Consider the following 70,877-nt stretch of genomic DNA (forward strand, 5'->3'; position numbering starts at 1 on the left):
CGCTCTGTGTGGAGTCTGCTTCAGATTCTCTCCCTCTTCCTTTACCCCTCCCATTCGTGCTCTCTCTTTCTCTCTCTAAAATAAAAACATCTTAAAAAAAAATTCCTAGGGGCGCTTGGGCTCAATGGGTTAAACGTCTGCCTTCGGCTCAGGTCATGATCTCAGGGGCCTGGGATCAAGCCCCACATTGGGCTCTCTGCTCAGTAGGGAGCCTGTTTCCCCTCTCTCTCTGCCTGCCTCTCTGCCTGCTTGAGGTCTCTCTCTCTGTCAAGTAAATGAATAAAATCTTTAAAAAAAAATTCCTAAACAAACACACAAACAAACAGAACTCCTAGTTTTAGCCTGCTTTTTCAGAGAAGCTCTCTACTACATCATGCAACTGGGACATGATATTAAATCTCCACCTTTACAAGATAGATGATGAGGAAATTAAATCTGTAAAATAAGTTGTATGTTAGGTAGTAATAAATACTACGGAGAAGGCCTTTTTGCTAAGTCATCGTTTAGGGACCTGTAGGTAGTGAGGGTGTAAGTTCTGCAGGCCGAGAAATCAGCAAGTGCAAAGGCCCTGAGGTGGGTGTACTCTTAGCATGGTCAAGGTCAAGCAAGTGATGGGAGCCGAGTGATTGGAGAGATAGCCCGGAGCCAAGTGATGCAGGGCCTTATTGGCCATGATGAAGACTTTGACCTTCATCTCTGGGAGCAATGGGAAATCATCTCACATAACATTTTAAGTATAAGAATAACTGAGGATGACAATAGCTTCAGTGCAGAGAACAGATGGAGGAAGCCAAGGCCACGGGGGGAGCTCTGCTAGAGAGCTATTGCTACTGTCGAGGCTCTGCAGGGTTGGATTTTGCCTCTTCCCCTCATTTTCTCCCATGCCACCCCCTTTTCTGCCCACTCCCTCCCTGACATTCTGTCTGTCCCTAGAATGAGCTCCCTTACACCAGCGTCTTCGTGAGCCTGAGCGCATTCCCAGCAAGCGCGCAGGTAGATCTGATAGCCTTGAACTCTGAGAAGCACTGCCCTCAGGTGTGCTGAGAACAGTCCTTGAGCCGCAGAAAGGGGAACTCTGTTCAAGGGGTCGGAGAGTGAGGAATGACGTCCCTAGGAGGATCAAAGTGGTTCTAGGTCAACTTGCAGAACGAACATTTCTTCCACTTTCCTGCTTCTCCCACCATCAGCCTAGATCATGTGATGGGTCCAAACTGGCTGCTTTTTTTTTTTTTCTAAAGATTTTATTTATTTATTTGACAGACAGAGATCACAAGTAGGCAAAGAGGTAGGCACAGAGAGAGGAGGAAGCAGGCTTCCCACTGAGCAGAGAGCCAGATGCCTGGCTCGATCCCAGGACTCTGAGATCATGACCTGAGCCGAAGGCAGAGGCTTTAACCCACTGAGCCACCCAGGCACCCCTGGCTGCTGCTTTGATAGTGAGGGGAGAAAAGAAATCTTTTCCCTCTACCCACCTTATGTTCTCTGGCTATAAATTGCTCCCTGTAAATTAAACTAGCAAAAGACAGATTGACAAGAGAAAAACAAACAGAAGTTTATTAGCCTGTGCATTTAGTGGAGGCACTGGCAGGAGGAAGGGGCGGTTAGAACTTGGGCTTATAAGGATCTTAACAGAAGAACAATGCATTTTTGGAGAAGTGATAAATCGAAGGATAAAGACTTTGAATTTCTAGAGGCAGCAAATCATGGGAAGGTAAATAGAGAAACTAATGGTGGTCAGGGCTGGTGGTTAGCAGGGTTTGCTATGCGGAGGGATGCCTTTGGAGATGACCATCCAGAGTCATCTCCAGTGATTAACTTCTGTCCTTCCTGGTAGTGGGGGAGGGGAGACACCGTCACAGACTTTTGTTGTACTTGCAGGCCAATGGGGGAAGGGGAGAGAATTTTTCTTCAATCTGTTTCTTCTCAATTGTTCTCAGCTCAAAATAATCTTTATGCTAAAGTGGCGTATTTGGGGGGTGGTATATTCTGCCGCCCTTCCATAAGCATTTTAAAGATGTTATTTATTTATTTTGTGAGAGAGAGCGAGCCCAGAACGTGACCACAAGTCAGGGGCAGGAAGTGGCAGAGGGAGAGGGAGAAGAAGATTCCCTGCTGAACAGGGAGCCCAATGTTGAGGGGCTCCATCCCAGGACCCTGAAATCATGACTGAGCCAAAAGCAGATGCCCAATCAATTGAGCCACCCAGGTGCCCTCAAAAACCATTTTAAATAAGTAAAACCTTATTCTGCTATAATTAGGGCCATACATTTCCCCGAAGTCTCTAGTAATTGAATAAGCTTATTATCATTTCCTCTGGTGAACTCCTATCCATCTCTCAGAACCCAACTAACAGGTCACCTCCTACGAGAAGCCTTCCCAGATATTTTTCTAAGGAAGTTACATATATGGGTGCCCGGGTGGATCAGTCAGTTAAGCATTCAACTCTTGATTTCAGCTCAGATTAAGATCTCAGGCTTGTCTGCTTGAGAGTCTCTCTGCCTCTCCCTTTACCCCTCACACCCATCCCCAATACATAAAAAATTAAATCTTTAAAAAATAATAAAAGTTAATGTTCCCTGCCCTTAAACTTTGCATAGAGCATTTTCACCAAAACAAACATGAAACCAACTAACTGTGTGAGGTGTTAGCAGACTTGATTATGGCAACATTTCACAATGTATATGGGTATGAAATCATTATATTGTGTACTTTAAATATATATCTATATATATACACACACACATATATATACATATATATTTTTTTAAATGAAGTATAGAGGCACCTGTGTGGCACAGTTAAGTGTTGGACTCTTGGTTTCAGCTCAAGTCTTAATCTCAGGCCAGTGAGATGGAGCCTTGCATCTGACTGACTGCCTGCTCAGCGTGAAGTCTGCTTCAGATTCCCCCCTGTACTCCTCTGGCTTTCACTCTCTCCCTCTCTCTCAAATTAATTAGTTACTGAAATCTTTTTTTAAACATAAAATAAATTAAAAATAAATAAAATGGGGACGCCTGGGTGGCTCAGTTGGTTAAGCAGCTGCCTTCGGCTCAGGTCGTGATCCCAGCGTCCTGGGATCGAGTCCCGCATCGGGCTCCTTGCTCGGCAGGGAGCCTGCTTCTCCCTCTGCCTCTGCCTGCCATTCTGTTTGCCTGTGCTTGCTCTCTCTCCCTCTCTCTCTCTCTGACAAATAAATAAAATCTTAAATAAATAAATAAATAAATAAATAAATAAATAAATAAATAAAATGATGGGGCGCCTGGGTGGCTCAGTGGGTTAAAGCTTCTGCCTTTGGCTCAGGTCATGATCTCAGGGTCCTGGGATCAAGCCCTGCATCGGGCTCTCTGCTCGGCGGGGAGCCTGCTTCCCCCGCTCTCTCTGCCTGCCTCTCTGCCTACTTGTGATCTCTATCTGATAAATAAATAAAATCTTTAAAAATAAATAGATAAGTGAAATGAAATTAAAAACAGTTGGCATACCACGTTCCAGGAGTTACAGGTGTATGACATAGTGATTTGACAAGTCTGCATGTGATTCTGGGCCCACCCCAAGCGCGGCTACCATTGGTCATCATCCAACACTATCTCAGTACCATCGACCACGTTCCCTATGTGGTGCTTTTCACCCCTGTGACTGACACATTCCATACCTGAAAGCCCGTACCTCCAATTCCCTTCACCTTGCTGCCGATCTCCCTACCCCCCCAAACACATTAACATTTTGTCAATTATACCTGAATCAAGCTGAAAGATAAAACCAGAAGCAGCTATTAAAAAAGTCTTGCCTAGATTTCTATTGTTATACAAATCAGATTTTTTTCTTTCTTTTTTTTTTTAATATTTTATTTATTTGACAGAGATCACAAGTAGGCAGAGAGGCAGGCAGAGAAAGAGGAGGAAGCAGGCTCCCCACTGAGCAGAGAGCCCAATGATGTGGGGGCTCAATCCCAGGACCCTGGGATCATGACCTGAGCCGAAGGCAGAGGCTTTAACCCACTGAGCAACCCAGGCGCCCCTACAAATCAGATTTTTAAAGAGCATGAAGTATTTCAAACACAAGCTGCAGGGAAAGAGCTGAGCAGACACCTGCCTACCTATCACTTAGAGTTCCCAAATGAAAACAGTCTGCAACATTTGCATCAGGCCTCTTGTAAAAATAACTAACAGGCTAACTTACTAAATAAAATGTTACACAGACAGCTAAAACCGTGGCCTCGTTTTATTTCTCTCCCTCTCTTTTCTAGGGTAAAGAATAAAGAAAAGAATAGGCAGGCAGGAATTAAGCTCGGAAAGGCAACCAGCCCTTCTTGGCACAAGCTTCTCTTTCATCTTTTGCTGCTTCTCGGGAGACCGATGATATCTGGAGGAGGAGATCCCATTAGAGGAGGTGCAGGAGAACTAGGAGGCTATTGAGTAAGTAGGTGAAATGAACTGTGGGCAGGGACAGTCTTTTAATGTCACTCACATCCTGAAAACTGTGTAGTTGGCTTTCGTAGCATCATATGCTAGTAAATGTATTTTGTGTTCCCCGGGTGTGCTTCAAGGCTTGTCAGGACCCCAGCAAAGCTGGTATCAATAATGAAGGCCAGTCGCATGTGGGGAGGTCAGGAGCCCGGGAGGGAAAGTGGGACCCCAGCATTGTAGGCTGTGTTGCATTGGGTGAGCTAACATCAGTTTCCAGGAAATGACTTTAGGATCATTAAAAAGCCTGTAGGTCCGGGTCACCTGGGTGGCTCAGAGGGTTAAGACTCTGCCTTCAGCTTAGGTCATGGTTCCAGGGTCCTGGGATCGAGTCCCACATCTGGCTTCCTGCTCAGCAGAGAGCCTGCTTCTCTCTCGGCCTGCTGCTCTGCTTACTTGTGCTCTCTCTCTGTCAAATAAATAAATAAAATCTTTATTAAAAAAAAAAAAAAGCTGGTAGGTCCTCAGTAGACTCATGAGCAATCAAAGTAAAATGAATGGGGGCGCCTGGGTGGCTCAGTGGGGTAAGCCGCTGCCTTCGGCTCAGGTCATGATCTCAGGGTCCTTGGATCGAGTCCCGCATGGGGCTCTCTGCTCATCAGGGAGCCTGCTTCCCTTCCTCTCTCTCTGCCTGTCTTTCTGTCTACTTGTGATCTCTCTCTGTCAAATAAATAAATAAAATCTTTAAAAAAAAAAAAAAGTAAAATGAATGAATGAATGAATTAATGAACAAACGAACTAGTGTATACTCTACTACCAAAGAGAGGTACACACCCATCTCCCCTGAGTGCTGAGGAACTTGGAGTTAAATATTGTGATCAGTCCATGAGCCTTCCTCACTCAACAAATCTTTTTTTTTAAGTTTTCTTTATTATTAACATGTAATGTATTATTTGTTTCAGGGGTACAGGTCTGTGAGTCATCAGTCTTACACAATTCACAGCGCTCACCATAGCACATACCCTCCCCAACATCCATCACCCAGCCACCCCATCCCTCTCACCCTCCTCCCCTCCTGCAACCCTAGTCTGTTTCCTGAGATTACGAGTCTCTTAAGGTTTGTCTCCCTCTCTGGTTTCGTCTTGCTTCATTTTCCCCTCCCTTCCCCTATGATCCTCTGCCTTGTTTCTCAAATTCCTCATACCATTCACTGAACAAATCTTTTTTTTTTTTTTTTAAGATTTTATTTGTTTATTTGACAGACAGAGATCACAAGCAGGCAGAGAGGCAGGCAGAGAGAGAGAAGAGAAAGCAGGCTCCCCGCCGAGCAGAGAGCCCAATGTGGGGCTCGATCCCAGGACCCTGAGATCATGACCTGAACCGAAGGCAGCGGCTTTAACCCACTGAGCCACCCAGGCGCTCCTCACTGAACAAATCTTGATATCGTTTCCCCCTCCTCCCTTTTGTTTATCTTGGTTTCTGACTCTTCTCTCCTTTTATGCTTTTCGGCATTATTGTTCCTACTTTTGTTATAAAATGCTCCCAATCTTCTTTGGAAGTTAATAGGGGTTTGAATCAGTGACATTTTTATTTATTTATTTAAAGATTTTATTTATTTACTTGACAGACAGAGATCATAAGTAGGCAGAGAGGCAGACAGAGAGAGAGGAGGAAGCAGGCTCCCTGCTGAGCAGAGAGCCCAATGTGGGGCTTGATCTGAGGACCCTGAGATCATGACCTGAGCTGAAGGCAGAGGCTCAACCCACTGAGCCACCCAGGTGCCCCTATCAGTGACATTTTTAAACCAGAAATTCATTTCCAATCCAACTGATGAGAAAACAGCTTATTTGCTAAAGCAAAGCATTAAGTGGCATTCTTTAGAGAAACTGACTTGTGCAATTTCGAATTGAGTCCCTAATCAAGACACACGGGTGATGTTGGGATTATGTGTGAGGATGTAGAGAATGAGCCATAGCTTTGCAGTCTGACAGACCCCAGTTCCGGTAATTCAGTATCTCTGTACTGTTTTCTTCCCTTGACAATGGACATAGTACAGGTAGACCTGGAGGGGATTGCTAAAGATAATGGCCTGGGGCACCTGGGTGGCTCAGTCGAGCGACTGCCTTCAGCTCGGCTTGGGTCATGATTTCAGGGTTCTGGGATGGAGCCCCACAACATGAGGCTCCCGGTTCAGCAGGGAGCCTGCTTCTCCCTCTCCCTCTGCCCCTCCCCCCTGCTTGTGCTCTCTCTCAAATAAATAAATAAAATCTTTTTTAAAATGTCATGAATAATTTATTTTTTTTAAGATTTTATTTATTCACTCGACAGAGAGACACAGCGAGAGGGGGAACACAAGCAGGGGGAGTGGGAGAGAAAGAAGCAGGTTTCCACTGAGCAGGGAGCCCAATGCAGGGCTGCATCCCAGGATCCTGGGATCGTGACCTGAGCCAAAGGCAGATGCTTAATGTCTCAGCCCCCTCGATGCCCCAATAACTTAAAAATAATAAAGATAATAGCCATATGTTCCAGCAATTCCTGCTTCTAGGTATATATCCCAAAATTTGAAACCAAGGACCCAGACAGATACATTGTACACCTATGTTCCTGCAGCATTGCTCCCAGTAACCAGAAGGTGGAAACCACCAAGGATCCATCCAAAGATGCATGGATAAACAAAATGTGGTCAATTCACACACTGGAATGTTATTCAGCCTTACAGAAGACTGAGGTTTTTTTTGTTTGTTTGTTTGTTTGTTTGTTTAAGATTTTATTTGTTTATTTGAGAGAGAGAGAGAGAGCATGAGTTGGGGAGAAGTTCAGAGGGAGAAGCGGACTCCCAGTGGAGCTAGGAGCCAGATGCGGGACTCGATCCTGGGACTCCAGGATCATGACCTGAGCCAAAGGCAGTTGTTAACCAACTGAGCCACCCATGTGCCCAAGAATGAGATTTTGATACAGGCTACAACACGGATAAATCTTGAAAACATGCTAAGTGAAATTAGCCAGGCACAAAAGAAATGTATGCTTGCACTTATATGAGGTACCTAGAGTAGGCAAATTAATAGAGACAGAAAATAAGATAGGGGTTCCCTGGGACTGGGGAAAGAAAATGAGGAGCTATTGTTTACAAGGTTTTTGTTAGAAAAAATGAAAAAGTTTTGGACATGGATGGTGGTGATGGTTGCGGAGCAATAGGGATGTATATAATGGCACTAAATTGTACCATGAAAACGGTTAAATAACAATTGCTATTATTACATACTTGCAAAATATATACGTTATTTACTAGATTAGCTTAAAGCTACTGAAGTTTGCTGTTTTCCTGATTCCACTTATAAATCCTCCCCCCCCATAAGGGGTCTGTGAAAACACACTGGGACCCTGGAATGAAGCTAGTCAGGCTCCTAGATATAAAACACAATAAACTCAGTGGGTTAAAGCCTCTGCCTTCGGCTCTGGTCATGATCCTAGAGTCCTGGGATCCTAGAGTCCATGATCCTAGAGTCCCAATGTGGGGCTCTCTGCTCAGCAGGGAGCCTGTTTCCCCCTCTCTCTCTGCCTGTCTCTTCTGCCTACTTGTGATCTCTATCTGTCAAATAAATAAATAAAATCTTTAAAGTGTAATAAGGGGCGCCTGGGTGGCTCAGTGGGTTAAAGCCTCTGCCTTCGGCTCAGGTCATGATCCCAAGGTCCTGGGATGGAGCCCCACATCAGGCTTTCTGCTCAGCGGGGAGCCTGCTTCCCCCTCTCTCTCTGCCTACCTCTGCCTACTTGTGATCTCTCTCTGTCAAATAAATAAATAAAATCTTTAAAAAAAAAAAGCATAATAAGCAATATGCTAATACTTCTGGAATAATGAGCCCTGATTTCTGCAGAATCAATCAACTTTTCATTTGAGTTAACTGATCATTATCAGACTTTCTCTGTGCTCTCCATTATGGGTCTTTTGCACTCACAAAGGGGATGTAATGAAATAATCATTAGCAACGAGACAGCTATTTCGGATGTAAATCGATCTGCTAGGGGAACCTGGGGACTGAAGCCGCTTAGATAGCCAAGCTCTGCTGACACAGGGAGCAGAGCTGGGCCAGGCTGGCTGAGGAAATGCACAGACCTGGAGAGCAAGGGGTGACCTGGTAGCTGCCTTCTGCTCCAGGGGAACAAACCGTTTACAGGGAAAGCCAGCAGGGGTGAGCAATCATTGAACCTCCTGTATTTTAGTCACAGGAGGGCACCGGGATTACACTGGGTAAGATCTCTGAATGCAAGCATTTCCTCTGGGTGGATGGCTTTGGAAAACGGGAAGCTTACAAAGGGATATAGAAAATTGGCACATGGAAAAAAAAAAAAAAGAAAGAAAATTGGCACATGGAAGCATCTCTCAGTCCTGGGAAAACCAGAACAACTGGTTTTCAAAGCAGTTCCTCGACCAGGCGGTTAACCCACAGGAGCTGGTTGAGGGAGCCAAATTCCACACCAGGACTCGGTGATGGACTCCTTCAGACAGAGCGCTGGCGCTCAAGGTCATTGCTGTCGTGCCTGCATTACCCAATTTAACATCGCTGTCCCCTGCTTTCTTTCTTTCTTTTTTTTTTTTTTTAAGATTTATTTATTTATGTATTTGACAGAGATCACAAGTAGGCAGAGAGGCAGGCAAGGGGTGGGGGAGAAGCAGGCTCCCCGCTGAGCAGAGAGTCCGCTGCGGGGGTTCAATTCCAGGACCCTGAGATCATGACCTAAGCTGAAGGCAGAGGCTTAACCCACTGAGCCACCCAGGTGTCCCTGTCCCCTGCTTTCCATTCAGTGTTTCATTACCTTTCTTACCTTGCACACTGTGGTCGTCTTTGCTTATGGGTTTTTGTGGCTTATCGAGACCCACCCCCTCCCATTCTCCCACCCCCTCCCCCAGGTTCTGCTGCTTTTCTGTTTGATGTCAGCCCAAACTGCATTTCCATTCATCCAGACTTCATAAACAAACAAACACCATGATGGTTGGCCCCAGCTGCCCTGTAGGGAACTCTAAATGGGTGAATTGTAAGGCATGTGAATGGAATTTCAACAAGCTGTTAAAAACTGAAAAACAACCACATGAAAGGAGAAAGTCCAGCCAAAGTGTAGAACCAGGTCAACTTACCATAGTGGTGGTTGCCAATTCTACCAAAACATGTGCCGGGTGAGGAAATTAAGCAGTAAATCATATTTTGTATCCATTATGATTACCTGGGCTAACATGCTACCCTGTTTCTAAATTTCTATGAATAATTTAGAGTTAGCTGTAGTACCAACTACAGAAACCCAACTAAAGCCTCTGTAGTTTCATTCTGAGCAGTATTGTATGCCATGATAGGTTCCCCAACATGTTTTTGTTTTTCGCCAGATTGTCTTTAGACCAGTGGCTCTCAAGCTTGACCTCACATAGAGGCCTCATATTTTAAAATGTATCAAGATCCATGGGATGCCTGGGTGGCTCAGATGGTTAAGTGTCTGCCTTCTGCTCAAGTCATGAGCCCAGAGTCCTGGGATCGAGTTTCCCATCGGGCTCCCTGCTCAGCGGGGAGCCTGCTTGCTTCTCCTTCTCCCACTCCCCCTGGCTGTATTTCCTCTCTCACAGTCCTGCTCTCTCTCTGCCACATAAATTAGTAAAATCTTTAAAATCAAGCAAACAAAACAGAAAGTAATCCACGCTGGTGAGGATGTGGAGAAACTGGAACACTGGAGCATTGCTGGTGAGAACGTAAAATGGTTGAGCCTCGGTGTATCTAGGTGGCTCGGGGCATGATCTTTGGGTCCTAGGATTGGGCCCCATGTGGGTCTCCCCACTCAGCGGGGAATCTGTTTCCTCCCTCTCCCTCTGCTCCTTCCCTGGCTGGTGCTCTCTCTCTCTCAAATAAATAAAATCTTTTTTAAAAAGATTTATTTATTTATTTATTTATTTACTTGAGAGCGTGAGCAAGAGAGAGCGTGTCTGAGCAGGGGGGAGGGGCAGAGGGAGAGGGAGAAGCAGGCTCCCCATCCAGCAGGTAGCCCGGTGCAGGACTCGATCCCAGGACCCTGGCATCATGACCTGAGCTGAAGGCAGATGCCTAACCCACTGAGCCACCCAGGCATCCTTCCAATTTGCCTTTTTGCTACTGTAATTTCATTGTCCCACTCCCTTCTGCCTATAGAAGTCTTTCATTTTGTTCAGCTCTTCAGAGCTCTTTTTTGTCTGCCAGGTGGGATGCTGTTTAATTCGCGAATCATTGAATAAAGACGATAAGATCTTTAAAATTTAACCAGTTGAATTTTTACCATAGTTATGTAAAAGAATACACTTCTTATGGCTAAATCTAGTTTGAATGGAAATTTCTGTAACTTGTTTTCTGAAAGGATCCTGATACTTGTACAACTACTGTTGTACAAAAAATGTTTGGAAATAACCTAAAAGCCCATCAGTAGGAAAAGGGACAAATAACAAAGAAGTATAAACATAGTAGCAGTTAAAAGACAAGCACAAGGGGGCGCCTGGGTGGCTCAGTCGTTAAGTGTCTGCCTTCGGCTCAGGTCATGATCCCAGGGTCCTGGGATCTAGTCCCGCATCAGGCTCCCTGCTCCATGGGAAGCCTGCTTCTCCCTCTCCCACTCCCCTTGTTTGTGTTCCCTCTCTCACTGTGTCTTTCTCTGTCAAATAAATAAATAAAGTCTTAAAAAAAAAAAAAAAGACAGAGGAAGTGAAAAGTAGGCTTTATATAGTCTATGTAAATTGTGAAACAAGACAGTGATCTTTTATTGCCTTGTATGTTATATGTTTAGACTTATTTTATTTTAAGATTTTATTTATTTTAGAGAAAGAGAGCATGAGAGTGGGGGAGGGTTAGGAGAGGGAGAAACAGACCCCCACTGAGCAGGGAGCTGGATGCAGCATTTGATCCCAGGACCCTGGGATCATAACCCAAGCCAAAGGCAGATGCTTAACCAACTGGGCCACCCAGGTGCCCCTGTATGGGAATTGTTTTATTTCTGATCTTAAAACATTAGACAAGGTGATGAAATATTAGTAGTTGCCAATCTCAGGATTCTATATAGATATGTGAATGTGAGTCTTTTTTTTTTTAAGATTTTATTTATTTATTTGACAGAGAGAGACACAAGAACACAAGCAAGGGGAGTATGAGAGGGAGAAGGAGACTTCCCATGGAGCAGGGAGCTTGATGCGGGACTTGATCCCAGGACACTGGGATCATGACCTGAGCCGCCGAAGGCAGACGCTTAATGACTGAGCCACCCAGGTGCCGTGAATGTGAGTCTTTGTACTATTTTATATTTATAGAATTCTCAAAGGCACAGACAAACAAACAAAAAACACCCTTTCCCCATTGCTGCCCCTGGTCCAAATTTAATTAAGGAAGGTAGAAAAAACCTTTTGGTAAAACCTGGGAACCAAGGTTAAAGTCTCTGTAACTCTAAGCAGTCTCTGAGAGATTAAAAAGTGTGGCTTTTTGTTAGTATGTGAGTTTTGAAACTTTTAACTTTTTATTTGGAAATAATTAGAGATTCACGAGAAATTGAAATCGTATTACAAGAGGTCCCCTGTACCCATCACACTGCTTCCCCCAGTGGTAACATCTTCTGTCTCCATGGTACACCGTCAGATACAGGTAACTGACATTCCACAATGCAATTGAGGATTCTACACCTTACTGGAATTCTACCTGTTTAACCTTTTTTTTTTTTTTTTAATGTCTTTAAGGTACAAAAGCAATTTGCTCATTATTGCATGAGTGGATACTTCAGCAGTGTACATGCCTACAATGGAATATTACTCAGCCACAAAAAGGAATGATACTGTTTCATGCTACAGTGTAGATGAACCTTGAAAACTTTATGCTAAGGGAAAGAAGCCAGGCACAAAAGGTTTTCTGTTGTGTAACTCCTTTCACGTAAATGTCTAGGATAGGTAAATCTGAGAGATAGAAAGGAGATTGGTGGTTTTCAGGGGCAGGAAGCAGAAGAGAATGGTGAGCATGTTTCCATGGGAATGGGAACCATTCTGAAAATAGTAATGAGTTTTCCTTGTGCCATGATAAAAATGCTTTGGTACTGGACAAATGTGGTTGCACAACATTGTGAATAGTTACCACTGAATTATTCACTTTATTTTTATTTTTTTATTTATTTTACTTTTTATTTATTTTTTAAAGATTTCATTTATTTATTTGAGAGAGAGCCAGAGAGAGCAGAGCACAAGCTGGGGGAGGGGTAGAGGGAGAGGGAGAAGCAGGCTCCTTGCTAAGCAGGGAGCTCAATGTGGGACTCGATCCCAGGATCCTGGGATCATGACCTGAGCTAAAGGCAGACGCTTAACGGTTGAGCCACCCAGGCACCCCTATTTATTTATTTTTAATACATTTTAAAAAAATGTATTTTAGGGAGAGAGAGAGCAAGAGCAGGAGGAACAGAGAGGGAGGGAGAGAGTATTTCAAGCAGATTCTCTGCTGAGTGTGGAGCTGGAAGTGAGGCTTGATCTCATGACCTTTAGATCATGACCTGAGCTAAAACCAAGAGTAGGATGCTCAACCAACTGCACCACCCAGGCGCCCCTGAATTGTTTACTTTAAAATGGTTTCTTCTATATTATGTGAATTTCACCTCAATAAAAGAATTAATTAATTAATTAATTACTTTTTTAGACATTTTATTTATTTATTTGAGAGAGATTGAGTGAGAAAGCGTGAGGTGGGGAGGGTCAGAGGGAGAAGCCAACTCCTTTCTGAGCAGTGAGTCCGATGCAGGACCTGATTCTGAGACTCTAGGATCATGACCTGAGCCAAAGGCAGTGGTTTAACCAACTGAACCACCCAGGCGCCCAGTAAAAGGATTTTTTAAAAGATTAATTCATTCATTCATTCATTCATTCATTAAAGATTTTATTTATTTATTTGACAGAGACACAGCAAGAGAGGGAACACAAGCAGGGGGAGTGGGAGAGGGAGAAGGAGGCTTCCCGCTGAGCAGGAATGCGGGGCTTGATCCCAGGACCCTGGGATCAGGACCCGAGCCAAAGGCAGACACTTAATGATTGAGCCACCCAGGTGCCCCAAAAGTTTTATTTATTTAAGTAATCTCTCTACCCAACATGGGGCTCAAACTCGGTACCCTGAGATCAAGAGTTGCATGCTCGGGGCGCCTGGGTGGCTCAGTGGGTTAAGCCTCTGCCTTCGGCTCAGGTCACGGTCCCAGGGTTCTGGGATTGAGCCTCGCATCGGGCTCCCTGCTCAGCGGGAAGCCTGCTTCCCTTCCTCTCTCTCTGTCTGCCTCTCTGCCTACTTGTGATCTCTGTCAAATAAATAAAAATATCTTAAAAAAAAAAAAAAAAGAGTTGCATGCTCTTCAGACTGAGTCTACCAAGCACCCTGATGCAAGAATTTTTTACAGCAATTTGTTTCTTGTAGGGAAATCCAAACATAAAAGTGTAGTAAAAAATTGCAATTTTGGGGCACCTGGGTGGCTCAGTGGGGTAAAGCCTCTCCCTTTGGCTCAGCTCATGATCCTGGGGTCCTGGGATTGAGCCCCACATCGGGCTCTCTTCTCAGCAGGGAGCCTGCTTCCTCTGCTCTCTCTGCCTGCCTCTCTGCCTACTTGTGGTCTCTGTCTGTCAAATAAATAAAATCTAAAAAAAAAAAAAAAAAATTGCAATTTCTTCTTGTAGCTGCTCTCCATTTCACATCCAATTCCACTTTCCATTCACATCCAATTCCACAAATCCACTTTCCATTAACTATTTAATATGTAACTATTCACGCTTTCAAACGTCTTATAACATACAAAGAGATACCTATGTCTCTTTTACTCTCAAATGTTTGCTGCGCACTTTATCCCTGTCAAGCATTGCTGTAGGCAATGAGAACACAAGAGCAAATAAGGCAGAATCTTGGAATTAATTTTCCAGTAGGAGGAGACGGGCAGTAAGCACGGGAACAAGTAAGAATTTCAGACTGTGGTAAGGCATCTGAAAAAATAAAACTGGGTAGGAGGGTAGAGAGTGATGTGGGTGTCCTAGCCAAGGGGGCTAGGAAAGGACTCAGCACTAGATGGCAATGAGCTGGAGAGGTGAAGATCTAGGGAAAGAGCGTTCCAGGCAGCGGAAAAATCTAGGCCCTTCTAAAGAAATAGGATTGCACTAGATACACTGATCCAGTATATATCCTACACATACAAGATACATTGCTGATGGGGACCTCCCCATCAGCACCTAGTCTGTATCACCCTTTTTGATAGCTGTGTATTTTTCCATACCGCTTTATCCATCACATATTTAAGCAGAATTACCTTTTTGTTGGGCATTTAGGTTGTTTCTGGTTTGGAGCTGCTGCGAAAGTGCTGGAAAGGACAGCTTTTTACATTTGCGTTTGTATTTCTACAGAAAACATTTCCAGGAGCGGCCCTGCTACCTCCGTGTCCATCTGTGTGCACACGTTTTCATCTGCTAAACCCCTGGGATGGTCACCAGTTTTCATATCAGCCTCCTGTTCAGAAGCATAAAAGATAAACTTTATTATTTAGGCATGGGAACCCTATGCAGGGCTTGAACTCACAACCCTGAGATCAAGACCTGAGCTGAAATCAAGAGTGAGATGCTTAACTGACTGAGCCACCCAGGCACCCCCGAAAAGCTAAGCTTTTATTTTATTTCACTTTTTAAAAAAGATTTTATTTTTTTATTTATTTGACACACACACAGAGAGAGTGAGAGAGAGAGAGAGATCGCAAATAGGCAGAGAGACGGTCAGAGAGAGAGGGGGAAGCAGGTTCCCTGCGGGGCAGAGAGCCTGATGTGGGGCTCGATCCCAGGACCCTGAGATCATGACCTGAGCCGAAGGCAGAGGCTTTAACCCACTGAGCCACCCAGGTGCCCCAGAGCCAAACTTTTAGATCAAAGAAGCAAAACAAAATACCCTGTGGTAAAGTAGGGAATCAAGTGACCCTGATTCACTTTTTAAGGCAGAAGAACTAAGGGAGGAGAGGAAGACGGCAGAGAGCAAAAGAGAGAGCGTACTGGGAATGCCAGCTGGCGGGGCTTGCAGCGGAAGATGGAAATTCTCTGTCATGGTTGGGGTTAGACCTTGAATAAGCACAGCGTTGTGAAGTAAAGCGGTGGTCAGGCGAACCCTGTGTGTGTGTTCATAGTCCTGTGTCTCGACAGCCCTAAATGAGTATAAAACGGAAGCATCGTTGAAAATTCCCTGTTGATGCACTCATTCGATGAAACATTTTGTTTTCTACGACCCGCATGATACCAGGCATTGGGAATCTAAAGATGAAAAGAGGCTGACCTCAAGTCGTTCAATCTTAGCACAACAGCAATTACCAAGAAGAAACTTCTCGGGTGCCTAGGTGGCTCAGTGGGTTAAAGTCTCTGCCTTCGGCTCAGGTCATGGTCTCAGGGTCCTGGGATCGAGCCCCACATCGGGCTCTCTGCTCAGCGGAGAACCTGCTTCCTCCTCTCGCTCTGCCTGCCTCTCTGCCTACTTGTAATCTCTGTCTATCAAATAAATAAATAAAATCTTAAAAAAAAAAAAAAGAAGAAGAAGAAGAAGAAGTTCTCACTTGCCTGCTGGAGCAGGGCCTCAAACCTGGAAAGTCAAGGCTTTTGAAAACCAATGGAGTGGATCCTTCCCTGAATTTCCATGCTTATCCTATTCAGGGACCTGGAAGTTAATCTCATCAACCGCTTTTCTAAACTGCAGGTCTCAGCAGGGTTTGTCTCTAGAAAAAGACCGCAGGCACAAAGACACTGCTAATTTAGTCCGATGTGAAGACCTAACCTAAGAGCACCGGTCATCCAGTGCCCTATGGGGGCGCCATATTGGAGTACCGCATCCCAGGATCAGGCATTTAAAGGACAGTGTGGATCACTCTTTGAGTCAGCAGCTTGTTTTGACATTTGTGTGTGTGCGTGTATGTGTGTGTTGACTTTTTTTTAAAAAGGAGTATGTTAGGGATTGCCAGTCTTGAGTGGGAAGGCACTTTATTTCGGATACACTGTATTTTCTTCCTGTTGTGAATATAAGATAAAAATATTTATCTCAAAAGCAATGCAGGGGGGCGCTTGGGTAGCTCAGGGGGTTGAGCCTCTGCCTTTGGCTCAGGTCATGGTCTCAAGGTCCTGGGATCCATCCCTGCATGGGGCTCTCTGCTCAGCGAGGAGCCTGCCCCCCCACCCCCCGCCACCCCCTCCTCTCTGCCTACTTGTGATCTCTGTCAAATAAATAAATACGATCTTAAAAACAACAACAAAAAGCTACATGTCCTAAAAAAAAAAAAAAAAAAGCAATGCAGGTCTCCCTTATATGAAAGAAGATCCTGAGTTTTTAATCTCGATTGTTAATAAGTACTATGTAAATCCGAGGGCAATCACTTAATACCAACTTTAAAGTGGGACACTCTTAAGAAAGATTTAAATGGGTCTTCAGAGAACTATATTAATAGGCTGTAATCTGAACTTTGTATTAATAGGGGAAAAAAAGAAAAACTGATGTCCAGAAGTGTTCAGGGACCACTGGCTACAGATCTGAAGAAAAACTTAAAGCCAGGCTTGTTATAATGGAGGTCTCTGTTTTCTTCCCATATACATCACTTGATAGTCCAAGTGTTAAGAGTTCAAGAAAAAAGCATTCATAAAAATTGCTAGTTTAATATTAAACCCAGTTTCAAACCACTTTAGCATAGAATTTGTTTTGAAAGGTAACTGACAGCTTTGTTTTTGAGGGTCTCATTAATGGGCTGGATCCTCTTTGAAGACAGAGGTATTTAAAATTTAAATTCGCATCTAGATCTAGATTTTGGACCATAACATACGGTTGTTAAGAAACATCTATTCTCTTTGTGTGTACACCTTTACTCTGTAATTTTTAGCACGTTAGTTGCACTCTGTCTAGACTCCTTGGAGAAAAAAAGCAACAATATGTCTCCCCCACCCCACCACCCTCCATCCTCCACCCTCCCCCCCGCCCCCGGCTGGGGCTCCATATGGGTGAATTGCGGGAAAACTTAACAGGTACTCAGAACAACGTTATTTTCCTACTTCATATAATTGGGTCTAAGTATTTATCTTTTGCTCCCCACCCCCCACCTGCATGTTTACCTAAACTCAGCCGGGTGAGAAGCAGTCAGAAGCAGTCAATAAAGCCCTAGGGGCAAATCCCAGCGTTGGGAAGAAAACCACTTCACCTAATGCTGCATGTAGAAGCTGGACGCACCAAAATAAGGATGCAGCTGGACACTTCATGGAATAGGCCAATCCTCTGTTTCCTTTGCAAGGCCCTTGGCCGGGAGGAGGGAGGGATGGAAAAGTTTGGGTGAAGGCTTTAAATGACTAGTCAAACAGACGGTGAGTCATTCAGTTTCCAGTTAATAATCCCCTGTGCCGGGGCAGAGCCTGGGCCCAAACGCTTTACGAGCCACACTGCAGTTGAAGTACTGTCTCACGGCTTTATTCTCTTCTACCAAATGAATACATAAAATGTAAGACGCGCAGCGCCGGCTTTGAAATGTAGGGCAAAATGTGGCTGGGGGCGGGGAGGAGGAGGGTGGAAAGAGAGAGCACAAGGCAGGGAGCCTGGCAGGCAGAGAATGCACAGGCTGGTGATGGGAAAGGAAGAGATTCCAGGAGGGGACCGCTGTGCTTTGGGCCTTAGAACTGCACTCCGGGGGCGCCTGGGTGGCTCAGTGGGTTAAGCCGCTGCCTTCGGCTCGGGTCATGATCTCAGGGTCCTGGGATCGAGCCCCGCATGGGCTCTCTGCTCAGCGGGGAGCCTGCTTCCTCCTCTCTCTCTGCCTGCCTCTGCCTGCTTGTGATCTCTGTCAAATAAATAAATAAAATCTTTATAAAAAAAAAAAAAAGAACTGCACTCCGTCTCCCCTCATCCTGTGCCCAACTGGATGTCGAGGACTACTCCGATGCTTGAAGTGTCGCGCAAGGACGCGCCCCCACCCCTACCCCCACCCGGTGACAGGTGGGGCAGCCGAGCGGCGACTGGACCTCCTCCTCCTCGCGCTGCCTGCCGGGAGCCGGAGCCGCTTCCGGTTGCTCTGGGGTTCCGAACTCCGACTCCCGTCGGCCCCCGGGAAAACCGCAGCGGGGTCGCGCGGTTGCTGCCGGAACTAGTAGTTCTATCTGCTGCTGCGCTTCATAGTCGGAAAGGGGAAGGGCAGAGCCAAGAACTACCGAGGCGAAGGTACGGGTGGCGGGGAGGGGTCAATCCGCGCCGGCGTGGGGTTGGCGCTGAGGCGGCCCGAGGTGGTTGGGTTGGGTGGGAGGAGATCCGCTCGCATACACGAGGAGGGTTGAGCCGCTGCCGCCGTTGTCGTCGCGAGTGCGGAGTTGGGACTGGAGCCTTCGCCGCGACGACGCCGGGGATTGTGTCGCTAGCCCCCGGCCCCTCTACCTCGCCGCCTCGCCGGGTCAGCGCGGCCTGCTCCTGCCCGGCCCGTCGCCCCCGCCTCCATTTCCCGCCCTCTCTTCACCACACACACGGCCCCCCCGATCATGGATCCGGGCAGTGGCGGCGGCGGCGGCGGTGGCGGCGGCGGCGGGGGGAGCAGCAGCGGCAGCAGCAGCAGCGACTCGGCGCCCGACTGCTGGGACCAGGCGGACATGGAAGCCCCCGGGCCGGGCCCGTGTGGCGGCGCCGGCGGCCCCTTGGCGGCGGCGGCGACGGCGGCGACCGAGGCCCAGCGTGAGCACCTCAGTGCGGCCTTCAGCCGGCAACTCAACGTCAACGCCAAGCCCTTCGTGCCCAACGTCCACGCCGCCGAGTTCGTGCCGTCCTTCCTGCGGGGCCCGGCCCAGCAGCCGCCGCCCCCAGCCGGCGCCGCCGCCCCCAACCACGGAGCCGGCAGCGGCGCGGGAGGCCCTCCGGGTAAAGGGCCGGGACGCGCGGGGCGGCCTCTGGGCACGGGAGGAAGCCGGCCTGCGAGTGCGGGAGTAGCCGGCCTGGGCCCGTAGACCCCTGGGGATGGGGGTGGGGTGCGGTGGGCTCGGGCGGCGCGCCCCGCGGGGCCCGGCGGCACGTGGAGCGCTGACAGCGGCGCAGAGCGCCGGCAGCCCTGGGTGGGGCGGCCGGAGGCCGGGGAGGCGGCCTGCGCGGGGCGGCGGCGGCGGAGGGCCAGGCCCGGCGGGGCGGGGGCGGCGTGCGGGAGACACCCGCGGAGCCTGGGGGCCGCCCTTCCCCCCGGGGGGGGGCGCAGCCACCCACTGGAAGAGGGGACCGTATGGGACAGAGGGAGCCGCGGCGGGTCGGTGCCACGAGGCCTGGAAGTGAGGACAGATGGAGCCACGAGGGGGTCAGGTGGGCGTTGAGCGATCCGAGGAGTTGGTGAGGACGAATGCGCGAGTTGCCCCTTCACCTTGGGCCGAGGAGGGAGAGCCTCTCGCTGCAGTTTCTATTATTGAGGCTGTAATTGCGTTTTAAATGCCTGTGACACGGAACCGTCCTGAAGGAATCCCAAGATGCATTGCAGCCTTGTGATCCGGCAGAAACTGTTGGCCATCAATACAAAGATCTTGTTCACCCTTAGCATTTGTCGGCTTGTGAAGTTCGCCAGATGTCAGGAAGTTAGGGTTACTCCCCTAGACGTTCCTGGGTTAGGAAACTGCCTTGATGTCTGCGCCCTTTTTCTTAAGTGGGGACTCGGACCTTTCTCCCTAGTGACACGTTCGGAGTTTTCTTTGCGTTAAAATCGTGTACCTTATTCAGGCCGCCTGGTGTAACTCGCTCTTTCTCTCTGTTGATGGGCCAGGAGCGAGTCTGTTCACACACACTTGAGCGTTTGTTAGGACTCCGTAGCCGTCTGGGGCCGTTCGCATCAGCGCTGGTAGGCATTCTTTCTGTGGTTTCAAGTGAGTCTTTAAAAATCGTGCAGTGTTCTGCTTCAGTGACGGCGTGCGTTCAGGAACTGATGGATAGGAAGGTTAAGCCAGAGAACTTTATACCTCGCACAGACAGGTGCTTATATGAGGAGCTGCCTGTCTCCGTTCAAAGAGGAAAGGAAGGAAAAGGTGGAATTTCCTTCCCATTATTTACCCAGGGTATTGGGGGCTGGGTCCCAGATGTTCCCAACAACTTGTGTGTGAGACTGGATTGTTGATTTCTCTTTCAGGTACTAAGTTGGTGTTTCTTAGGTAGGTGAACATCAAACTTGTGCTGTGGTTTTCTCCCTGGAGGCAAAAAAAGTTCGGAGAACTACTTCACCGTGTATATATGGATACATAGTTCGCATTTGGGTTTTTTTTTTTTTTTTTGGACTGGTATTTCTTTTACTTGTATAGGCACTTGATGTTTTCTTTTTGAATAAGGAAATCCAGGATTTTTGTTTTGTTTCGCTTAGATCAAGCCGTTTTGGCCGCCCAAGCTAGTTCATTATCCCTTTTATCCAGCCATTTTCTTTTTGCCCCTCCCCCCTACTTCCTTCGGAGGCTCCAGCGCCGCTTGGTCTAACCTGGAACTCCGCTTCCAGCCTATGGAGCCGTCAGCTATCAAAGGACAGTCATCCCTAGAGCAGTAGTCAGGAATGATGGCTATTGTTGAGTGGCTAGGCACTACCTCTTAGGTGGGGGGACTGCTTTTCTCTTCCTGATAATTTGCCCATTTCAGCTTTCCTCTTAACCCTTTCCTCTGTGAGGCTACTAGAAGTGGGAGTTGTAAAAGTGTGTGGGGGAGTGGTTGTTGGTAAGAAAATTCCTTACATGGTGTCAGGTTTGTTTGTTTGTTTTTTATCAGAAACCTATTTTGGTGATACTTTATCAGATGCTTCTACAAAATGCCTGTTAATGTTAAAAAAAAAATGCTCCTCTGTAGGATGTTTATTTAGAAAAGAATAGATTTTCTAAATTGAGGTCCAGAGTTATGTTGAATTGCATGTTCCAGCCCATTGAGGTCCATAAAATACCACCGTTAGAGCAGGGAACAGTGCTTGGAAGAAGCCGGGGAAAAGTTGAAAGTAGCACTTAGATTGAAATTCATAAAGGGGGAACCATGAAATTTGCAGGCTTTTTTATAGTGAAGAAATAGTCAGTAGGGCAAGCATGTTTTCTTTGTTAGCCATAGCTGAAATTTGTGGTGGGTGTGTTTTGGAAACTAAATACCAGGAGAGCTCTTGAAGGTGTCTGTCTAGAGGTAGAGCACCAGAATGAATGACTTGTAGAATGTGTCTGTCTAGAATGAGTATCTCTCATTTCTCTGGAAAATTCTCTCCTTACCCACCTTCCTCTTTCCCTCCCTCCATTCCTTTCTTCGCTCTTTCTTTTGGGGGGGGGGGAAGTAGTTTCAGTGGTCCTTGAACAAGAGGAGGAAGATGCTTTTTCCCAAGGTGTCATTCAGCCTACTGGAGGGCTGCTGGTTATGCCTGTTTTAGCTGTTTTTAGCTGTCCCATGTCAGAACTTGGACATGTGTTGACCTTGAATCCTTTGAAAATTTAATAAAGGTTTCCAAAGGAATGATTAAGTAGAACACATTTAAGTGTAATTCTCTACAGATCCAAGTAAATTGGCTACGTGATGCTCCTTAAAGTAGAGGTCCTGAAATGAATGAAAACAAAAGACATGGGTTACTTGTACTAGAACTAACATTTCCTGTGATCGAATGTACTTGAAGTTCCACTTTGCACCCCCGTTCAGTCTTTTTGTTGTTGCTGTTGTTAAATGAGAAACAGATTTAGCAGTGATCAGGGTTACTTGGTGTCTTGGTTTATTTGGGCTGCTGTAACAAAATACTCCAGACTTGAGTGGCTTTTAAACAACAGAAATTTACTGCTCATAGCTGTGGAGGCTGGAAGCCCAAGATCAGGGTCCCAGCCTGTTCTGGTGAGAGCCCTGTTCTGGATAGCCAACTGCCGACTTCCGGTGTCTCAAGGCAGAAAATGGGGAGCTCTATGGGACCTTTTTTTTTTTTTTTAAATGAAAGATAATCCTGTTGGTGAGGGCTCCACCCTCATGACCTAGGACCTCCCAAAGGCCCCACCTAACTTTATCACATTAGGCATTAAGATTTCAGTATAGAGATTATGGGAGAGACGTGTTCAGACCAAACACAGCACCTGGACCTTTGGAACAGCTGGAGCTTCTAAAATAGTAGTGTGGTGTTCTTTCCACCAGCCCACCCTCAACATCTCTCAAAACTGTGCCATTGAAAGCAGTACAGTTAACACCAGCAGTCCTCAGTAGGCCCTCAGAACTGTCTCCAAGGTGTTGTACCTTGTATTGTGAAACTTGAATTTTGAAGAGAAATGGTCTATTTTGTAGTGTTTGAGTTTTGCTTAATGGCTTTTTGTGGGGGGGGGATTTCCTTTTTTTTTAATTAATGATTGAGCTATAATTATAGAATTTACCTTTTATTTATTTATTTTTTTTAAGATTTTTATTATTTATTTGTCTGAGAGAGAGTGTGAAAGAGAGCACAAGCACATGAGCGCATACAACCAGGCAGAGTGGCAGGCAGAGGCAGAGAGAAGCAGGCTCCCCTGTGAGCAAGGAGGCTGATGCGGGACTCATTCTAGGACCCTGGGATCATAACCTGAGGGGAAGGCAGCGGCTTAACTGACTGTGCCACCCGGGTGTCCCATACAGTTTTGTTTTTGTTTTTAAAGATTTTATTTATTTATTTCATAGACAGCACAAGTAGTCAGAGAGGCAGGCAGGGAGAGAGGAGGAAGCAGGCTCCCCGCCGAACAAAGAGCCCGATGTGGGGCTCAATCCCAGGACCCTGAGACCATGACCTGAACCTAAGGCAGAGGCTTTAACCCACTGAGCCACCCAGGCACCCCTGTCCCATACAGTTTACCTTTTAGAAGTACACAGTGGTTTTAGTGTGTGTTCACAAAGTTCTGCAGCTGTCACCATTTGGTGAATGCTTGTTAATCACTCATCTCTCAAAGGTGACCTCTTCGGAGCCACCAGAGTAGAGAAGATCCAGAATCAAGTACTGGTTTTGTCCAGAAGGGCTCTTAGACTTTATTTACATTAAACAATACCTGTGGAAACTCAGAGGTAAGTTTAGATAGATAATAGATAAGACTCTTGAGATTTGTTTCTCTTTGTGTAAGACCAGAGGCCTGCAAGAACAGTTCTGTCAAGGATTTCTCAGACTTCCATGGGACAGTAAAGAATAGAGTAAGGATGGGGCACCTGGGTGGCTCAGTGGGTTAAAGCCTCTGCCTTCGGCTCAGGTCATGGTCCCAAGGGTCCTGGGATCGAGTCCCGCATCAGGCGCTCTGCTCAGCAGGGAGCCTGCTCCCCCACCCCCTCTGCCTACTTGTGATCTCTGTCAAATAAATAAAAAATCTTAAAAGAAAAAAAAAAGAATAGAGTAAGCAGAGGAAATCAGGGGAAAGTATTGTTCCTGGAGTATCACTTATTTTCCTACCTAATTTTCTATTCTTCCTGGTTATTTATTTTCCTGCCTTGACTTACTGATTATCAGACTGTTAGGTTTGGGCTCTTATTTCATGACTTTACACACTGTTAGAAATTTTGATTGGTAATAAACCCTGTTTCAGGCAGGTTTTATTTAATGTAGTTACTAGTACATAGCTTTTTGCATTCTTTTGTCCTTTGCTTATTTTTCACCTTTTCTGGAATCGTACTGCATGAAAAGACAGCAGTTGAAATTTATCAAGCGAGTTAGAGAAATGTAGAGAACAGATTTTAACCCTTGTTTTGCCTGCTTTTGTTCACTGGGAAGGAAATATCTTTTTTTTTTTTTTTTTTTTAATTTTAGAGAAAGAGTGTGTGCACACAAGAGGGAGGGGTGCAGGAGAGGGAGAGAGAATTCCAAGCAGACTCTGGAGCCCCACATGGGACTCGATCTCATATACCTGATACAACCTGAGCTGAAAGGAAGAGTTGGATGCTTACCCGACTGTGCCCCCCAGGTGTCTCAGGGAGGAAAGTCTTAAAGTGTAAAATAGTATTGTCTTTCTGGTTGAAAAGAAGGGAATGAAAGAGAGGTTTGATAATATTTTGGGGCGAATTAGCGGAATTAGTGGAATGTTTTGAGATGCGAATCTGTGGCTTTGCTTATATATATATACACTATATATATATCCTTCAGAACACAGAATGCTTTGCTGGGCATACTAAGAGTTTGTGATCCCTCAAGGAGCATAGAAAGGGGTGGATCAAATACCCATTTTACTCTTGTGGGAGACCCAAAGTGGTAAGAGGGCCATACAGAGGGGGTAGAGGGTTTTCAAAGCTGAGAGGAGGAATTGCCCACAGATTCCTTATGTAAATCATTTCAGTCCTGCCCCCCTAATCGTAAAACTGCACAGCTATTTTCTGCTAAGTGTTCTTTGTGAACACTTTCTTTAAATTGAGATCTAATTTATATATACAGTCCACCCTTATGTTCTCTATTTTACTAAGTTTGCTAGGAATTTGCTGGAGTAGGGCATTGGTTCTCTCTTTTTGTTACTTGAAGCACAGTTGACCCACAGTGTCAGTTTCAGGTGTACAGTATAGTGGTTCCTCCCAGCGCAAGTAGACCTCCTATCTGTCTGTCTGTGCCCCTGTACCCTGCTGTGCCTCGGGTCCCCATGAGCATTGCTGGCTTTTCTTTTTACATTGCTTGTTGTCTCTTTTGTATGAGCAGCAGTGAGTTAGTGCAGTCCTGGTAGTGTATCTGTTGCCTGTTAATTTAGGATTGCATCATTCACTTCACAGTTCTTAAAAATCTTTGGGAAGCAAGAATTTGGCCAAGAAGTTGAAGATTCTTTTTTTTTTTTTTAAGATTTTATTTGTTTATTTGACAGAGACACACAGCAAGGGAGGGAACACAAACAGGGGGAATGGGAGAGGGAGAAGCAAGCTTCTCACCAAGCAGAGAGCCCTATGGAGGGGCTTGATCCCAGGACCCTGGGATCATGACCTGAGCCAAAGGCAGACACGCAGGTGCCCCTAGTTCTTGATTGTTCTGAGAAGTCGTTGTTCTGCCATCGCTGATTCATACAAAGTGTGAGTCCTTGTTTTCAGTAGATTTTAACAAAGCATGGCTGGCCTGTACTTGTGTTTTGGTTTTTTCATAAGTGGCTTTGTTTTGAGGAAACCTAATTGTGATCTTACTCCAAGTTGAACCAGATTCCCAGCATAATTCTAGTTCCCAGGTGAGAGAAACATTCACTAAGGTTTTTCTGAGCATCTGTTATTAGCCTGGCCTGAGCGTGGTGACACAAATTCCAGACCACATTCCGACTAGGTAATGTAGCTCACTTCACTTGAAACAAACAAAAAGTGTGTACTTGTGCATGTCCTTGGGGCAATTTCCTGATTGACCATTTCTGCAGAACTCCAGTGTGTTCCATACTGCTAAGCGTTCTGTCTACATCTCCTTTGGGTGGTTGATTTTGGTTACGTATACGTGTGTTTCTGTTCTCTTTGTACCTTATTGGGGCAGCCTGAAATGGTTTTGGTTGATGTATTTTTGGTATACCTTAAATTGTTTTTGACATAGGTGGGATACAAACCATAGATGAATATTGTAGGGTTGTTTGAAGAATACAGTGCGACTTAACTCTACAGAAAGCCTGATCAGGCTGGTACCTGGCGTTGTGTAAGTGATTGAGTAAATAGGGTTTTGGAATGTGAGGGCTAGGAGTGACCCCAGCAGTAATAAAATAGCTCATTTTGGATAAAGAAACTGAAGCCTAGAGATGCTAAGTGAAGGCCTAAGGTCACTTACAGCTTTAATGCCATGGTTAATTCTAGAATCCACATTTGCCAACTGCTCGTTCAGTGCTCTCTGCACACATCACTATTTAATAATGGGAAGGAGGGTATGCCTAGAGCTAATACTCCAAACAGCATGGGTCTTCTCACTCAGGAATTTGCCTTTCTTGTATTTCATTCTTAAATTTTTGTAATTACAATTACTATGGGGCTTTTAATTGCTTGTTGTAATCATAAATTTACTGAGCAGTTACCACTTGCTTAATGTGGAATCTTCACCACACTGTAGGTACTGTTTTTTGGTTTTTTTTTTAAGATTTTATTTATTTATTTGACAGACGGAGATCACATGTAGGCAGACAGGCAGAGAGAGAGAGAGAGAGAGAGAGAGAGGAGGAAGCAGGCTCTCCACCTAGCAGAGAGCCCGATGCGGGGCTCGATCCCAGGACCCCGAGATCATGACCCGAGCCGAAGGCAGAGGCTTTAACCCACTGAGCCACCCAGGTGCCCCACACTGTAGGTACCATTAACACATTATACAGATAAGAAAATTAAGGCTCAGAGAAGCTAAGGAAATTAGCAAGGTGACATCCGTGACTGAACGGAGGAGCTACGATCAGAATCTAGGTCTGATTTCAAAGCTATTCTTGTAATGGTTACTCTGCTAGCCCTTTCCTGGTGATTTGATATTAAAAGATCTTTCTGGCCGAGATGCTTTTTTCAGAAAAGGAGCCCGAGTGTGTGGGCTATGCCATGTCTCCGTGGTCTGTCTCAGTGGGAGCCGAGTAACATTCTCAGAAGGAGACAGTGCTCTAAAGTAATACTTAGAAATTGCGTCTTCATACGTCTTAGGAAACGATGACGTAAAATCATTAAAACAGCTGTGTTCACTACTGTGACATCATGCCTTTTATTTTTAGAGTGTTAGGTAATTAGAACAAAACCATGGGCCTTTGTGCGTGTTCTCTGGGCTCTTTCTGATGTCTGCCTTTACTGTTCTCTGATTTTGTTTGTGGGAGAAAAACACCTCAGCGTGCAGTTTTGGTGAGACTGCGTGGTCACGTGAGCGCCAGAGAAGGGTTCCTTCCTTACCACACTGTACTTGCGCATCTCTTGGATATCGTTTCTCTAACCCCGTGTTAAAAAGTTGGCACATGGCATTTACTCTCACATTACTCTCTTGAGCCCTGACGGGAATGTAGTAAACGTAAGACTGCTAAGAAAACTGAACCAAGGGGCATCTGGGTGCCTCAGTGGGTTAAGCCTTTTTCTTCAGCTCAGGTCATGATCTCAGGGTCCTGGGATCGAGCCCTGTGTCAGGCTCTCTGCTCAGCTGGAGCCTGCTTCTCTCTCTCTGCCTGCCTCTCTGCCTGCTTGTGATCTCTCTCTGTCAAATAAATAAATAAAATCTTAAAAAAAAAAAAAAAGGAAAACTGAACCAATAAGACCATGAGGAGCTAACCCTGCGAAAACAAACAGAAAGCTGAAAAAAATTCAGTAAAATCAATTGTGTGTTTCTTTTCTGTGGTACATGTGCTGGGCCAGCCTGTGGGGACTACAGGAGTAGAGAAAAAAGTCTCCATATTTCAGAAAACCGCCGTCGTTCTGGAAGTCTGTGATCTCCTGGGGAACCAGAACAAAGATCTGGGTGTGTGCACCTGAAATTGAAGGGAGGGTCCTGTCCTAGTGGAGTTCTGAGGAGGGATCCTTAGCCTTCAGATGGTGGGCCGGGCCTGGAGTGTGATGAAAGTGGAGCGTCAGGTGTGGCCAGTTCGCACAATGGAGGAAGCTGTGTGAGCACAGCTAGAGCTGTGCACTTGTGGCTCTTTTTTTTTTTTTTTTTAAGATTTTATTTATTTATTTGACAGAAATCACAAGTAGGCAGAGAGAGGAGGAAGCAGGCTCCCCGCTGAGCAGAGCCCGATGTGGGGCTCCATCCCAGAACCCTGAGATCATGACCTGAGCCGAAGGCAGAGGCTTAACCCTCTGAGCCACCCAGGTGCCCCTACTTGTGGCTCTTTAATTAATTGAAATTAAGTCAAATTTAAAATTCCATCCCTCAGTTGGGGTACCACCTTTCAAATGCTTAATAGCCGCATGTGGCCTGGGACTGTCCTGTCAGCAGCACAGAGGACATGTCCATCACGGCAGAAACTCATTTCTCACTTCTATACAGTGTAACACACTATGACTTCTTTTTTTTTTTTTTTTTTAAGATTTTTATTTATTTATTGAGAGAGAGGCAGTGAGAGAGACCATGAGCGAGGAGAAAGTCAGAGGGAGAAGCAGACTCCCCGTGGAGCTGGGAGCCCGATGCGGGACTCGATCCCGGGACTCCGGGATCATGACCTGAGCCAAAGGCAGTCATCCAACCAACTGAGCCACTCAGGCGTCCCCACACTATGACTTCTGTGAAAGCACTGACATTGTTTTTATTTTTTTCTTTAATGAGCATACCATTTCGCTAGCAGGACAGAGTCTCATGCTCTGTCGACTGAAAGAGCCATGATCAGATCTTTTTTTTTTTTTTTTTTAAGATTTTATTTATTTGACAGAGAGAGATCACAAGTAGGCAGAGAGGCAGGCAAAGAGAGAGGAAGGGAAGCAGGCTCCCTGCTGAGCAGAGAGCCTGATGCGGGGCTCGATCCCAGGACCCTGAGATCATGACCTAAGCCGTAGGCAGCGGCTCAACCCACTGAGCCACCCAGGCGCCCCCCCCCCTTTTTTTTTTTTTTAAAGATTTTATTTATTTATTTGACAGAGAGATCACAAGTAGGCAGAGAGGCAGGCAAAGAGAGAGGAAGGGAAGCAGGCTCCCTGCTGAGCAGAGAGCCCGATGATCAGATCTTTTAAAAATATTTATATTCTTGTTACAAAAATTATGGTGAGATCATGGGGTGCCTGGGTGGCTTAGTTGGTTCAGCGTCTGTCTTGATTTCCGCTCAGGTCACCATCTCAGGGTCATGAGATTGAACCTGGTGTTGGGCTGCACGCTCTGTGTGGAGTCTGCTTCTCTTTCCCTCTCCTGCTCGCTCTCTCAAATAAATACATCTTTAAAAACAAAAATTACAGTGAAATCCATGTAACATACAATTAACCATTTTAAAGATTTTTACTTACTTATTTGACAGACAGAGCAAGAGAGGGAACACAAGCAGCAGGAGTGGGAGAGGAAGAAGCAGGTCTCCTGCTAAGCAGGGAGCCGGATGAGGGGCTTGATCCCAGGACTCTGGGATCACGACCTGAGCTGAAGGCAGGCGCTCAACAGTTAACCATTTTTTAACCATTGGTTAACCCCAATTAACCATTTTAAGGTGACTAATTCAGCCAGTGTTGTGCAGTCACCACCTCTATCTAGTTCCAAAATTTCACCACCCCAGAAGGAGACACATGCCCATTAAGCAGTTACTTCTCTTTCCCTTCCCTTCCTCCCAGCTTCCAGCATCCACCAGCCTGCTTTCTGTCTCTGTCCATTTATCTATTCTGAACATTTTATATGCGTGAAATTGTACAGCATGTGACCCTTTGTGTCTGGCTTATTTCACCAGGATCAGATCTTCTCTAACAGTTTTAAGATTCAGATTATCATCGGTGTTAAAGCACAGGCAGTAATATTGCCTGACAGTGTTCTGGTAACATCTTTCACTTCTTGAGTTAAAATTGATGGTGATATACCCAGTATCACACCTAGTTCATTAATCTTCCTTTATCATGAACCAGAGGATTAGTTTCCCTTTTAATTTGGGATATGGCAGGTTACTCACTGATGCACTGATTACTTTCCCACTTAATTAGAATTGTTCCTATTTTGAATACTTGACAAGGTGTATTTCTGAACATGGAAACACCATTGGCAAATATGAAACCATAATGTCACTCCTTATTTCTTGGGAGGTTTACTGACTTTTCCTTCTCTGGGAATATGAACTGTGCCGGACTTGAGCAATCACGGCCATCTGTTTGTTGACCATGAACAGATGACTTTGGGCCCCAAGAGAATTCTAAGCCTGGGTTCCTTGGTGCTAGTAGAGTCAGGATGTGATATGCATTATGAATAAAATCTGAGTAGAATGAACTGGAAAGGGTTACCTGTGGGTGTATTTGTGTGCATGTGAGAAGGCCAGATGCAATTAAATTGAGAATTTTAAATTTAAAAGAATATTTTGCTCTATCTGATTTTTCTCGTTCATTATTGCAAAAATACCAGTTCACAAATGCCGATAACACTGCCATTAGGTTCATAATGTAATCTGTGTCTGGATGCATGGAAAGCTTTTTTCCACGTTGGGGAAGGTATGGTCAACTTTTTATTTTGGGGCCCTTTAATACCATGAGGTATATATTAAGCACTTAATTGATTTTGGTGCTTGACTCTCTCTGTCCCCGTGAGCTTTACAAACTTAAGGCAGACGTATTATCAATAGGATGTTTTGAAAAATAAAGCTGTGAGCAGATTTTCGTTAAGGTGAATTCTGCAGTCACGGAGGTGGTCTCGTGGCTGATGTCATTATTCTGAGAAGTGCCTTACAGTCCTCTGCGTGTACTGTGTATTTGTAAACCTAAGACTTGGTTCTAGAACTAGGTGGTCAGGTATGTGTATTGTTGGGTTTTGTAAAGCTCAGCCGCAGTTCGGGGTATCTTACTACATGATCTTTTTCCTGCCTTGACACACTAACTACATCATCTCTGACTCAGTGTACTTTTATCGAGTAATTTTTCAGCAGGGGCTGTTTGAAGACAGGCGAGATGGCGCTTGTCTAAGTTGGAAAAGCCCAGCTGGGTCGGGTTTGTCCGAATGTTAGATGCAAGTGATGGCAGTTACGGACTTCAGGGTGGTTGGAGGGGATCGAATGAGTCAGCACATCAGGGCTTGTTAAAAACCATTTGGAGTTACTTTGCCCCCGCCTCCAGCGCTGTGTGGGTTCGTGGGTGCCTCGGTCTGGCCTGGCACACATTTGATAGTCAGTGTGCTGGGTGGTAGGGTTGAGAGTGTCCCGGCGCGGGTTAGTGGGGAGAGACTCGACTGTCGAATACTGCTTGGTGCCTGGAGTTACTTAATAGACACCAAGCAAATGTATTCTCTCATGTAGCTGTTTCAGCGGTCCTGTCAGGTGGATGGCAGGTGGTTTCCAGAAGTCCAGGGACGGAGCTGCATCTTACAATTCCAAGTGGCAAGCCGGCATTTAAAGCAGGCGTCAGCCCTTTACCGCTAACGCTGTGCTGCCCCCTCCAGCCCGAGGGAGGCTTATGAACTTGGTTCACTTAGCACAGCCTGGCTTTCTGAAAATTGAGCAATTTTTCCTTCCCCTACCCATAAACTTTTCTTTGAAATGGGAAAACAAAAAAAAGGTAACCTCTGTTATATCTGAAATATAATTCCTGTTTCCTCCCAGACCTTGTTCAAATGATTGTTTTTTTTTAAGTTTCTGTGTATATGCTAATCATGTAGGCTGGGGTCCTCGTAAACCTTTCACTTCCTCCTCCTGCCAGATGAGGCCTCAGTTATCTTTGCACTCAGCCCCTCCTCTCTGGTGGGACCAGTCACAGGTTCATGGGGCGTGCTTGCCTGTAGTGGTGATGTTGGTCTTTCTGCCAGTGGTGTTTTTTCCCTCCCTCTAGCTATCTCTTTCCGCTCTACAGGGACCTTCCCAAGGGACACTCAGCATGTCAATTCTTTCGGAAGAATTAGGTCGCCCTTTACCTTTCAAAACAGGAGATTACTTTCTTCAGCACTTCACCTTGTTGAAGACTGGACCCAAAACTGTCTAGACTTACAGGTGTTTCCGTGCAGTGGTTTTAAATATGGGCTGTGCAGTTTATGAATTCATTATTTATTATTTGGTGTGCAGGATTCAGGTGACTTCAGATTCTTTGATACCTTTTGCATCTTGGAGGTTTTTTTTTTTTTTTTTGAAGCAAGGGCACTTTCATATTGGAATATCATTTAGGTTTATCAGATATTTTTAAAAATTTACAAATTTGTAAATTTATCAGTATATGTTTCTCATTCCTCTCTTCCAGGGATGTCATAAGTCAATTTGCAGGGAAAAATAGTTCTGTAGAAACCGGATTGTTGCTTGAGCTTAGAATTCCAACACAGGGCAAAACTGGTGTCGTAATCATCATTTCTGACATGTCGTAAAGGATCCTTTGCATTTCAAGGACTTCATGTGAATGTCCTTTTTATTTTATTGGCATCCAGTAGAATTTATTCAGGGATCTTAGTAATAATGTGTGATTATGGGATCTTAAAAAGAGCTAATCATAGTCTTCTTGGGCTAGAGCTACCAAGAGAGAATTTAGAGAAGTAATAATGTGTATCTGTTGAGCAGAACTTAGTAATTTGATCTGCACTGGGCTGCAGATTACTCTTAAAATGCCTTGGAAAAGTTTTATGAAGCAAATTAAGAGAAGAAGCATACCTTTATGAATACATTTCAGTTACTGAAAATGTAAAATCGGTTGTAGTCATTGATGTTTAAAAAGAATTTTTAAACAGAGACGTCTGATTTGAACACCTGAGTTAGTTGCTGTTGGTCTACATTATTGAGGTTTTTGTTGCGTTACTGAAATTCTATTTTTACTGTATTTTAAAAGATAGATGAAAATGGATGTATAGGACTTAATTTTTAATTGAACTTATTTCTATTAAACAGCACCTGTGGAACCTTCTCAGGAGGAACAGTCATTATTGTGTGAAGGTAATTTCCTATGATACGACCCTTTGAATGTCTAATTGAGAAAACATTAAGTTGTCTATGGTGTGTGAAGCCTGGATAATTGTTTTGTAAATACATATTATATCTCAATTTCTTGTCTAGGTTCAAATTCAGCTGTTAGCATGGAACTTTCAGAACCTGTTGGTAAGAAAATTTCTGACCATATTAATACAGTAATATGAAACCCTTTCAGGATGTAAGGTGCACATGTAAGTGTCATGGTTTATTGTAATGCCTGCATTTAAAACTGACTTTGAGTCTTTGCTGTTGGGATTTAGAAAGCAGGACTAGGTGGCCATGAGCACTGACTGCCGTGATACCCCAAGTGATACCCCGAGGGACCGCAGATGGGAAAGCTGAGTGGAAGAGCACAAAAGGCAATTGAAGGACTTGTGCTTATTCCATGTCCTTTGTGAAAAATTTCCTTCCTTTTTGCAACCTTGTTGTTACTCTTAAGGGTGACGGATTCCCCAAGTCATTGATAAAGTTGATACCAAATGACTTGCAGAGGGAAAAGCAAAGATATTGTAAGCCACGCGTTCTGATTTTAAACTTTCCCGTTTTCTTTGTCAGGACATCCTGACACTGGAATCACCAGGCCCTTAGGAATGGGACATCTCCTGTTTCCAGTTTGTCCTTATGGAAATGAAGCTTTGTTAAAATAGCAATCTCTCAGAGTCTCTGAGTCAGCTCCGATGTCAGCAGTGGGGCTGACTTGAAAGCTGTAATCCTTTTCTGTTGTGAAAGAGATTTTCCTGCTTATGTTTCACTAGATGTTAGGAAATAGAACTAAATATGCAAAGTTTTATTTGTTGTTTAAAGGCATCTGTGTTTTACAGTACAGATTGTAAGTCTTTTTCAGAATACTAAGTTACATGTCTCATTTCAGTAGAAAATGGGGAGACAGAAATGTCCCCAGAAGAATCATGGGAGCACAAAGAAGAAATAAGTGAAGCAGAGTTAGGGGGTGGTTCCTTGGGAGATGGAAGACCCCCAGAGGAGGGCACCCAAGAAATGATGGAGGAGGAAGAGGAAATACCAAAACCTAAATCTGTGGTCGCACCCCCTGGGGCTCCTAAAAAAGAACATGTAAATGTGGTATTCATCGGACATGTAGGTAAGTTGTACTCCTCTGCAATGAAGCCATGACCTGTCATTAGCTACATCGAACAGCTACCTGGAGATGTTTATTGGAACAGAACAGAATTAATGTGAAATGTTTCGATTTTTTAACTCGCTAGATTTTTTTTAGCTGACAAAATATTGCCAGCGCTTTTGTTGGACAGATGAATAATTTTGTAATGGCATGGAAGCTGGAAGAAAATAAGCTTCAGTATATTTGTATGGGATGCACAGTGGTTTGTAGACCCCCTGGTGGCAGCTAAGCATATTATGACATCTGGTAATTAATATCCTAGAAAACGGGCCTGTTGTTCTGCGTGAACTTCAGTTAATTTGTTAATTTTATGGGCTTCAAATAACCTAGTTTCATTTTGTGTGACGAAGGAAATTAATAATTTGGAGTGACTTCTGGATGCTTGTCAGATAACTGGTTTAGCACAAAACAAAACTCTGTTTAATTTGCTCAGATGTTGTCTGACCATCTGACTTAGCCCCAGAATCATGAGAAGGGAACACAGAATCATGTGCCCTCTTTTGCTTCCCTTAGTCTCTGCTTTCTCCTGAATATAATGCTACACCATACTACTTTTTTAGTAGCAAGAACTCCTTTGAAATTTGTAAAGGAACATCTGTATTTGCTAAAATTAGTGAAAGGCAGACTACCTAAATGTAGTTCACAGCCCTTTGGCTACTTTTGCTCTCCCCTGAGATTCCCCTTGGGTAATTTATATTCTTTTGCTGCTGTGCTTTGAGCTGAAGGTCAGAGAGCAGTCTGTTGAACAAGTCTGCTTATCAGTAAAGTAGTTCTATCAGTATAAGTGTTGGGTGCAAGGGGTCTTGGCAGTTTCTTTTCCAGTTGAAATTGTGTAATTATATGTGCTAATTGTAATAGTGCACATAGGGTTCTTGTGGGTTTGTTTTGTTTTGTTTTGTTTTTCCTTTATGCCTGTAGTTTGCACATTATTGATATTGTTGTTCCTTTCAGATGCTGGCAAGTCAACCATTGGAGGACAAATAATGTAAGTCTGTATTTTTTTTGTTAATAATAGAGTTAACTTGATTGAATTAATTTTGGGCATTGTAAACATACAGTCCTACAATGGAGATAAAACAGGTCTCCGGAAAATGCTATAAAGACCTTACTTGTAAGGAAAGGTGATGTCAAGAAGGTATTTTTGCAGTGTGATAATTGGCCTTTTAATATTTCATTTATTTATTTGACAGAGACCACAGGTAGGCAGAGAGGCAGGCAAAGAGAGAGAGAGGAGGAAGCAGGCTCCCTGCAGAGCAGAGAGCCTGATGTGGGACTCAATCCCAGGACCCCAAGATCATGACCTGAGCCGAAGGCAGAGGCTTAACCCACTGAGCCACCCAGGAGCCCTTGCTAGTATTTTTTGATAGATTTTAGGTATTCCCTAAAATTCCTTTGTTATCACTGTCAGACTCTTCTGGAACATTAAGTGTATTTATGAAGGCTGTATTTTAGATTTTTAAAAAATTAAAACTAATACAGGGGCACCTGGGTGGCTCAGTCATTAAGCCGCTGCCTTCGGCTCAGGTCATGATCCCAGGATTCTGGGATCAAATCCCTGCATCGGGCTCTCTGCTCAGTGGGAAGCCTGCTTTTCCCTCTCCCACTCCCCATGCTTGTGTTCCCTCTCTCACTGTGTCTATGTCTGTCAAATTAAAAAAAAAAAATCTTGGGGGCGCCTGGATGGCTCAGTGGGTTAAAACCTCTGCCTTCGGCTTGGGTCGTGATCCCAGCATCCTGGGATCGAGCCCCGCATCGGGCTCTCTGCTCGGCGGGGAGCCTGCTTCCTCCTCTCTCTCTGCCTGCCTCTCTGCCTACTTGTGATCTCTCTCTCTGTCAAATAAATAAATAAAATCTTAAAAAATTCTTAAAGGAAAATAAAAGCTAATATAGAACCCCAGGTTATAGGAAATCACAATTTGCTTTGAATATAATTTTCTTAGGAATAATGAAAACCACATGAATCTGGTACGTGGTGGTGGTGGGGGAACCTCCTTATTCCTTATTCATCAACTCTTTAAATTCTATGTGGATTAATCAAAGACTGGTAGTCCAGCTAGCATGCTAAGATAAATTTGTTATCTTAACTTTTTATTACATACAGAAGCTGTCCGAGTATGAAAACACCATGGTTGATCTTCAGCAGTGGATTCTAGCATTGAAGAAAATTTTTTTAAATTAGCAGGTCTTATAATTTCAGTGCACCTGGCTAGCTCATTTCGTAGAACTTGAGACTCTTGGTCTCAGGGTTGTGAGTTCAAGTCCCCCACATTGGAGATAGAGATTATTTTTTTTAAGGTTTTACAATTTTAATCCCTGCTGTATTAGATCTGTTTCTTTAAACTGTATCATCAGATGATCTAGAGGGCATATCTTCATTGTCTTGCCTTGTAATCTTAGTTGGTAAACTTCCCAGTTCTGAAAATTCAACAACACACCTTTAAATTACTAAGTAAGGATCCTTAACTAAGGCTCTACGGATGGAAGTGTTGGACCCATTAGATTTTGTGTATTAGGAGAATGTATATGTCTTCCTTATGGGCTGTAATTTTCATGGGCATTTCACTAGGATTCTGTGCTCATCTGGGTAGAAACGTGTGCTGTAGATGACTCTGCAGAGAACCCACAGAGATGAAAGCTTGAACAGGAAGGCTTTGGTTTGGATTGAGTCAAGGGAAGCAGTTCAGTATTTCTTTTTCTTTTTTTTTTTTTTTTTTTTTTAAGATTTTATTTATTTACTTGTTAGAGAGAGAGAGAGAGAGAGCATGAGCACAGGCAGACAGAGTGGTAGGCAGAGGCAGAGGGAGAAGCAGGCTCCCCGCCGAGCAAGGAGCCCGATGTGGGACTCGATCCCAGGACGCTGGGATCATGACCTGAGCTGAAGGCAGCTGCTTAACCAACTGAGCCACCCAGGCGTCCCGCAGTTCAGTATTTCTAAGGAATTGTTTTACAATTACTATTTTGAATAGTTTTTTAAAAATACTAAATACTGAAATGTATTAATAAGATTTAATTACCTAGACAACACTTCTTTTATATATTTATATTTGCCCCTTAAAAAAGTTTTTATTCTGGGGTGCCTGGGGGACTCAGTTGAGTGTCTGACTCTTGGTTTTGGCTCAGGTCATGATCTCAGGGTCGTGAGATCGAGCCCCATGTGGGGCTCGGCACTCATCAAGGAGTCTGCTTCTCTTCACCCCACCCCCCAACCCCTCTGCCGTCCCCACACCCCACCCCCAATCGCACTGCTCTCTCTCTCTAAAATTTTTAAAAAATTTTTTATTCTGGGATGCCTGGGTGGCTCATTTGATAAAGTGTCTGCCTTTGCCTTAGGTCATGATCCCAGGGTCCTGGGATGGAGCCCCACATGGGGCTTCCTGCTTGGCAGGGAGTCTGCTTCTCCCTCTGCCTACTCTGGCTGCTGCTCCCCCTGCTTGTGCTCTCTTTCTCTCTCTGGCAAATAAATAAAATCTTCAGAAAAATTAAAAAAGTTTATTCTGAAATAATTTTAGACTTACAGAAAGGTTACAAAGCTAGTACAGAGTTCCCATATACCTTTCATTCAGCCTTCCCTCTAGCGTTAACACATTAAATAGCCGTAGTACAGCCCTCAAAACTAGGATAACATTGGTTCAGTGCTGTTAATGAATCTGTGGCTCTTACACTGGAATTCCACCAGTTTCTCTGTGAGTGTCGGTTTTCGCTTCCAGGATTTACCGTTACATTTCAGTCGTTCCATCTCAGTCCCCTCCGGCTTGTGACACTGCATCGAGTCTCCTTTTCCACAACTCTCATTAGTCTGGAGAGCGCTGTTTACGGTGCTCTTCAGTGTGGGTTCGACTGAGCTTTTTCACGGTTAGATTGAGGTTGTACAGTCGGGCAAGACTACCACACAGGCCATGTTGTGCGCTTCCCAGAGCATCCTATCAGGGGTGCCTCATGTCAGTTCTCAGTGTGTTCTCTACTTCTGGTGCTCTTAGCCAGGATTGCTTGGTGAACGTGTTGTCGCCAGGATTCTCCCCACTAAAGTTACTATTTTTCCCCTTTATCTGGGAGGAGAGAATTTGAGACCATGTAAATGTCTTCCCCTCTGAAACTTTCCTCGATTTCAGCATCCATCAGTGGTTCCTTTATATTAAAATAGCTGTTTTCTGGAGGTGAAATCCCCTGAAGGGCTTCTTGACTTCTCTGAATAATTTGTAACTGTTTACTTCTTTTTTCTTTGTTTCCAGGTATTTGACTGGAATGGTTGACAAACGGACACTTGAGAAATATGAAAGAGAAGCTAAAGAGAAGAACAGAGAAACTTGGTATAGTAGACTTTTACGGCACTATAAATTACTTTTAGGGAAGTACTGCCTGCTTAATGCTGTTGTCTACTTAGTTATCTAAGTGCATGAGGTCTGAGGTGGTGTCATAACAGAGGAGAAGTTTCCTTTCCCCTATACTACAGAGTAGATCGGCTCCTGATGACCTCACAACTTGCACAGGGAACGTTTGGGAACATCCACACATCTAGTAATAGACTTGTTGGATAAGTTCTAAACCATTCACTTAATAGGGTCATCACCTAACCACTGAAAAATTGCGTTTATAGAATTTATTACGGCCAGAAGTAGAACTTAAGTTACAGTGGAATTTGAGGAGAAAGCAGGTGAAATTATAGTACTTAAGATAGGATGATTAATGATATAAATAAACACAAAAACAATAAAAAGAATGGACAGAATTATTGACAGTGGGCTGCCTTTGAGTGGTGAGAGAAAGGGTCAGTTTTCTTTCTGATCTCTTTTTAAAGTTAAGATTTGACTGGGACATTCATGGTTTTTGTTTTGTTGTTGCTATTTTTAAATTGTATTCCTCTCGAGGCGCCTGGGTGGCTCAGTTGGTTAAGTAGCTGCCTTCGGCTCAGGTCATGATCCTGGAGTCCCAGTATCATGTTGGATGTTAGGCTCCCTGCTCATTGGAGAGTCTGCTTCTCCCTCTGACCCTCTCACCTCTCATGCTCTCTCTCTCAAATAAATAAATTTAAAAAATTAAAAAAAAAAAACAAAAACAGGGGTGCCTGGGTGGCTCAGTGGGTTAAAGCCTCTGCCTTCGGCTCAGGTCATGATCCCAGGGTCCTGGGATCAAGCCCCGCATCGGGCTCTCTGCTCGGCAGCCGAGCCTGCTTCCTCCTCTCTCTCTCTGCCTGCCTCTCTGCCTACTTGTAATCTCTGTCTTTCAAATAAAATAAATCTTCGGGTGCCTGGGTGGCTCAGTGGTTAAAGCCTCTGCCTTCGGCTCAGGTCATGATCTCAGGGTCCTGGGATCGAGTCCCGCATTGGGCTCTCTGCTCAGCGGGGAGCCTGCCGCCTCCTGTCTCTCTCTGCCTGCCTCTCTGCCTACTTGTGATCTGTCAAAAAAAAAAAAAAAAAAAAAAACCCTTAAAAAAATAAATAAATAAAAAATCTTTTTAAAAAAATTAAAAAAAATATTCCTCTGTATAAAGGGAAAAGATGGTCAATGTTATACCAAAAAAAAAGGATTACATACTATGTAATACACATGATAAGGTGATCTAGATTAACAGCTACTATTCTAGGTGGTCTGAACTTACATAAAGCATTTTCAAATGGCAGGAAATCTGAAATAATTTTAGCAAGTAACCCTTGCTCCAAAATGGTGATTACTGACATGTTTAGGTATGGGGCACCTGAGTGACTCAGCCATTAAGCATCTGCCTTCAGCTCAGGTTACGATCCCAGTGTCCTGGGATCGAGCCCTGCATCAGGCTCCCTGCTCAGCGGGAAACCTGCTTCTCCCTCTCACACTCGCCTTGCTTGTGTTCCCTCTCTCGCTATCTCGGTCTCTGTCAATTAAAAAAAATAAAAATCTTAAAAAAAAAATAGAAAAGAAAAATATCCTTAGGTAGCCATTATTTGTAGTATACTTTGTGCCAGGTGATTATAAAAGCTCACAGTCACATTGGCCTTGGTACAAAGTAGACTTTTATGTCCTCAGCTTATTTTCATAAATATAGTTTGCTTATATAGTTTGGGGCTCCTGGGTGGCTCACTCATTTGAGCATCTGCCTTCAGCTTGGGTCGTGATCCCGCAGTCCTAGGATCGAGCCCCATGTTGGGCTCCCTGCTCATTGGAGAGTCTGCATCTCCCTCTACCTTTCTTCCCACTCATGCTCTCTCTCTCTCTCTCTCAAATAAATTAATTAATTAAAAAAAAAATCTATACAGGTTTGAGGACCTGGGTGGCTCAGTCGGTTGAAATCTTGTTATTTATTTGACGCAGAGTGCACACGTGCAAGTACAAGCAGGGGGAGTGGCAGGTGGAGGGAGAGGGAGAAGCAGGCTCCCAGCTCCCGATGCAGGAGATGCAGGACTCGATCCCAGGAGCTTGGGATCATGACCTGAGCTGAAGGCAGACATTTAACTGACTGAGCCACCCGGGCACCCCAGAGTATCTGATTCTTGATCCCAGCTCAGGTCTTCCTCTCATGGTTGTGAGTTCACACCTTGCATTGGGCTCTATGCTGGGTTTGGAGCTTACTTAAAAATACGTATATATACAGTTTTCCCCCATCTAAGAGTAAAGCTTTCTTTTGAAACCTTTTGTAAACCAAAATGGCATAAAACAAAGAAGCAGTTGTCATTAATTAACATGGAGAAGTTTTTGAGTATCCCCAGACCCACAGAATAATCTCCATTAGGCTTTTCTGATACCTTTAGGGCTCGCATCTTGATAATGGGTGCACAGAATAAATGGAGATATAACACAGATGCTCACAGACATTCAGCTTGATGCAGATGCCGCGTGTAGTTCCTGGGGAAAGCTGGAAGGGCTTGAGGGCGCCACTCTCACTGCTCAGGGTGCCACACTGTCTCTGGGACAGCTTGTTGCAGAACAGATGCTCAACACGCTGAACACTGTCCTGTCTGATGCTTAGTTTTGGGTCATGTCATCATCTCAGGGTCTGGGGATTGAGCCCTGTGTCCGCCTCGGCACTCAGTGGGGAGCCTGCGGAAGATTCTCTCTCCCTCTCACCCTTCCCCTCCCTCTGCTCACCAGCTCACTCACTCTCAATAAAATAAATAGATAAAATCTTAAAAAAACAAAAAGCCTCTTCAATTATCTTTCAGTTAGCAAAAACAGGTACTGATATAGGTATTTAATTTTTTTTTTAATTTTCAAATTTTTTCTGACATAGAGCTTTTGTAAAAGGGAAGCGGCATCACATGAACTTTGAAAAATCAGGGGATACCCAGTAATTGACTGGATATTTGTAAAAGCTCCCAAGTGTTTGAATCACAGTAATACAAGTTTCATTCTCTTGATTTTCATTTCTGCCTAGTCCTGCTTGTGATTTTTAAAAAAACTGTTTTTTTATTCTTAAGTAATCTCTGTGGGGCTCAAACTCACAACCCAAGATCAAGAGTTGTGTGCCCCACTGACTAAACCAGCCAGGCACCCCTGTCCTGTTGATGATTTTAAGTGTACGCCGAACACAAGGCTAGATGTCATCATTACGCCTTTAGTGGTAGAGGAGTATCTTAAAACCTTACGTTCTTAGCAATGTTAACCTTATTTTCAAATTATTTCAGGTATCTGTCTTGGGCCTTAGATACAAATCAGGAAGAACGAGACAAGGGTAAAACAGTAGAAGTGGGCCGTGCCTATTTTGAAACAGAAAAGAAACATTTCACAATTCTGGATGCCCCTGGCCACAAGAGTTTTGTCCCGAATATGATAGGTGGCGCTTCTCAAGCTGATTTGGCCGTACTGGTAAGTACGACCTTGCCGGTTCACCTGCCCATTTGTGAGCAGCCCCACTCAGTGTTTGAGTTTATCCTCTCAAAGCTAAAGTGGAGGTTGGAGTGCGCTGTAAGACACGGTGGCAAATTTCACTTTCGGCTCACTCATCTATCTGCTCAAGAAATTTTCGTAATTGGATTCCCTTCGGAAAGCATGTTTCATCTTTTCTCTACCATTGCTGTTACCTAGTTACCTATGACTGTATCAGAGTTTAGTGTCCACTAAATGCCAGGCTGGATCCACTTTGTACATACCATGTGTGCCATGGGTGCAGAACTGAGTAAGAAATGATCTGTTTTCTTAAGGCCTCAGTTGTTTCCCGGGGTGGTTTTGTTTGTTTTGTTACTATACCAGCGCTGAATCACATACTTGTTTGAACTGCAGCGTAGATTTTGGAAGGTCAGGGATCAGAAGAAATATTTACCGAAATCTTAAGCCAGTTAGACATTGTGACATCCCAAAGCATGCAGGTTATGGCTCATTTATTGGTATTTCTTTGCAAAAAGCTTCTGACAACTGAAAGGAAAGCTGTTTCACTGCTCAGGGGGTATACCTGACTGAGTATGTAGGAATAAACTGTGGATTTCTTGGAATAGGTCATCTCTGCTCGGAAAGGAGAGTTTGAAACTGGATTTGAGAAAGGCGGACAGACGAGAGAACACGCGATGTTGGCAAAGACGGCGGGTGTGAAGCACTTGATTGTGCTTATTAATAAGATGGATGATCCGACGGTAAATTGGAGCAATGAGAGGTGAGCTTTGCTGTCGGACTAGTTTTTTTGCTGTCGGACTAGTGTTCGCAGGCGTGGGAACAGAGTAAAGGGCGGTTTTGCTACCCTGTACTTTTTTGCCCCCTCGGGTTTTTCTAAAACCTGAAGTTGTTTAATAATGAGCCTAGAGTCCACTTGCTTTATATTATGATTGAGTTATTTATAAATACTTATAGATATGAAGAATGTAAAGAGAAACTAGTGCCATTTTTGAAAAAAGTTGGCTTCAATCCCAAAAAGGACATTCACTTCATGCCCTGCTCAGGACTGACGGGAGCAAATCTTAAAGAGCAGTCAGACTTTTGTCCTTGGTACACGTAAGTAACCTTTTTGTCTTGTGGAAAAACTTTGTCTTTCCAAGTTATTTAAGAAAACGCTGTAAGTAACTGTGGCTTTAAAAATACCATCACCTTTGCTCATTTTTTAATTGGGTTGTCCTTTTGTTACTGTATTTTCACTTTCTTGATGGTTTCCTTTGAGGCTCAACAGGTTTTAATTTTGATGAAGTCCAGTCGAAAAATAATATTTTTTGTTGTGTTGGTTGCACTTTCGGTGTCAAACCTAGGGAAAAATTGCCTAATTCAGTCATGAAGACTTAGCCATATTAGTTTCGTCTAAGGTTATTAAAGTCTTAGTTCTTATGTTTAGATGTGTGTTTCATTTTGAAAGAGTATCTTTTTTTGGTTAGGTAAAGTCTTGCTTACCATAGCTTTTTAAGTTTTCAAATTAGGAAGTGGGAGTCTTTAAATTTTGTTGTTGTTTTTTTCCCAAGACTATTTCGTCTATTCTGGGTCCCTTGAATTTCTGTATGGACATTAGGATCAGCCTGTCACTTTGTGCCAAAAGGCAGCTGGGATTTTAATGGGGGTTGTACTGAATCCGTAAATGAATTTGAGGAGCATTGCTCTCTTGGCAATAGTAAGCCTTCCAGTTCATATACTGTAGTTTCAAAGGGGAAATTATTTTTATAGAGCCCAGATTTGAGAGCTGGAAAAGTCCATAAGAATTAAGCAATAGATTGTAGTCACTTCAGGGCCACTTGGGTGACTCAGTCGGTTAAGTGTCCCAACTCTGGCTTTCGGCTCAGGTCATGATTTCAGGGTCAGAAGACCTGTCGGGCTGCGTGCTCAGCTTGGGGTCTGCTTGAGATATTTTCTCTCCCTCTGGCCCTCCTCCTCCACTCACAGTCTCTCCTTAAAAAGAATGTAGTCACTTTATTTCAAGATATAGGCCATTTGCTATAAAGTTTTTTTTCTAAATCTTTAAGTTCAAGGGGAAGCTCTTTCATTATATCTATGGGGCTGTTTTGTTACACTTTTGTTTTCTGAGGAATGAAAGGGAGGAACCAGATAATGAATGGGGTTGGATGAGAAGAGTATGTGGATGGAAAGAATGTATTATAGCTGTGTTTTTCATGTAAAATTACAGTCTTAAAATTATGATACTCATGTTGATGCTCTTTAATGGATATTGTTATGTTCTCAGTGGATTACCATTTATTCCTTACCTGGATAATTTGCCAAACTTCAATAGATCAGTTGATGGACCAATCAGGCTGCCAATTGTGGATAAGTACAAGGTACCCAGAATGTTCAAGAGATTGGGAGGGAAATTATGGAAGGGGTCATTGATTTGTGTTTTGAGAAACAATTCTAATAATTGACAACATAGCGTGGATGTCTCTCTCTTAATGGCCTTATGTTATTTAGTGCTGTGGATGGATCATAATTTCATCAGCTGGCCTAGTTACTCAAGCTGTTATCCCAGTGAGCCAGTGGGCATTTTTTTAGAGAGAAAGTCCTACAACTAAAGCTGCCGGACTCAAAGGATTTGCACAGTCGATGATGGATGTTGACTGATAGCCATCCAGAATACCGCCAGCAGTGTGTGAGCGCGGCTTTTACCATAGCCTCACCGACACTGGCTATTAATCTTTAGAAAAATAAACTATTATTTTTAACTGGATTTTCAGCTTGGTTTTTTTTTTAAAAACTTTTATCAGTATGCAATGCTTTGACCTCCTAAGAAAATTGATTCTTTCATTAGCTCCATGCTAAATTTCTTAAACAAGTATTTTTCCAATTTTATACATGAGGAAGCAGGCTCAGAAATTTTTGAGAGAACTGGAATTTAAACAAATAATTGAGATCTTCATATGTAAGATTTTATGTTGTTTATGGTACTGTGCTGCTTTTTTTTTTTAGAGATCTTAGGCATACTTATTAGTACTAAAATTGCTTATGCTAATGACAGATAATATATTTTTTACCTATCCTGTGTTTAGGATTAATCCTAACCATTCTGACACTTGAGCTAAAGATTTTCTGAGTAAGCTCCATAAGATTTCACTTGGGGTTGTTGAACTGTTGTAGAGTAGTAATAAAAGTCTTTAACTTGGTTTTTTTTAATTTCACATTTAAACAGGATATGGGCACTGTGGTCCTGGGAAAGCTGGAATCAGGATCTATTTGTAAAGGCCAGCAGCTTGTGATGATGCCAAACAAGGTGAGAATTAGTAATGCTCTTTTTCATTTAGATGTTCTCTTAAAAATATTAGCAAAGAGTTAGAACTTTTAAAAAATGTAGGGATTTCCGTTAAAAGAAACTTAAATTTGCTTTCTTTTTCTTTTTTTTAATTCTTAAAAAACATTTTACAAAGATTTTATTTATCCATTTGAGAGAGGGAAAGAAAACACAGGTGTCGGAGAGGGGAGGAGGGAGAGAGACACATGGACTTCCCACTGAGTGGGGAGTGTGATGTGGGGCTGGATCTCAGGACCCTGAAAATAGGACCGGAGCCAAAGTCAGGCACTCAACCAGCTGAGTCACCCAGGCATCCCTGCTTTCTTCTCTTTTTCTTGTATTGTTACATTGGATACTATAAAATGTGCTCTATCTATACTCCTAATCTGTTTTGAGAGAAGAGAATGTGCCATTATCATAAATGGGTTTTTTCTTAGTTCTTTCTTCCTGTCTTTTTGTAATTTGTTTATTATTGAGGTGGGTTTCATTAAAACGCATAAAGTCTCCATGAACTGTTCCTTTGTGTTATTTCTGGCTGCTCGGCTGCTGATCATTATAGACATGTTACCTGTTTTCCAGAGGGGCCTTCTCTGACACCTTCAAAGATGTTTATGTAGGAAACTAGGGCCTCAGCCATCAGAACCTGCAAATTAATTGGGCATCTGGGTGGCCCAGTCAGTTGAGTGTTTGATTTTTCATTTTGGCTCATGTTACAATCTCAGCATCTTGGGATCTAGCCCCACATTGGGCTCTACACTTAGCACAGAGTCTGCTTCTTATCCCTCTCTCTGCCCCCCTCCAAGCTGTGTATGTTCTCTCCCTCTGAAATAAATATATCTTAAAAAAAAAAAAGGATTAGAAAATGTATCCATTGTTAGGATAATGCTCAGGTGTAATTGGCATTTTACAAATTATACTTTGAGTTTTCTTGATGCCTTATGCACGGAAGACTGGAGTATCCTATCATAGTATCTTTTTACTAAGGTATTTATCGACACAACTTGAATGTCAACAGCAGTCGAATGAAAATAATCATCATTGTGAATCCTGACTCAGAGCAATTGCAGGAGTAGTTCATTCATGGTAATGGAAGGCAGATTGGTGGTTGCAAAAGTCTAGGGGCTTGAAGAATGGGGAGTGACTTGAATGAAAGCACAGAATTTCTTTTTGGGATGATGAGGATGTTTTGGAACTATGTGCTGATGTTGGCTTTACAATATCGTGAATGACAAGGAGTTGCCACTGAATTGTACAGTGTAGAATGGTTATAAAAGGTAAATTTATGAGTGTTCTACCATAGTCGAAAGAAAAGTAGAATTCACCATGACGAGCAAGTGCACTGGGGGCCAGGCTAGACTAGTCACAGCTTGTCTGCGGGAGCTGGGACTTCATACAGAGGAGCAAGTAGGTCGGCATAGCTTCGCCTGCCACTGGGAGGCAAGCCTCGAAGACTCCATTCCTGTCAGTCCTGCTGCGTCTCCGTGGAACAGACTTAAATATTTCAAAAGACAGAGATGCCGGACTATCTTACGTTAAACAATTAATGGCTGGGTAACCTGCGAAGTGGGAGAAAGTAATTGTATATCATAAATCTGATAAGGGGCTAAATCCAGAATATATCAGGAACTCAACTCAGCAAACAAAAACAGAACAAGCTGCCTAAAACACGGGCAAGGGACTGGAGCATTTCTCCAAAGAAGATGTGCACACGACCAGCGAGCGCATGAAAAGATCTCATCTGTAATTATTCGGGGAATGCAGATCAAAGTCACAATGAGATAATTCTTCTCAGCCATCAAAAAAAAAACAAAAACACAAAATAATAGCTGTTGAAGATGTGGGGAAACGGGAACCCTCATGTACTGTGGGTGAGAACATGAAACTGCACAGCCGCTGTGGGAAACGTCATGGTTTCCTCAGAAAAATTTAAAAGTAGAATAATACTATGGTCCAGCAGTCCGCTTTGGGTTATATGCCCAAAGGTATGGAACGCTTTCCCAAGAACCAGTGTTCATAGCAGCATTATTCACAAAAGCTAGAATGGGGAAGCAACCTGTCGTGTCTGTGGATGGGTGAGTAGTAAACAGAATGTGATCTAGCCATATCATGGGATATTATTCAGCCTAAAAAAGGAGGGAAATTCTGACACATTTTACATGATGAACCTCAAGGGAATTGTGCTAAGTGAATTAATAAGCCAGTCATAAAAAGATAGATAATGTATGATTCCACCTTTTTTTTTTTTAAGGTTTATTTACTTTGGGGATGGGCAGAGGGAGGGGGGAGAGAATTTTTTTTTAATTTTTTAATATTTGGTTAACCACTGGATAGTACATCATTAGTTTTTGACGTAGTGTTCAGTGGTTCATCCGTTACACCCAGTGCTCATCACTACACGTGCCCTCAATACTGGTACATCACCCTACTACCCCCTCCCCCATCCACCTAGGGAGAGAGTCTTAAGCAGACTCTGTGCTGAGTGTAGAGTCCAACATGGGGCTCAGTCTTATGATCCCGAGACAGTGATCTGAGCAGAAACCAAGAGTCCATCGTTTAACTGAACGTACTGCCTGGGCGCCCCCATGATTCCACTTCTTGGAGGTACTTAGAGCAGGCAAAATCTTATTTTCATAAACCAAGAGAATTTGTTGGTCTCAGTCTTAATTTTTGAAATTATGGATTAATTTAAGGATTAGATTAGCTCCTCTGTTGTATTTAGCCATAGAAAACCACATTTGGAGAAGAGGGATTGTTACGATGGATTATATGTAGGACTGCTAGTTTCTGCACTTTTTTCCTGAATTTAGCTAACAAATACGGCTCTCTTTCACTTCTTGGAATGAATTTCAACAGGTATCAATAAGGTATAAGCTTCCTTATTGGTAGAGAAGGGAGAGATTACTAGAGTTAGCAAGTGACAGTCCGTAGAGTTCTGGTGTGGAACATAACAGATTCGGGATTCTCCACCGTTTATCTACCAGCATGAGATAGTTTGGTTTGTCTTGAGGGCTGTTATTTTGTTTGGTTTGTGGTAGGTGTCTTAAAAATACATATTTCCAAGGCCAGAAAGGAGTAAAATAAGGGAATGCTTGTGGGTATTGCTTCTAACGTTTTCTGCCATGCTCTTTTTTCAGTAGCTGGCAAAATAATGTAGATTTTACCATTGGACAAGTAGTACCTTCACAGCCATCACCACTCTCAAGTTCAAGAACATTTTCATCACCCCAAAAGGAAACCCTGTACCCATTAAATAGTATTTTTATTTATTTATTTTAAAGTTTTTTTTTTTTTTTTTAATTTTATTTATGTATTTGACAGCGATCACAAGTAGGCAGAGAGGCAGGCAGAGAGAGAGAGAGAGAGGAGGAAGCAGGCTCCCTGCTGAGCAGAAAGCCCGATGCGGGACTCCATCCCAGGACGCTGGGATCATGACCTGAGCCGAAGGCAGAGGCTTTAACCCACTGAGCCACCCAGGCGCCCCTAAATAGTATTCTTTTAAAGCTTAATTGTTCAGATACCCTGAAGAGTGAAGCACACTCTTCAGATATTTGGGTTTGATAGGTAATAGAAGCCGTACCCATTAAACCCTAGAATTCAATCATAGTAATCAAAATAACATTCATAAAATTAAAATCCAAGTATTAGATTTAATGTTTTAATTTTGAAAAGGTAAAAAAAGGGGGTGCCTGGGTGGCTCAGTGGGTTAAAGCCTCTGCCTTCGGCTCAGGTCGTAACCTCAGGGTCCTGGGATCAAGCCCCGCATTGGACTCTCTGCTCAGTGGGGAGCCTTCTTCTCCCTCCCTCTCTGCCTGCCTCTTTGCCTACTTATGATCTCTCTCTGTCAAATACATAAATAAAATCTTAAAAAAAAAAAAAAAGAAACATCGATTTCTTACAAAAGGAAAAGAAAAGGTAAAAAAGGCAAATGCTGGTTAATACTGTGTTCAGTTTGGAAATTATTAGGATGTGATAGTAAAAAGCTGATGAACTAATATTTTAATTGGCAGTTTATACTTGTAGGATAGGATTTTCATAAAATTCGTGTCATAGAAATAAAGTTTCATATCCAAATAAGTGATTTGGCTAATCCATAAACTTAGAAAAATGTGGCTTATAGGTCTTTAAATGGAATAGTCAGATCATTTTATGTTCTGCTCTGCAGTGGATGTGTCAGGAAACCCCCACTCCTGGGTTTGATTTGTCTTTTTTTTTTTTTTTTTTTTTCCCCTTAAGCACAACGTGGAAGTTCTTGGAATCCTTTCCGATGATGTAGAAACCGATTCTGTAGCTCCGGGCGAAAACCTCAAAATCAGACTGAAAGGAATTGAAGAGGAGGAGATTCTTCCAGGATTCATACTTTGTGATCTTAATAATCTTTGTCATTCTGGACGTACATTTGATGCCCAGGTGAACTTGTTATTGTCACTGTCTTTGGGATCTTCACTTTAAATGAAGTTAGAATTTAAGTGTCATCATGCCCAATAGGGGGCTTGAACTCATGAACCTGAAATTGAGTCCCACGCTTTACTGACGGAGCCAGCCAAGCACCCCAAGTTCTTCTTCTTTTTAATCTCCTGTTAATAATACATATTGTTACTTAGACATTTTGCCCAAAGTGTCTTTCCCCATAAATAGAGCACAGTTGCCTTGGAAATTAGGGTGTGTCTGCTCCTTCAGAGTCAGTAACTTTCCAGACAGGAAAACACAGTTTCTCTGTTATTGGCAACCTGACTTGCGCAGAAGAATGACAGTGTAGCTACAGAATTTTTGAGTTTTCTTACAAGCTATGATGATAAATTAGATTTTGATGCTGGATATAAGGTTGTTTACTTTTACTGGGCCTTAGATATTGAGAATTGGGTAGAATTAGAAGTTGACACCTGGAACAGAAGAAACCCAAAGCAGCTGTTGTGGTAGTGATTACCGTAAATCCTTGGGGGGGAAGGAGGGAAGGCTCTGCAGAAAAGTAGTCCACCTGCTCTGTTTCTAAAGTCTGGGTCTGGCCAAGAAGGGGAGTGGGGCGAGGATATCAGAGTTCAAGCTTGGATCAGGCGACCTGACCCAGCACTTCTAACTCAAAAATATCTTGAAACGGTGAGTTCCCTATTGTGGTACTATGTGGAGCTGGAGAACATTCAGTGCTTTTTTTTTTTAACCCCAGGGATAAAGATGTGAATTTTTTTGTTTGACAGATAGTGATCATAGAGCACAAATCGATCATCTGCCCAGGGTATAATGCGGTGCTGCATATTCACACCTGTATTGAGGAAGTCGAAATAACAGTGAGTCTTCATCAGTTGATAATTAAGCTAACTGGGGTTTTGTTCGTGTATGTGTTTGAAGACTGTCTTGATCATTTCTTATCGGCAACAGCGATGTACTCATTTATTGGCACTCCACGTCTTAAAGATTCTCTTACTCAGCATACTGATCTCATTCTTTCTCCTTGGATAGGCCTTAATCTGCTTGGTAGACAAAAAATCAGGAGAAAAAAGTAAGACTCGACCCCGTTTTGTGAAACAAGATCAAGTATGCATCGCTCGCTTAAGGACAGCGGGAACCATCTGCCTTGAGACCTTTAAAGACTTCCCTCAGATGGGGCGCTTTACCTTACGAGATGAGGGTAAGCCTTTACACTGATGCCTCGTAGCATCTCTGGGATGTGGAGCTTGTTCCATCCGAGTCTGGCGTGCATCACAAGTTCATAGAAAACCTGGTTGCGTGTCCTCTAATGTGTTCCGATAATAAATATTTTATGAGTTCAGTGAATCGAACGGACAGAACCAACCATGTAGCAATATGCTGTACAGTAAGAATCTTAATTTTGATATTTTGCAAGTAGTGGGCTCTGAGAGATACTTTATTTCGTAAATGAGACATTTCTATGATGAAACCCTTTGTAGTACATATGGTTAAAGCCCATGTCGAAGGGCTTAACCCTGTAAGGCAGGTGTTCATATGAGCCTCTGAAGTAGAAACTTTGTCATTTTTGTGGTCAGGAGACCCTTGAAAATCAAATATGACAAACGTTCAGTACGCTGATACTGGGGGGATGAGAGGGACACAGACCTTGTGGTCTTTCAGCACCTGATTTTTATAGAGGTTTGGTGTCATTTTTTTGGTGTGGGTGTCCATTTCTACCTAGTTCTGAGGAAATCTTAACTTGTGGCCATGAAACTCTTTGGTAGCATGAAAACAAAATGGTTCTTCCTAAATGTTTCTCTGTGGATCATTGATATTTCTAACTCCAATAACTATTTTAAGAGTGTGGAAAACTTTCCATAAAACATTGTGGTTCACTTGAAATAGAGCATCTGCACCTTGTGAGTTCCTTCCACTTCTGTTTGACAGAAAATTTACTGTGTGTCTCCTGCACGTCAGGAGCTGTGACAAGCACTGGGGATGTCATGATGAATGTAGCTTCTGAACCTTATTCAGAGGAATCTGTATAAAAGACAGTATTCACTGTATTTTTAAGTCATTATCTTAAATTCTTCTGGTAATAGTGAACCTCGTTACTTGGCTTTGTCCTAATAACATAACAAAATAAGAATCTTAGTTACCAATTAGAAACTGACAAAAGAGGGTGAATGGAAGAAATTAATGTAGCAAGAATGTTTAACCCCAGAGTTGTTTTTTCCTGAAGAGTAGCTTGGCTATAAGATTTTTCATGTGACCTATTGGGATTTGTACCCCTTATAATAGGACTGAGAATCCCTCTTCACAGCTCTACTGAGTTCATTTATGTATCTTGAAATTGACTTATTTTAAGTGTACAGTTGAATGAATTTTAGTCTGTTTACCGGGTTTTACAGCCATCACCACAGTCTAATTTTAGAACATTTGGAACATCTAAAAAAACCCTTCTACCTGTTTACAAGTCACTTCGTGTTCCTGTCCCTAGCAAACCACAGATCTTTCTGTTTGCATTTTTGGGACATGCTGTATAAGTGGAATCATACAATTTGTGGTCTTTAGTGTCTAGTTTATTTCACTTGGCATATTTTTGAGGTCCAGCCATGTTGTAACATGTATTGAATGTAATTCGTCCCTTTTTATTGCCAAATAGTATTCCATGGTGCGGATATCGCACATTTTCCTTATCCAGGCTTAGGTTTATGATACAGCAGATGATGTTTCCTTTTAAGTCTAGGCATCCTCTAAAGACCCACTTAGTAAGACTGCCTGATCGGAAATTGTGCCTCTGGTGGTAAAGCCGGTTATTTAGTAATTTACATTGTGAAAAATAATTTCATGATTTTGAATGCCTCACATAGCTTTGCTGTTAACTACTGAAAAAGGGTTTTTGTTTCTGTTTTTTTGGTTTTTGTTTTTGTTTTTTATTTCATTTCCAGGTAAAACCATTGCAATTGGGAAAGTTCTGAAACTGGTTCCAGAGAAAGACTAAGCATTTTCTTGATGACCCTGCACAATACTGTGAGGAAAATTGACTGCAAAAGCCTACTTCACACCGCCTTCTCTTATTTTCTGCCCATTGACAAACTTCTTCCCATATTTTGCAAAGACAAAAATCCACAGCAAAAGTCCACATTATGTCAGCTTTCTCATATTGAGAGCTCTGCTATGCCACTGTTGAATTTTCCCCCAGATTTTTTTTCCCTCCCCTCCCAAACTCGGCTTCCTCGGACAGATTTGGCAATAGCTTTGTAAGTGATGTGGACATCATAATTGCCTACAATAATGAAAACTTACAGGAATTTTTTTATTTTTCATTTTCCCCTTAGGCATACTTAGTCTTTTTCCCCCCAGGCAGATGATTCTGAGTGTGCGAGTGTGTGCACATGTTACAGACAACTACCGTGTTAATAAAATATTCGATTTGAAATCCTTTTCGGTATTTGAATTGCTTTTGAATAACGTTTTTTATCTGGATGTAACATTGTTGCATTAGCTTTTTAACTTACCAAGTAACTGAGCACATTTTATGACTTGGACTTTTCTAAACTCTCCCTACCCCACTACTTTAAATGAGGCATTTCCAAACGATGCGCAAGTTTGTATTAAAGGACGCATTAGTTTGATCCCTTCCTTTGATGGTTAATGCATACGTCCACTTAATCCCTTTACGGAGCTGGGACACCGCTTCAGTAGTAGGTCCGCCAGCTGTTTGCTGCCAATTTATATTCAACGTTGTTTTAAAGTAAAAGAGCAGCGTGCTGTAGTTTTTATAAGTAAAGCGTAATGAAATTGTACCCCTACAGAAAATTCCATTACCTTGTTAAATTAGTGGGATTTGCAATAAAGAAAGCATGTTGAGACCTGGCAGAAATGCCTCCTTTAGTATTCATAAGAGCTGCATGCATCTAGTATGAAAACTGTACCCATTGCAAGTGCCAGTTCTGCAGATGACTCCGTTTACTATTTGTATCAGTAATTTTAAAGGTTGGGTGATCCTTGCTGGCTCCAAGCTGAATCTCATCCAGCCACAACAGGAACACATACGTAGAACCACCGGAATCTGCACAGAGTAAAGTTAACAGTGATAAGTAGAATCAAGCACAGTATCGGAGTTTTTCTCAGTTATTTGAAATTGACTGTTTTCTTAAATATAAAGCTGAAATTTGCTCAACTGTTATTTGGGTGAACCACAATGGAGCATTGTGGTGGTTTTTAAAGGCTGACTTTATACTATAACTGTCACTACTTTGAAGTTTTTAATGAGAAATGGGAAACGAAAAGCCACTTTCTGGGTTTATTGAAAGCCCCCCCCTTGATTCCGAGGGCTGTTGCCATTTATCAGAGACTTGGCCTCTTTTAGATTGTGGTTTATCTCTAAATAAGATACTTCGTAACTGTATATTTAATGACACATACCTTCCCTCAGAAAAGAAAAGCCTAGTCAGACTGTATTTCCAGTCACAAAACATAAAACTTAATTTAACCCTGTTCCTCTTAGCTATAGAATTACCATTCATTTCATGAATGAGGCTGTATCTTATGGACAGAGCAAAGTTAATGTCCTACATCTTCCTATAAGTATACTCATGGCTATTAAATTGCATGAAGTTTAGCTAAATTTTATTATGTCAGCGAATCTCTGGGCTTTTATTTCTCTGGGAAATCTGGGAGCTTCATAATCAGTACATACGACTCTTTTTGTACTTCCAAGTTAATAGGAACAAAGTAGCAATTGCTTGGATTTTAATGAATCTTTAAAAGCTCAAGAGTTGTTGAAATTATTTCCAAATATAGATTTCCATTTTCAAATGGAGCATATTTTTAGAAAAAAAAAAAAAAAAACAGTTCTGTTTGCTGTTAAAACACTTACACTTTTAGGATATTATGTGCATGTTGCCAAGACTCTTCAGCAGAATGACATGGATACCAGCTGTCCAGGGCCCACCTCCAAAACAGAAGAGATAATGAACACAAATGTCTTTGTGAACTAGAGATTTCATTGAATTTTTTTACACATTTGTGCAAGTGATCTGATCATTGAAAAGAAATCCCCCTGTTAAATATGGACTTAGAAGTTCCTTGGGAAGTGTTCATCCAGAGTTGATGCATTTTGAACTCCTCATCCCCCTGGCTAGTGGTTGGGATGAGGAAATGAAATGTCTGTTGTGAACTAGCCGCGTGTGGCGCCGGGCTCTGCAGAGCCGCGCAGGGAGGGCCCTGTGCTGTCGTCCCCGCCCTGCGAGCGTGTGGTTGTGGCTGACCACGCGAACGTACTAGGGTCATTGGCTGCAGATGAGGGTAATACGGACCCAAACGTTTTTTCCTCCAGCTTTCGCATAGATAACGTTGGAATCACAATGTTCTTCGCATCTTCTTACATTAAGGTTCTGTATACAACTTCCACGCTAGGCTATTTATAGTTTTTTAAATGAATGAACTGAATCGAAGAGAAGACGGTGTTGTTGAAATAAACATCTGAAGTAATTGCCACTTTAAACTTGACTGTGGGGGAGGGGAAAGGACAGCGTCCGTTTCTTGTTTTTCATTCGCAAAAGGGACTTACCCAGTGAAAGTCAATGTGAAATCAAACCCGGAGAGTTGGACTGAGGATGTACTGCCGTGAAATTAAGTGACGCGCAGTAAAGTGTTGTTGAATACTTAAGCCCATGTATGTTTGTTTTCAATGGAAAGTCTTGAAATAACGTGATAATTGAATGTAAACACTTTGTAAATTGTAAAAGTACAGGTGGTTCCCCGCAACAAGAGGTGACTTGTCTGCTAGTTCCTCGGCGACAAGAACCGCGTTTTCGGTGTGGGACGGACCGTCCCGCGCCCCGGCACCCCCTCGGCTCCGGCGCCACGGATCCCGCGGCGCACGCCTTCCATCAGTGCGGTTTTGCAGCCCAAGAAAAAGGCCAGTCTCTGGTCAAAAACTGCTTCCAGGATGGACCCTGGAGAAAAATCCGCTCAACTCCCTGGCATCTCCCGGAAGACTGGTCACAAGCGTCCTCGCCCCGCGGTCTGTGATGACTGTCCCACGGGGCGGAACTTCAGCTCCTCTCCTCGGTGGCGCGGACTTCCTCACGGGCCGCCGGCCACCACGTGAGTCGGGACTCTGCGGCTCCGGGGACGGATTTCAGGCGGTCAAGGGGCAAACGGATTTTCCGACAGCTCAACCTCAGGCAGCTCCGAACCTTGAGAAGTCGTCATCGCGGTCCCGGTTCCCGCCCTCCAGCGGCCCGTGGGACGATTCAGTGTTGTGTACAGCGTTGGCCTAGCTTCTCAGCGTGAAGTGTGCCGTGAATCCTGCCCCAGACCCGCGTGCGGTAGACCATCAGCAGGATTTAGGGGACCATTTTCTGTCTCCGGATGACGTGGCTTCCATTTCCTCCTGCTCATTTCTCAGTGATTCTGGCAAGATGCCATCTGATCCTCCTGCTTCCTTTCTTTAGAGGTCTTGCCACGGCAGCAGCTTGTTAAATAAATAAATGTAATTACACGTGCACAACTCAAAAGACACTATACTAGCTAGGATTAAACTTAGCAGTCGGTTATATTAGATTTCCTAGTAAGCGGAACAGGGACAGTTTTTCTTTTCCTGCAATAGCGCAGCGGATTCCATGTGAACCAGTTTATTGCCAGAATTCAGGCTGGGGAGAGTGGTACAACTCGAGATGGTTTTGGCTCTAAGATGGTCTTGATTTTCAGTATCCTGGAACATACTGAGTCTTCCCTTCAGTAAGTAACACGTTTCACATACCTCTAATCCTATGCTTCCTTGAAACCGTACTACGCTAGCCAAGTTGTTTTACCAGGGAACGTTCTAAGGGCCCGGAGATGTGACTGGAGGTCAGAACCTTAACGTTCTCTAACCTAAGGGAAGAGCAGATCGGCACCACGTCTGATTAGGCAGAAAATGAGCCATTTCTCAAGCAAGCCCCCCGGCACGGGAACGGTCTTTTCTGCCTCACCACACATGCCACTGTGCCCTTCAACACTTAACACGGAAACCTCAGGTTTGTGGACAGCGAAGGTAGAATGACATTTTGTGATTCCTGAGGCTCCGCTCTGCCAGGCACATTAGCTTAGTGCTCCAGATGTCAGCCCAAGTCCCCGCTACCTCCTTTCCCGCCGCTGGGGAAGAGCGTGCGGAGCTCCGAGCCCCTCGTGATCTCCACGTGCTCTCCGTGACAGGTCTGAGCCCCGAGAGGAAGGTCTCTGTATTTTAAGGACTCCTACTGGGCTCTCGTAAATTGACTCACCTTAGTTAACTAGTTCTTTTGTTGTAAAGGAAATGTGGATCTCTCTCAGGCCAGGACTTAGTGACTAGTTTTTACCAGAACAGTGTAGGTCAATACCTAGCTCTTTTTTTTTTTAAACCAATGAATTCAAGGGAACTGAGTAGCTCTGCTGGTGTTTTTAACCCAATTCCAAAGCATGGCAGAATGCTCTAGGTAGGAACTGGGGGAATCCAAGGTAAAGAAACCTTTTCTTAAGATTTGTAGCTACCTACTGTGCCTGACTTGGTGCCTGTGTGAGGATGAAGCCCTTAGCCGCTCTTGCAATTACTCAAATGACTAAAGTTAAAAGAATTTGCTTTTGTAATAACAATAAAAATTGTCATCTTCCCTTTTGAAGGATTTGTCTGTCTGTTTACCATCGCCTGTATTATTGTCCCATGCTCTGAGCGCATCTGTCCGTCCTCTGTACCGTCCTCAATTTCTGGGTCAGGTTCTGGGCACCCTCTCCCAGCAGATCTGGAGAGATCTGATGAGCCCAATCACATGAGGACCTGACAGACGCGTGGTCTGCCTGCACATGGGATGCAAAGCTTTGTACAGTCTATGTCACTCCGTCTTTTTTTTTTTTTTTTAAGATTTATTTTAGAACTCGGGCAAGCAGGGGGAGGGAGAGGCAGAGAAGCGGACTCCCCACTGAACGTGGAGCCCAATGCAGGGCTCAATCGCAGGACTGCGATCACAACCTGAGCTGAAACCCAGAGACAGACTCAAATGGCCGAGCCACCCAGGCACCCCACAGGTGACTGAGGCTTAACAGCAGCAACTACACAGGAAGTCGGGGTGCTTCGTAGTTGTATCTCAGTATGTGGCTTTGGGGAGTTGGGGAGACATCAGGGATTCTGTCAGAAGTACTACCCTCTCTGTTCAGGGTTTTTAATAATGATCAAGAAGCCAAACTTAACGTGCCAGGACAGGACATGAATGGTAAACAGAGGCAGGATTAAACAGTGGCTAGTGGGCTGCCTGGCAACAGTATATTCCTGAGTCCCCCTTTTACTCCACGAGTTTGAGTTTTTAAGCCTTCGTTGGTGAAAGGACTCGTTTGCAGGTTTTGGTGATCCGTCTCTAGTAAAGGTGTCAGGCATTCAGTGCAGTCTTTGCTTACAACTTGTCAGCAAGCTTGCTGTCAAAGCAGGGGTTCCTATTAGGGAAGTTCTAAGTGGCTTGGGACTGACCATGGCAGTTCACCAGAATTTTCGACTCCTAAGTGACTAGGTCTCCAACCCTGCCCATCTGACCCTGTACTCGAAACGTGTCTGGCCATCAGCCACATGTGGGCACTGTACTGCGGCGGGGAAAAGATGGGAAGGAATCTTACACATCAGGCCCACAGACGCCAATTTCAGAAACAGGTTGTTTCTATCAATGCATCTTTAAAAAGCAGCATCAATACCTCGGACACTGTAGCTTTATAGTGAACTACAGATCCAGTAGAGTAAATGATGGTCAAGTTACAATATTTTCCAAATTTAAAAAGACTTTTTAAGAAAAAAACACCAGTCTCTGGCCATGGGAAAAAAACAGGTTCCAAAAAATACTTTTTTTTTAAGATTTTATTTGTTTATTTGACAGAGATCACAAGTAGGCAGAGGCAGGCGGGGTGGCGGGGCGGGGGTGGGGGGAAGCAGGCTTCCTGCTGAGCAGAGCGCCTGATGGGGGCTCGATCCCAGGAGCCAAAGGCAGAGGCTTTAACCCACTGAGCCACCCAGGTGTCCCCAGAAAGTATTTTTTAATTTAACCTTTCTAGTGACAGGTTATCTGTTTTAAGTCTCTGGCCATTTATGGCCATTCAGATGATATCTGAAGAATTTTCAAAGTCACGTACTACAGCAGCAAATTTTTTTGTTTCCTTGTATTCATCCTCTAAATTCAGTCTTAAAAGTGAAGTTTTTGTTTCTGTGATTATGTATTTCCTTTAAACTTTTTCTCAAGGTTCTGGCCGAATTCCTTGCATGAAGTATTTTCCTGTTTTCTGCTAGAAATAGATTAGTTAAAACAAGGAAACAAGAACCTTGCGGCTGACAAGTATGCTTTTTGCTATTCAATTACTGTTGTTTTTACAAGATAATTCTTTTTAAAACGGGGTTGAACTCATGTTCCTGATTCTGAGTCGCATACTCTGCCTACTGACCCAGCCAGGTACCCCATCAGTTACTATTTTTTTATGATATGATCCTTCTGTTAAAAATTAGGCGAAAACTTTTCCCACAGCGTGCATTGAGTCACATTTAATGTTGCACGTTTTCTTACCTCATCCCACCTTTGAGCTCTTAAACATTCCATTTCAGTGGAAATGATCATGCCCGAATATTTAAACAGTAAAAGTAGTTAAAATTAACTAATACATAGGTTGGCTTTTTTTTTTTTCTTTAAGATTTTATTTATTTATTTATTTGACAGCGACACAGCAAGAGAGCAAACATAAGCAGGGGGAGTGGCAGAGGGAGAAGCAGGCTTTCTGCTGAGCAGGGAGCCCGATGTGGGGCTCGACGCCAGGACCCTGGGATCATGACCTGAGCTGAGGGCAGATCAGACGCTTAACAACTGAGCCACCCAGGTGCCCTACGATTTATGTGCTTGTTAATTTTTAGGCATTTTCACCAAAAAGTTCTTTTCTTTGGTTTAAGAGGCTACTGGTCATCTAAGTCTGCTGGTAAGAGAGCTAGAGAGGAAATCATGGAGTAAATGAGATATTTAACTTTTGTGTAGTATTTGTTGTATGATTATATTTAGATTAAAACTAACTATGGTGACTTCACCCCTTTCAATGGAATAAAAGTGTAGGACTCAAGCACTCTGTTTGCTCACAGACTTCACAAGTCTGTGAATAAAAGCAATTTCCATGACCAGCTTTGTTATTTCCTTGGCAGAGACACTAAATTTTAGGATCAAGACATTTTGAAAGAATTAAGATTCTTAGGAGTAATTACTATTTGTAAAGAAGTTCCAGCAGGGGGGGCCTGGGTGGCTCAGTGGGTTAAAGCCGCTGCCTTCCGCCCAGGTCGTGATCTCAGGGTCCTGCGATCACCCGATGCAGGGTTCTCTGCTCAGCCGGGAGCCTGCTTCTGAGTCGCATACTCTCTCTGCCTGCCTCTCTGCCTGCTTGTGGTCTCTGTCAAATAAATAAATAAAATCTTTAAAAAAAAAAAAAAGAAAGAAAAGAAAAGAAATGCAAACAAATAAACCAGACAGAAAAGTTTCATCTTTTCTGTTTATCTGCTTTTATTACCAAACAGATCATTTTGTCCCCCTAAAAGGTGGTGAAATGACACGAGCTCCCTTCTGATCCTGTCAATCCTAAATTCTTTCTCCACTGCGTGCCCTTTGGCGAGCCATGCCTGTTCCCAAGTGGGACTGTCCCCACAGACTTCTATGTTGCCAGGGCAAATTACCCGGACTCATACCTCTACTAATTAACTCCTTCAACCTCAGGACCAAGTCCTTTTTTTTAATGTTTTTTGTTCAGCTGACTTACTTTCTTGAATTATGTTCATGAATAACTTTTAAAAGTTCTTTTACTAACCTTTTATTGATGACCTCCCATGATACACCTGACAGTGGCTACTTGAAAACCTTCCTAATTTGAGTAAAGATGTACTGAACTGTTAAGGACATCAAGCAGGTATATACCAGTGTGAACGCGGTCCTCCAAGAACTTGTCAGCTGCCGATCTTCCATGCCAAGAGACAAGTGGTACTGAGAACCTGTTCTGCAGAAGTCCAGAAATCACTTTTCAGATTGGCCTGAATATGACATTCCTCGATGAGTGTAATTCCTCTAGACTGAGGCTGGCCGGATTGCAAAGTTTTCTTCCTAAGTTGTGTCCAGGGAAGGGCTGGTACACACTGCAGGGCTGAGTGACTCTGTGCCTGTGGTGCTCACCCGGCCCCACCGCTGCTGGAGGCCCCCTAACTGCCCAAGACTTCACTGCTCTCCCGCTTTCTCTTCCCCAGCGCCCTCCCAGGCTTCTCTAGAAAACTGGGTCTAAGGACAATGTCTTATGTCTTGACTAACTGGCCAGTTCGCCCCTGCCTGAACGCAGGTGCACCTCCTTCCCTCTTTCAGCGGCTAAGATGCATGGTTCACCTCCAATCCATCCATCATCCTATTCTCAGCTCGGGGCAAGTCTTGTGCTATTATGTGTGTGCTGGGCGCTATGCAGGTGATTGCCGTTTCACTGAATCCTCTAACGATTCCGGAGAACCAGCACTCACCTACCAAAGGACAAAAGGGAGGGGGCAGGGGAAGGACAGGAAGGCTGGCACTGTCTTAAGAGCACATGGGAAGCACAAAGACCACTTCAGAGGAAGGAATGAAGACAGTGGACCAGGAAGAGCCATGCTGGGAGCACGGTCTGTTCCCCGCGTGCCAGGTGGGCCCTGTGTGTACCCCCGGTTCTCACGGAACAAGCGGGTGTTGGCAGGGTAGGGCACTGACTCTGGAGAGGAACTCTCACTACTGCTGTCCTCTTGGTTTGTGAGCCACCCGTGTCCACAAGGTACTCGGGGACCAACAACGTGGTTCACAGTGGGCCTCACACCCTCCCCCGCCTCAGCTCACCCTGGGAACTCACGCTGCCGGGCGCACACACACAAGTTGGGCACTGGGGACCCGAAATCCCGTGAGGCCACACAGGTTCAATCTGTGGGGAAACCAAAGATGCTAACAAGTAATTCAATAATGCCACTAGAGAGACGAGGCAGTGTCATTAAGCACGCTATCCCTGGTGCTGAAAGAACTGAGACCCTAACGAAGTCCTTCGGACACAAAAACACGGTCATTTTACTTCCTTTACCCTCCTGGTAAAGGTGACACACATTCCCGCGTTCCATCTTTCCTCCGCCTCTGCTACCGCTCATAATCCTTCCACCGAAACGGCTTTCTGTGAGCTCACTGTGACCCCCCTGCCCATCAGCACGGCCTTATTCAGTATGTCTTCCCAATTTCCTCAGTACTGACGCGCGGTCACCCTGTCCCAGCATCTCCACTCCTCCAGAGGGAACACAACACCCTCCTGGTTTCCTTTGACATCCTGGATTATTTCTCAGGCTCCGACAGTGGCTCCCTTCCTCCTGTCCCCAAACTGTGGGCTCTGCACAGCCCTGCTCTTCCCCTGTCCCACTTTGTGCACGCTCATCCGTCCACAGCTATAACTGTCCCTTCCCTGACTTCCAAACTTCCTTCTTTCCCTCAAGAACCTTCTCTCCCACGGACCAGATCCTGGATGTGCCCCTGGAATGTCAAGCTCAAAATACTGAAAAAGAATCTCGTATTTTGGGGTGCCTGGGTGGCTCAGTGGGTTAAAGCCTCTGCCTTCAGCTCAGGTCATGATCCCAGGGTCCTGGGATCGATTCCCGCATCGGGCTCTCTGCTCAGCAGGGAGCCTGCTTCCTCCTCTCTCTCTCTCTGCCTGCCTCTCTGCCTACTTGTGGTCTGTCAAATAAATAAATAAAATCTTAAAAAAAAAAAAAGAATCTACTAACACCACCACTCATGTGCCTAGGTATTCAGAATTTGGGAGTAATCTGAATTTCCCTCCTAATATATCCAATCTTTGGTCAGATCTTTTTCTTTTTTTTTTTTTTTTAAGTAAGCTCCATGCCCAGTGTGCAGCACAATATGGGGCTTGAACTCAAGGCCCTGAGATCATAAGCAGAGCCGAGATGGACAGCTGGACAGACACTCAACCGACTGAGCCACCCAGGTGCCCCTTTGGTCAAGTCTTACACTTTGTCCTCACTGCTGTTTCCCTCATCAGATTTCAGTACCTAGACGACCACAGTCGTTTCCTGTAAGCCCTGTCTCAGCCATTCCAATGCATTATATATTCTTTAAAGAAATATTAATTATGGGGGTGCCTGGCGGGCTCAGTGGGTTAAAGCCTCTGCCTTCGGCTCGGGTCACGATCCCAGGGTCCTGGGATAGAGCCCCGCATCGGGCTCTCTGCTCAATGGGGAGCCTGCTTCCACCTCTCTCTCTGCCTGCCTCTCTACTTGTAATCTCTGTCTGTCAAATAAATAAATAAAATCTTTAAAAAAAAAAAGTTAAAAAAATACTAATTATGTTGTGTATGGGGTAAGTGCTAGGTACTAGGACACAGTGGTGAACATGTATCATTTATCATTTTCCTATGATTAACTGGCTCTCCCCCACCCTCTGAAAGCTTATCCTCCAATGGGAGAGCCAATTACGGGGCAACAACTGTGGAGGTGACTGTTTGGGGAAGAAGTTAGGGCACGTGGGAAGGTATGAAGACAGAGTGGAAGGTGTGGAGCTGAAAGCAAGATCTCCAAGGAGTGGGGGCAGTGTGTGAAGTCAAGGACATGGGAGGGAGGCACCAGATGAAGCCCACCCAATGTGTGGATGACCGTGTCATTTATTGTTCAAACTGAGGCACTTTTTCAGGACAAATACTAAACTAGATAGGATACCAGATAACAGATGCCAACTCTGATATACGTGAGGCGTCTGGAGCAATCCGCACCTTATCCTCACAACGATAATGCCACAGAGGTGGTCAAGCATGATCGGCTTTGATAGGGTCAGATTTGCACATTCTGACGAAAACTGAAGGGGGCAGGGAACGGAGTAAGATGCACAAATGGAGACAGGAAGATGAGTTAGCACAGTCAGAGGAAAACAGGACGCCGGCTGCACTACAAGATGGCAGGAGTAGAAAGAATTAGATAAATACAAGAGACATTTAAAAGGAATACACAAGTCTTTGCCGTTGACCGTGTGTGGGGGGTGAGAAGGGTTAAGGATGGCTCCCCTATGCTGGCTGCGGCAACTAGGTGGCTGGTGGTGCCAACGACTGAGACAGAAAACACGGGACACGCAGGCCTGTGAGGAAGGTAATGAGTTGCTGTAGTAAGGGACCTTACTAGGCATGGTAAGGGACCTGCTAGGAATGAGGTCTCCTCTCGGTCATGAGGACCTCTGCGTCAACACAGTGGATGGGTTTGAAGACAGAAGGTCTACAAATTCCCATTGGCTATCTATGATGGATAACGAATTACCCCAAATTTAGTGCCTTAAAATAACAAACACTTAGTGCCTCACAGTTTCTGTGGGTCAGGAGGCAGCACAGCTAGATAGTTCTGGCTAAGGGTCTCTGGAGAGTCTGTGGTTGGGGCGCCTGGGTGACTCAATTAAGCAACGGTCTTCAGCTCAGGTCATGATCTCAGGATCCCGGGATAAGGCCCTGCATTGGCTCCGTGCTCAGCGGGGAGTCTGCTTCTCCCTCTCCCTCTGCCTGGCCCCTACTCGACTCACTCTCTCTCTCTCAAATAAATAAAATCTTAAAAAAAAAATTTCTCAACGATCGTCTCAACGTTCGACTCCTCGAGGATCCACTTCCGTGCTCACTCCCGTGGTTGCAGCAGGCCAAGTAGCGTCAGGACATGGTGGCTGGTTTCACCCAGAGCAAACACTTTGAACACAACAAAAGAGAGGGAGGGCGAGAGAGATGCAAGGGAAAAAATACTCAAGGTGGAAACTACAGTCTGCTGTGTCCTATTTTATAGAAACAAGTCACACTCGAGGGGAGGGGAATGAAGCACCATTGCTTAAATATCCAGGAATTTCTGGGCATGTATCTTATTTTTTTATAGCAGCACAATATCACAGCCAGATTATGAGCTTTCCCAAAGCCTAGTGATGAATTAGGCCACCTCTTCTTCCCTACCACCAGCTCAAAAACCATATACCTACAGAGTGCTCCAAGGTACATAGCAACCTTCAGTCTCGCAATGAATTAATTCCCTAAGCTACCGTTCTAGCTCATCTCCTCTTCTCCCTTCCGCCTGTCCCTGCTCCAGCCACTTGCTCCCTGCAAACACCACTGTGCTCCTTTAAGGCATGCCTTTGCTTTGGTCTACAAGTCTGGTTCTCAACCTCAAATTCAGAAGTCACATGTGACTCCCCTAACGCTCTTCTCAGAACGCTAGAAAACGCTGGCACACCTGGCCTCCCACAAAATTCAGAATACCGTGCTAAAATGAAGACCCTGTGACATGAAATTCTAGAACAGATGAGTGAGAGCAGGTGCTGAAGGTTTAAAAACATTCCTTCCACAAAGTCACTATCAGAGAACAGCAGAAGAACAAGCCTTCCTCCAGGTTTGCCAAAATGGAAGGAGCATTTTGGGGGAAACAACAGACATGGAAAGCCCCCCTACTCCCATTCTTTCAGCTCTCAAAAATGTCCACAGCTAGTTGCAAAAAGACGAGAATCATCTTGTATGTCCATCAAAATGCTCCTAAATAAACAGTTCACCTACACGATAGAAGGGAGTTTTTAAAGACGAGGCAGAGCACTAGGTACCGACGTGGACAATCTCCAAGATACATGCATTCGGAGTAAAAGACAACGTACAGTGCAGCGGGTACACTAGACGACTATCTGCTTTCCAAAAAAGATGATTAATGGCTGCCTGGGAGGCTCGGCCGGTTAAGCGTCTACCTTCCGCTCAGGAAGATCCCAGGGTCTTGGGCTCAAGCCCCGTCTTCGGCTCCCCGCTCGGCGAGGAGCCTGCTTCCCCTTCTGTCTGCTCTCCCTGCCACTCCCCCTGCTTGTGCTATCAAATAAATACGTAAAATCTCAAAAAGGAAAGAGTACGTTTAATCCCACGCATCCATAAAGAGGAAGAAGTATGTATTTCCTAAGGAACATCCCTGGAAGGCCCAGGTGGCCGCGGGGGGACCTCGGGGGACGCGGGGTGGGAGGGGCTTCTACCTTCTCCCGCCTCGGATTATTCCAGCCGGCACGCTCCGCCCGCGACCGGAGGCCCAGGAGAGACCCGCGCCCCCGGCCTCCGAAGCGGAGGCGGCGGGTGGCAGGCCAGGCCTCGCGCTCTCCCCGCGCCCCTCCCCCTCATCCAGGCGCTCGCTCTAGTCCCTCCGCGCAGAGTGAGAGCCAGGAGTCACCAGGAGGCTCCCGCGCGTCACGCGAGACACTGGGACCCCAGGCGCGCCCGCTAGCTCGGTTCACTCGAGCCGCCAAAACTCCGCAGCGGCGACTTCCTGGGTCTTGACCCCGCGCTCCCGGACGTGACGCGAGAGGTCGGTCCCGCCCCCCAACTTCCGGCTACGGGCCTGAGCTCGCGCGTGCGCACGGGGAGCCAGGCCCGGGTACCGCGCGCACGGCCGCACGAGGTGCGAGCGACATGGAGGGTTCCGCTTCCACCGCACCCTCATCCTCAACCGCAGCCTCGGACTCCGCTGGCGCGACCCCGGCCTCCGTGGAGCAGCTGGACAAAGGACAGGTGAGCGGCCCTTTGGGGCGCGAGGCTCGGAAGGCGGAGTGGCTGGGGGCTTGTGAGACGCGGGGTGCCGGTGCGGGCTTCGCGCCCCCGCGGGCGCCCCCGGAGTTTGGGGAGAGTCGCTGGGTCGCGCTGCGCTCAGCCTGCCGCCTCCTTCCTGCGCGCAGGGAGGCGCCTGCCGACCCCCAGCCCTGCGGCCTGGTCCCCCAGGTAGATTGCAGGTGCAGCCTAGGGTTCCGGAGTGAGACGCACCTGGCTCTGCTTCTTTACCCGTTGGCTTGACCAGGTCGCTTAATTCTGCAAGCCTCAGTGACCTCGGGTCTAAGAGGGCCTCTGCTGGCTTCGGCGCCTCCCCGGGATCAGAGGAGGCGAGGCCTGTGAAGAGCTGTAGCCAGGGGCCTGACCCTTGGTAAGCGCCCAGTGGGTGCTAGTTATGGCGTGTTGCGCTTTTCCCGGGATCGCTGCCTCAATCATCGAGGCCGCGGGAAGCACGTTCCCACTTGGCGCGATGCCTTCACGTGGCAGAGGCTCTCTTTGGCAAGTGGGTGCTGAGCGGATACTTCGGTGGTTTCTGATGGAGTCTGATCTCAGATTGTAGGATCCTAATACAGAGGGTTGTGGAGTTGCCTATTCAAATAGAATTTGAGGAGGAAGAAGAAAAGGAAAAAAGGCGAGAGGAGGGAGCAAATGCTAAGTTAGAGTGAGATTTAATTTATTTGCATATCTCTACTTTGCAGATTAGAAAGGCAGTGGAAGCTCTGTTGACACATTCCAAGTCCAGGAAAAACGCGAATGGATTGCTTTTGAATGAGAATGAAAATTTCTTTTTAATGGTGGTATTGTGGAAGATTCCAAGTAAAGAACTGAGGGTCAGATTGTAAGTTCTGATTTTCTACATTTGTCCTTGTTATCTGCTCGGTCATTCTGTAGAGCTGTAACAGTTGCGCTTTTGTTTCTGGTGGAAATTTTGCAAACTCAAATTATGAGTTGAAACATGTAATTGTGCCTTTAAAAACAAAAACAAAAACACGGGATCGCCTGGGTGGCTCAGTGGATTAAGCCTCTGCCTTCCGCTCAAGTCATGATCTCAGGGTCCTGGGATCGAGCCCCGCATCCGGCTCTCTGCTCAGCATCCCCCATCACCATCTCTGACTGCCTCTCTGCCTAGTTGTGATCTCTCTCTATCTCTGTCAAATAAATAAATAAAATCTTTAAAAATAATATAACCCCTTGTGTATTACCTTGGGTGGCTTCATTATGTTTTAAGTCTCCTTATATCCCACATAGTAATTGATACTTTATTTGGTGGGGGAGGGCCCTGGGAAGCAGCAGAGAAAGAATCTAAAGCAGACTCCACACCTGGGGTGGAGCCCAGTGCAGGGGTCGATCTCATAACCCTGAGATCCTGACTTGCGCCAAATCAAGTTGGACCTGTAACCACCCAGGCACCCTCAGTTGATATCTTGGAGTTTGGGTATTTGTGATGGTTTACTTGCATCTTAAATCTCTTCTCTGTACCATTGAAGACTACATACATTTTTAAATGTTCTTGGTGGAGTATTTGCTTTAAATAGCGTGGACATAGTTTGTCGGAATGACTGAATTTATTGTGTCCTGTGGAATAGAAACATACATTGTGTTGTGTCTGTTATAATGCTTGCTTTCTCTGTTCCATCTCTATGTTTTGCAGGTCCTTGCCTCACAGTATTCGATCAGATTTAACAGATATTTGTTTACTTACCAAGGATGAACCCAACTTAACTCCTGAAAAGACGGAACGTTTTTACAAGAAGCTTTTGAACAAGCATGGGATTAAAACCATTTCTCAGGTCAGGAGCGGTTAATATTTTCAGGACAATTAAAAGAGCAGAGTCGGTCCTTAAAGTGATAAGTCATGCATTCCTGTACTACCTGCTAACCTAGTATTTCTGTCCTAGAGATTTTATTTTTATTTATTTAGCCATTCATTCATTCATTTTAAAAATTTCATTTTTGCATAATCTCTCCACCCACTGTGGGGCTTAAACTCACGACCCTGAGATCAAGAGTCATGTGCTTCACTGACTGAGCCAGCCAGGCGCCCCTAGGAATTTAATTCTTTTTGTCTTTTTAAGATTTCTTATTTATTTATTTGACAGACAGAGATCACAAGTAGGCAGAGAGAGGCGGGGAAGCAGGCTCCCTGCTGAGCAGAGAGCCCGATGCGGGCCTCGATCCTAGGACCCTGAGACCATGACCCGAGCTGATGGCAGAGGCTCAACCCAACTGAGCCACCCAGGCGCCCCAGGAATTTAATTTTTAATCTTATTTTTTTTCTTTATAGTTTTTGTTGGCTTCAGTAAAGTATGTTCCATCTTTTCTATGATAGATGAACTGTTAAGGTTTTGTTTGTTTGTTTGTTTTGACCTAAAAGCTAATGTGTACATAAGTAACTTTTTTTTCTTTTTTTGAGATTTCATTTATTTATTTGAGAGCGCATAAGCCAGGGTAGAGGGAGAAACAGACTCCCCACTAAGCAGGGAGCCCAATGCCGGGCTGGATCCCAGGACTCTGGAATCATGACGTGAGCCAAAGGCAGAGATGCTTAACCAACTGCCACCCAGGCGCCCCGTCCTTAACTTTCGTATCTTGAAGAGTTTCCAGAAGATAGTTCCATTAGGTCCCAGTCAGCACTTTCAGAACGTTCCCGGGTTTGCCTGTGACTCAGCGCCTCCCGTTGTGGTTTGTAGTTGCTGGTGTCCTTTCGTTATAGGCCGTCCCAGCTCATCAGTCTCTGTGTCCCCAGTGATTAACACAGTGCCTGGCCCGCGCTCGGCGCTCTCTGCGTGTTCCCTAAACTGTGGCCCTGGGACATTTTAAGATTCGGACACAAGTTATTGCTTCAGTTTTCTTCTTCTTGTTCAAGTTCTTAACTTTTTGTGTTTTTCCTCTTCCTTGTGTTTTTTTAGATTATCCCCCTCCGAACTTTAAAAAAGGAGTATAAAGCCTATGAAGCCAAGCTCCGCCTCCTGGGCAGTTTTGACTTCTTCCTTACCGACGCGAGAATCCGGCGTCTCTTGCCGTCCCACCTGGGGAGACATTTCTACCACAGAAAGAAGTAGGTTTCTTACCAGTAACGGGGTTTGAGCAGAATGAACTTCGCAGATTGTATACATTCTGCTCCAAGTGCCTGTGTGTTCTTACAGAGTTCCGGTACCTGTAAACCTTCTGTCCAAGAATTTATCCAGGGAGATCAATGAATGCATCGGTGGAACAGTCTTAAACATCTCTAAAAGTGGTTCTTGCAGGTAGGTCAAAGCTATCAGTGTCTCGTTTTCTATCCACTTGATAATAATTATATAATTTTTTTTTTAACAAGATCATGTTAATGAAACCAGATCCTTCTGTTAAAAGTAAGGTATATCCCTAAGAAGTACTTGGTTCCCTAGAAAAGCGCCATCCCATAGAACTTTGTACAGTGATGGAAGTGGTCTGTATCTGGGATCTGCATAAGAGTCCTGAGCACGGGGCACGTGGGTGGTTCAGTGGGTTAAAGTCTCTGCCTTTGGCTCGGGTTATGGTCTCAGGGTCCTGGGATAGAGCCCTACATTGGGCTCTCTGCTCGGTGGAGAGCCTGCTTCCTCCTCTCTCTTCTGCCTTCTTGTGATCTCTGTCAAATAAATAAATAAATAAAATCTTTAAAAAAAAAAAAAAAGGAGTCATGAGCTGTATATGGCTGCCGTGGCCAAGGAGCTGAATTTCTAATTTTACTTGATTTCACGTAATGTAAACTGAAATAGGCATGTGTGGCTAGTGGCACCTGTAGGTATTGTGGGAAACGAGGACAAAATTAACACGTAGTGAACGTCAGTGGTTCTGGGCTCTCGTGTTGCCTGGGATCATGTTACCCGTTACAGGGGAGAGACCCCTAAGTCTTTTTTTTTTTTTTTTTTTTTTTTTAAGATTTATTTATTTGACAGATAGAGATCACAAGTAGGCAGAGAGGCAGGCAGAGAGAGAGAGGAGGAAACAGGCTCCCTGCCAAGCAGAGAGCCAGATGTGGGGCTCGATCCCAGGACCCTGGGATCATGACCTGAGCCGAAGGCAGAGGCTTTAACCCACTGAGCCACCCAGGCACCCCAAGACCCCTAAGTCTTGATTTGACTTCTTGTTCAGTGAATTCATCATCCGTCCTGCCTCATCTGCTGTATGGTGTCTCTTTGTTTTCACACTGATTTATTCTGAATCAGGATGGCAAGCTGGGTAGAACCCCCCCACATCTGGCCTCTGAGATCAGGAGAGACCTTTTGGGGAGGTGTGGCTCTCCGGGTGGACAGAGAATGTGGCTCCACCTTTTTTAATTCGCCAAGGGGCCGGTTAAGTTGGAGCACTTGGCAGATGAGCAGAAGGAGGGGATTTTTTTTTTTTTTTAATCATATAATGTATTATTTGCCCCAGGGGTACAGGTCTGTGAATTGCCAGGTTTACACACTTCACAACACTCACCATAGCACATACCCTCCCCAATGTCCATAACCCAACCTCCCTCTCCCTGCCCCCTCCCCCTGGCAACCCTCAGTTTGTTTTGTGAGATTAAGAGTCTCTTATGGTTTGTCTTCTTCCCGATCCCATCTTGTTTCATTTATTCTTTTCCTACTCCCCAAATCCCCCATGTTGCCTCTCAATTTCCTCATATCAGGGAGATCATATGATAATTGTCTTTCTCTGATGGACTTATTTCGCTCAGCATAATACCCTCTAGTTCCATCCACGTCGTTGCAAATGACAAGATTTCATTTCTTTTGATGGCTGCATAGTATTCCGTTACATATATATTTATAT

At 44.4% G+C, this 70,877-nt stretch overlaps 2 protein-coding genes across 3 annotated transcripts in view; both read left to right on the forward strand.

The window, feature by feature from the left end:
- The first annotated feature begins 18,598 nt into the window (after positions 1 to 18,598).
- GSPT1 (G1 to S phase transition 1) lies at positions 18,599 to 52,925 on the forward strand. Of its 2 annotated transcripts, none has more exons than XM_032836286.1 (15): positions 18,599 to 18,616; positions 32,758 to 32,802; positions 32,923 to 32,964; positions 33,710 to 33,937; positions 34,928 to 34,961; positions 38,206 to 38,283; positions 41,572 to 41,752; positions 42,379 to 42,533; positions 42,728 to 42,868; positions 44,037 to 44,130; positions 44,976 to 45,056; positions 49,308 to 49,481; positions 50,267 to 50,356; positions 50,529 to 50,697; positions 52,430 to 52,925. In XM_032836286.1, exons 3-15 carry the CDS (start codon positions 32,943 to 32,945, stop codon positions 52,480 to 52,482), a joined length of 1,500 nt encoding a protein of 499 aa, XP_032692177.1. In that variant the 5' UTR covers positions 18,599 to 18,616; positions 32,758 to 32,802; positions 32,923 to 32,942; the 3' UTR covers positions 52,483 to 52,925. The 2 variants fall into 2 exon arrangements, with proteins under 2 accessions (XP_032692177.1, XP_032692176.1); XM_032836285.1 differs by lacking the exon at positions 18,599 to 18,616 and adding an exon at positions 18,678 to 19,300.
- Positions 52,926 to 65,924: 12,999 nt separating this feature from the next.
- Positions 65,925 to 70,877, forward strand: part of RSL1D1 (ribosomal L1 domain containing 1) — a 12,384-nt gene continuing 7,431 nt past the window's right edge. Inside the window, exons 1-5 of the mRNA XM_032836287.1 lie at positions 65,925 to 66,059; positions 66,794 to 66,933; positions 67,747 to 67,885; positions 69,005 to 69,153; positions 69,242 to 69,343. Of these exons, the coding sequence (XP_032692178.1) occupies positions 65,961 to 66,059; positions 66,794 to 66,933; positions 67,747 to 67,885; positions 69,005 to 69,153; positions 69,242 to 69,343 (629 nt within the window). The 5' untranslated portion in view covers positions 65,925 to 65,960. The remainder of the gene's footprint in view (positions 66,060 to 66,793; positions 66,934 to 67,746; positions 67,886 to 69,004; positions 69,154 to 69,241; positions 69,344 to 70,877) is intronic.

The sequence above is a fragment of the Lontra canadensis genome, unplaced genomic scaffold, assembly GCF_010015895.1.
Source record: "Lontra canadensis isolate GAN:19392208 unplaced genomic scaffold, GSC_riverotter_1.0 scaffold91, whole genome shotgun sequence".
NCBI classification, from domain to species: domain Eukaryota; kingdom Metazoa; phylum Chordata; class Mammalia; order Carnivora; family Mustelidae; genus Lontra; species Lontra canadensis.

Bases quoted from the DNA above. Each gene is read 5' to 3' on its own strand.
- GSPT1 (XM_032836285.1), top strand. From the start codon at position 18,928: ATGGATCCGGGCAGTGGCGGCGGCGGCGGCGGTGGCGGCGGCGGCGGG. The intron at 19,301-32,757 runs GTAAAGGGCCGG...TCTATTAAACAG, and splicing joins CGGCGCGGGAGGCCCTCCGG to CACCTGTGGAACCTTCTCAG. The intron at 38,284-41,571 runs GTATAGTAGACT...AAATTATTTCAG, and splicing joins GAGAAGAACAGAGAAACTTG to GTATCTGTCTTGGGCCTTAG.